The 72,089-nt window shown below is 38.8% G+C and overlaps 3 protein-coding genes, 1 long non-coding RNA gene and 1 other non-coding gene across 12 annotated transcripts; 1 reads left to right on the top strand and 4 right to left on the bottom strand.

Annotated features, from left to right (window-relative positions):
* Positions 1–21,310: 21,310 nt before the first annotated feature.
* Positions 21,311–22,315, bottom strand: LOC113304938 (translation initiation factor IF-2-like). The gene has a single exon (XM_026554060.1). The coding sequence runs from the start codon at positions 22,313–22,315 to the stop codon at positions 21,311–21,313; it is 1,005 nt and encodes a 334-aa protein (XP_026409845.1).
* Positions 22,316–39,846: 17,531 nt separating this feature from the next.
* LOC113306925 lies at positions 39,847–42,370 on the bottom strand. Its single transcript, XR_003338903.1, has 3 exons — positions 42,274–42,370; positions 42,001–42,064; positions 39,847–40,841 (listed from the first exon to the last, which is right to left on the bottom strand). It is a non-coding gene; the product is annotated as an uncharacterized LOC113306925 (long non-coding RNA).
* A 1,045-nt stretch (positions 42,371–43,415) lies between these two features.
* LOC113304240 (kinesin-like protein KIN-14J) lies at positions 43,416–51,428 on the bottom strand. Of its 2 annotated transcripts, none has more exons than XM_026553305.1 (22): positions 51,219–51,428; positions 50,613–50,713; positions 49,836–50,098; positions 49,598–49,755; positions 49,383–49,493; positions 48,778–49,036; positions 48,485–48,612; positions 48,290–48,373; positions 48,078–48,155; positions 47,893–47,985; positions 47,748–47,777; positions 47,301–47,642; positions 47,140–47,221; positions 46,954–47,049; positions 46,683–46,862; positions 46,214–46,320; positions 45,943–46,121; positions 45,689–45,853; positions 45,344–45,597; positions 44,497–45,184; positions 44,265–44,377; positions 43,416–43,837 (listed from the first exon to the last, which is right to left on the bottom strand). In XM_026553305.1, the coding sequence occupies exons 3-22, from the start codon at positions 49,897–49,899 to the stop codon at positions 43,761–43,763; spliced, it is 3,288 nt and encodes a 1,095-aa protein (XP_026409090.1). In that variant the 5' UTR covers positions 49,900–50,098; positions 50,613–50,713; positions 51,219–51,428; the 3' UTR covers positions 43,416–43,760. The 2 variants fall into 2 exon arrangements, with proteins under 2 accessions (XP_026409090.1, XP_026409091.1); XM_026553306.1 differs by having other exon boundaries at positions 49,836–50,063.
* A 998-nt stretch (positions 51,429–52,426) lies between these two features.
* On the bottom strand, positions 52,427–57,820 carry LOC113306578 (acyl-CoA thioesterase 2-like). 7 transcript variants are annotated; one of them, XR_003338694.1, is made up of 18 exons: positions 57,759–57,820; positions 57,554–57,646; positions 57,358–57,425; positions 57,195–57,279; positions 56,931–56,977; positions 56,711–56,830; positions 56,420–56,497; positions 56,058–56,145; positions 55,452–55,564; positions 54,667–54,729; positions 54,540–54,595; positions 54,254–54,349; positions 54,066–54,122; positions 53,797–53,898; positions 53,627–53,675; positions 53,475–53,543; positions 53,273–53,342; positions 52,427–52,712 (listed from the first exon to the last, which is right to left on the bottom strand). XR_003338694.1 is itself a non-coding variant. In XM_026555509.1 (18 exons), exons 1-17 carry the CDS (start codon positions 57,772–57,774, stop codon positions 53,287–53,289), a joined length of 1,278 nt encoding a protein of 425 aa, XP_026411294.1. In that variant the 5' UTR covers positions 57,775–57,820; the 3' UTR covers positions 52,427–52,712; positions 53,273–53,286. The 7 variants fall into 7 exon arrangements, 3 of the variants coding, with proteins under 3 accessions (XP_026411294.1, XP_026411293.1, XP_026411295.1); XM_026555509.1 differs by having other exon boundaries at positions 53,273–53,364; XR_003338695.1 differs by lacking the exon at positions 52,427–52,712 and adding an exon at positions 52,763–53,100 and having other exon boundaries at positions 53,623–53,675.
* Positions 57,821–69,098: 11,278 nt separating this feature from the next.
* On the top strand, positions 69,099–69,180 carry LOC113307335. Its single transcript, XR_003339120.1, has one exon. It is a non-coding gene; the product is annotated as a small nucleolar RNA snoR77Y (small nucleolar RNA).
* Positions 69,181–72,089: the final 2,909 nt, after the last annotated feature.

The raw sequence follows: 72,089 nt of genomic DNA, 5'->3' as shown, positions 1-72,089 counted from the left end.
TGTTACAAACCAGAGAACCACGACCCTCAGTGACAAAATACGACTGCTGCAGATGTGTCCCAAACGCTGTAGCAAATAAGTCTGCCTGATGTACGACCCACAGGTGTGAGTCGTTATTACTGTAGAAAAACGACTGCTGGTGCAGGTCCGTTCTTCGTGTTCTTCAGCAGCAGCAGAAACCAAGTTTGGGAAAACTCGAATTTCTTCTTCTCTGACTCTCCGCAGCCCCCCCAGACTCTCGACACCCTTTCTACTCAACCCCAGCAACCTATTTATAGCCAACCGACCCATCGAATCTCGCTCATTCACTCCATATAATTCTCTTTAACTCGGCAGTAAAGAAAATATTTCTAGGAATATTTTCTTTCCTGTTTCATCTTCTCACGCGTTTTCAAGCCTCCAAATTACCATATCTACCTCCTTCACACTCCAACAGGCTGTGAGGGTCTTCCATGAACGCACAAAACACGTTGAATCTTCTCCAAATCACGTGAAACCCGTGATATACACGAACTGCCCTGTTTTCAACCCGTAAATTATTTAGCTGATTCTAGCCAATTCTGGTCGAACCAAACACCCACAGTGTGTTTAATAGGCCATATCACAACTATCTACCAAAAATCAGCCATTGAATCTTCCTTGAACACGTTCAACAATTCGATCAAAAATCTGCAGAAGTGTTCTCCATTTTCCCGCCAAAAACAAAATTCAAATGGATAAGATGACCACCCCCTAATCCTGTACTGGGGTGCAAATTGCAGATGCCTTTTGGGGTGACCTGGGGTGCCCCTTAGTGATTGAGGTGCCCCTTATCCAACGGTGAGAGTCCGAATAACACGTGTCCTCCGGGGCTTTTACCAACTTTTCGAGCCGAATTTTCCAAAAAATGTTTATTTTCCAAAGGTGCCTACAAACACATAAAACACCAAAATTAGTACAAACTCGAGTGCCAACAATATATAGTATTGAGATCAAATTAAACACAAAAATGTGTCTATCAAATACCCCCAAACTTATTATTTTCTAGTCCTCGAGCAAAATTTATTTTTGAAAAGATAAAAAGACTACACTTAGCACGTGCAGCAGGCCGTTAAATCGCTAGGTGGCCCTAGCGGCGGAGTGTTTTCTCCGGAGGGTTTACCAGAGGTGTACCCACAAAACCTTTACTCCTAATTGGTCACAAGTATCCAAAGAGCTATGAGTACATACATAATCTCAACCTATATCCAAGTAAGTAAAAAGCCATAGAAATTAAAGGTGTCAGCTCTAAAGCTGACTGAAGAAAAGGGGAGACACATCCGCACCACTGCTAGATAAAGAGATATCCGCTACACAGCTAGATAAACATTGTAAGATGCGTCCGCTGCTTTACAGATGGATAAGATTAGGAGAGAGATAAAAATGGGAGGGACATCTGCTACACAGCTGGACTAATTACGTGTTATGAGTTAAACCAGTGCTAGAAAGATCTTGTGTCAGATTGAAAGCAGACTAACAAAGCAACCAAAATGCATATTTCTTAGACTCTCTCACAGTGCTCAGTAGAAACAACTCCTTCTTCGGTCTTCAACTGTTGATGATAAACTCTCGAACCTCATAGAACCTTGACAATTAACTCTTCTCTTCGATTTCTTGCTTGACTTTAAATTTCTTCTTCCCTATGGCCTTATTGAACAAAAAGAACGTAATGATGTTTCATTTATTTTTATTTTTATTTTTATTTTTTCATCATTTTTTTTTATTTTTTTATTTTTTTTGAAAACAAAAAATTACAAGACATGGCCATGAGAGAAGGACTTTCAAAACTTGGATCTTTGCAACTTGTGATGTCTTGGTATCATGGATTCTAACAACTTATATCATTTGCTCTTATAACTTCAACTTTGATTTTTGAATTATTCTCTTCTATTGTTGCTTCTAAACCTAAAACGTCTTCAACTTTCTTCATAGATTTTGATGTCGCTCCGCTTGTTGATGATGATAAGTTTCTACTGAGAGAGAGTCGCAATCCAGTAACTAAGACTACATTGTGAGGTTTCTTTGTCTTTCTGGCATTTCCCTGACCTACTTTCCTTTCCATCATGTATGGTTAGGTCCATCACGGTTACCCTCTAAAAGGAACAAGTTCTCTCTTGAATTTCAAGGATCTCAATGTCTTTTTCTCTAATGTCTCAATAAGTTGTTATCTCTAGCATTCCAATTTCTATCTTTTCGGTGAGAAACAATATGTAAATTTAGCTAACCGGATACCATGTGACGCTAGAAGTTTCAAAAGTGCAACTAAAAAGTTTCTCCCATACCCCCAAACTTAAATCTAACATTGTCCTCAATGTTCAAAAGCATATGAACAAGGAGAAACTGTTACCATTTGAAGCAAAAGAGTTAAGGAAAGATATTACCGTATCGCATGAGATTGGGTTACCTCCCAAGAAGTGCTAAGTTTAAAGTCTTCATCCAGACATCGGAAGGAATTAGTCACCTCATAGAATCAAAAAGTAACAGCCGAAATAACTGTGGGTCTTCAAAACCAAAAAGAGCTGACCAAAGGAAACTGCAGTAAACCAAGAAAATGAACAAGACTAGCATGCCCTTATGTAGTTTCCTGATTAAGATATTTATATCTAATTGTGGTCCAGGTTCAGTTTCTAAGAAAGGGTCTAAATAAAATATTTTCATTGGTTTCGTTTCTTCATAGGTAGGATCCGAATCATTAGGTCCTAGAGTCTGGAAAAACTCAAATATGATCTTAGAAGCGCACAATAATAACCTAAATAACTGAGGATCCTCTAAGTCAATAAGATTTGACTTACAAAATTGACCACAATGAGAGTAGTGGTCACTCTTAAGCAAATGTGTCGATTATAATTTCCTAAAGAATTTAGGTTTAGTCTCACAACTTAATATTCGACACAGTTGAAATATAAACGTTCCCACATTTGGAAGAAAACTATTTGGTGGGAAAACAAAGTCAATCTGGGTATCATATCCTGGGAAAACCACATCAACCAGAGGATGGGTTTCTAATGACTGAACTTCTTCCTGGACATCATTAGGTTCGGGAGAACGAGTATGAAGGTAATCTTGTAAAATGGTCTAGGCAGAGATATCAAGTCCAAAATGAGGGATCTATGTAAGAGCTAAAGGTATGGCACAAGGAGAATGATAATCACCCCCAAACTTAGATTTTTGGGTATCTCTATATAGACTAGCTACAATTTCCTTAATTTCTAGATCATTGGAATCCTGAAAATAGTCAATTGCTCCTTCGAGGTTATACTCAAGCGATGCATCCTTACTCATATTTAATAGCTCTACGAGTTCATTTTCTTCGTCTAAGACTATTGTTTCTAAGTCGATAGACTCTAAAACAACATTTTCGGAATAAACCCGTTCCTCTAAAGCATTATCGGCTTCGTAATCAAAAGGAAAAACTACATCGTCTAAAACGGTGGTATCCCTAATCAAATCCTCGTCCTTTTGAATAGGTGAATAATCATAAAAATTATTTGGATTTGAACTAGAATCATTATAAAGCTCAATTGGATTAATAGATTCCTGATCACTATGCCTACACATTTCAGATTCTTCATTACTACTATCCTCATCATAATAGTACGAAGATGATTGAACCTTATCTAAATAAGTAGTGTCTTTTATTCTAACCTCGTCCTCTAAATTAGGCAAATATTCACTATTGATATCAAGGGTAGAATTAGAAACACTATTTTGGAAATTTAGATCATTTCGAGCAGCATTAGCTAACTATTCATTTTCTGCCTCTAGACGTGCCTGAATTTCACTGAGCATAACACTTATACGTTCACTACTCTCGTTTATCATCTCAGAATACCGTGTACACTCTTCTTTTAAACTATTCATTGCAACTAAACATTTATACGTCCTTTTAATCCGTTGTTGGGTCTCTTCTAGAGAAGGAACAGGTTCAGAAATATCATAATCAGGACTAGTTTTTTAGTAATTTTCCAAAAACGCGTAACTAGTACTATAATGTTCCTGATTTTCTTGCTCGTAAGACCAATTCGCGTGTGGATAGTAATTGGGATCACTATGGTATGAACCATAACCTTGAAAAGGATGGCGTTCCTAACCACTATTCCCAACATGGTCATAGAAAGGATGATTTCCATATTCAAATTCAGGTCGATAATCATTGTATTGGCTTCTATCATACCAGTTCGACATTCTTAATTGCAAGGGAATTCTACACAATCACAAACAAGGCTGACTCGACCAAATCAAACCTATAAAATCTAGCAAACAACAAGCATGATGGCTCCACTTAGATTGTTTCTAGACCAGCTTTTAATCCTTCGAAAGGAAATTTTTTACATTTTAAGCAAACCCCTATGGAATCAATCCGAGTCAAAGTAAATTGAAGTGAGGCGAGGGAAGCTCAGTGGAGCTTTGATACCCAAGGCCTCACCGCTATCACAAGGCGGCGCTATCACGCATTCAACTCACAGAAACCATCATGAACTTCGAAGTATGCTAAAAGAGTAACCAATATTTTTCGAACGACTTTCCTACAAAGCTCGTTACCCTATAGGCCTCGTTCTAGTCAAAATTTTAAGCTTAGGTTCGCGTTTGGTTTCGTTTTCCTAAAGCGGGCAAGAAGGAAACGGTGATGAAATCCGAATCCTTATCTTAATTTGGCCAAGCCTTGCCCTTTACTAGGAAATTAAAACAACCGTTTTCAAATCCTCAGCATATATTCACCTTAAGGAATACAATAAACACGCTGACAGGGGATTCGCGGGTGTTTCGAAAGTTTACCTCCCGTACCAGACGGGCGCAGAACCGCTGAAGTCGACTCGGGCCATGATGAGTGCCAAATAATGTATATATTTATCCCTTTTTGTTGGCATTTAACTCATCTTTTGTGCAGTAATTCTACATTTTATCCCATATTCTGTATTTTCATTGTTTTCAAGAATAAATATTTTTCTTACTTAATTTTGCATTTTTAGGTAATAAATAAAGTCTGGATGACTTGCGGAGCAGAAAAGAGCTGAAGAGTAGTGAAAAGCCGGAAGAAATTACGCAAGGAAGCCGCAAAGAATGGTGCGCACAAGACCAAAAAGCTAGGAATGGGCTCAAGAAGGAAGAATTGTTCTTAAAGAATATATGGGCTTGGCATACCCAAGGCCCAAAACCCTTACCCAAACCCATTTTCTATATCCATACCCGCCTCCATTCTCAGCCGTTAGATTGGATCCATCTCATCATCTAATGGTCGCTTCTTCATCGTGCATCAAAATCTGAAGTCCCTGCAAAACACCATAGTGCCTAAATTCTAAGCCTTCAGATTAGATCACATTTAGATCCTACGGTCGCTTCTTTGCCTGCGCATCAAATCTCGATACTTACGCTTAACACTTCAACACCTAACCCCATATAGAGCCGTTAACTTCGTTGTATCAAGACATCCGACGGTCGCTACAAGCCTCTTCAGGCGGAGCCGTCCGATTCACCTACCAGCTTCGATTCCAGTGGCTCAGCTTCGCCAACATCTAACTTTGATGCGCCCGCTCAACACCCTAAAAACGGATACCCTATACCCTAAACTGTCGACCCATTCTTCTCCTCTTTCTTTCTTCTTCTCCTCCACCCGACAGTTGCAGAGCTGCAACTGCAACACCATGTACGCCACCACCTATTCTGCCACAGCCAAGCCACCAACTCCACCTGCTCAAACATCATCACCCCCATCTTCTAGCCATCTATCCTACCAATTTCTTTTCTTTTCTTTCTCAGAAACCCTAGGAAAGAAATTGGTACAATAGCTAGGGCTAGAGAATAAATAGAAGCATGGGAATGGAGCAGAGGACCAAGGGGAAGAATGGGTCGAAGACAAACTCGTCAAATCACATCAATATGGTAAGAATTACCAAACCCTAAATTTTCTGATTTGGGGGAATTTATTAAAGAACCCTAAGTTTCTGTTAGGGAGAGCATAGGGAAGCTAGAATAGGGATATGGGTATGGTTGAATTAGGTGAATTAGGTAAAACCAAACCCTAATTGTACTGTTTTCAATTTGGGGATTTTTTGGGTAGAAACCGTAATTGTATAATTTAGGGATTTAGGTATAAATAGCCTTGTGTGTATGTTGTAAAACTTATGCTGGGTTAGCAGCCAGTGTCCAGAACTGTTATGTTCTGTAAATGTTTTTTTTTGAGTCTCTTCAATTTGTGCTGTTTCATGCACTGTTCCTGTTTAATCATGTATGTGTTCTGTTCAGTTTGTTGTTCATGTTAAGCTGTTGTTAATGTGATGTTTGTGATGTTTGTTCCTTCATTGTTCATCTTTTGTTCATTATTTATGTTTTCCTGTTCTCTAATGTTCTTGTTATGTATGTTCTAAACCTCAAATTCTAGGACTAGATGAAACCATGAATCAATAAGATAGTCTTCATCATGTGCAGATCATGTCCAATGTTGTTAAGCCCTTAGACTAGTTGTACTTTAATCAGACAATTAGTACTTTGGTAACTATTTTAGCTGTGAGTAGAATATCCCTTAGGTTAATGGTGGATTCAACATCCTAGTGTTCTTTCATCACTCTTGTTTACTGTCTCCCTTCGTTGATGTTTTCTCAATTGTTCACTGTTAAACTTTCACTGTCCACTTGTTTTACTTCTCTAGTGTTTCTTTGTCATTTCTCTGCTTCTTTAACTTAACTGTTTTATTGTTTCTTCACATCACTGCCCTTGGCTTAGGCCTTGGTTTATTACACTGTCATTTTATTGTCTTTGCTTCACTGTTTATCTCCATTGTTGTTTGCTGTTTTGTGCCTTTCTTATCGCTTTCTGTTCACTGTTACTTTGTTAGTTCATTCTTTTTCTTACTTGTTTCCACTTGTTCACTTGCTTCCACCTTGGCCTAGTGCCACTGCTACATTTGGTTTTCTCCACCTCCCCTACCATCTTCTTATTTCCCTTGCCCTGCTGCTATCTGCTGGTGCTCCTAGGCCTGCTACCTGGTGCTGCCAGTTCTCCCCCACTGCTGCTGCTGCAACTGAGCTTGGCTCACAACACAAGCCCAGTCCAGTCATTACAAAAGCCCACTGTTCTTCTGTTCAAGCCTAAGGCCCAGCCAACTAAACCCAGTTCACTCTTAAGGTTCAAAAGCCAAAGGCCCAGTTCATTCCCAAAGAACTCAAAGGCCCAAAGCAATTCATCAAAGCCAACTGAATCCAAGACCATTCCAAAACCAAAGCCAAGCCCACTGTGCCTAGAAGTTACCAAAGCCCAATAGAAAATTAAAGCCCAAAATAGCTAAACACTACAAAACACACCCAGTCTCTGTGGATCGACCCGTACTTGCACGAGCTACAACTGACGACCGTGCACTTGCGGTATTACTGTAGGCCCGTTTTTATTACGCTTAATTTTCACGCTTTCCCGGGTCCACCAAGTTTTTGGCGCCGCTGCCGGGGACTGGTGTTGTGTTTTTTCTTGTAGTTTTATTAGCTATTTTTGCATTTCACTGCATAGCATTTGCATCTGCATCTGCTTCACTTCATTTGCTGTTGGACCTGCTGTTCTGAACCAGTTTTTCCTCTGCTGGGACGCCACCAAGGAAAAGAACCAAAGCCCAACTGGGTTTTTGCAACAATATCAGAGCAGCTGGGCTGTGCTTAAAAGGTAACCCATTTAAGAGAACCCGAATTGTGGGCTTCCAATTTTTAATTGTGGGCTTGTAATAATTAACCCAATTTTTGGGCTTTTTATTTTCTGTTGGGTTTGTAATTAATTTTTGTGGGCTTGTTTGTTTAATTTGTGGGCTTGTATTTAATTTTTGTGAGCTTGTTTAATTTGGACTTGTATTTTGTATTCTGGGTTTTTAAACCCAGCTGAGCTTGTAACCGATCACGCTAGGTTAACTCGTTAGTGGGCCGAGTACCCAAATTCTAGGCCGAGATTTTGGACTCAGTTTCACCAAACGTTTTCAAACCAGCTGAGCCAAAGCAAACACAAAACCAACAGTGGGCTTGCTCCCATTCAAAAACCAAATTTTATTTTCTTTTAAAAAAATTAAAAATTTACTTTTCTCCCATTCAAAAACCAAATTTTTCTTGCTCCCATTTTAACAACCAAATTTTTTCTTCTTTAACCCATTAAAACCAAACTTGCTCCCAAAATTTTAAAAAAACCAAAAAAATGTCTCCCACCAAAACCAAATTTTTCCCAAAAATCCAAACCCTTTAAAAACCAAATTCTGAACTTTGTACATAGTTACTTAGCTTTTGAGCCAATCATGTCTAGATTTTGGCCTGCTTCGGGGAATGGAAACAAAACACTTAGAGAACTTGCTTACGGGCCAAATTCACATTGTGATCCTCCCCCATTCCATGATGTCAATAGTTATAGGAATTATAATGGACATTTTCAAAGTCCCGAGCCGCAATACATGAACCCTAACGACTATTCATACATGCATCATTCATCGCAACGTGAAAATGAACATTCTGCTAGAGCCTCACTCACACAATCATCTCTTATGGATCAAATAGAAGCTCGAATCACAGCTTTAGAAATGCAATCACATGAGGAATCTGTCACATCTAATTTTCTTAGGCAACCTGAAACCTATGCATGTCCCGCATGTGGTAGTTTAGACCACCCTGTTGAGAATTGTCATATTTTGCATAATTTTAGGCAATCTAGAGAAAATCCAAGGTATGAAATGCCCATAAATTGTGAGAATGGTAGTCATTGGGACCATAATCAATCCTTTGAGGGTTGCGATCAATATTTTTTAAACCCTAATGACCATGCACACATGTACCATTCACCACAATTTGAACATGAAGAATTTTGTACTCCCATGAATTTAGACTCCACCACAGAAGCTTTAAGACTCTGCAAGCAAGACTATGATAGATCTACATCACGAATTCATGCACATTTAGATCATATTTTGCTTCACCTACAAAAGGAGGAAATGTATGTTGTCCCTAATGAAGTGTCTAGTCCCATTCATGTAAATGATGTTGAATACGAACCTAATTTAGAGGAACATGAATCGACTACTGACACCACCACTGTTAATGAGGACCAATATGCATGCTACCATGATGATGATTATGATAATTATGATGATATGTTAGAAGAACATGAAAATATTGTGGAACCTGTTGGTTCAATAACATATGGCTTCTCGCCATCGACCTTCATGCATGTTGTTCTTTCTAATACTCATTGTAATTCATATGATTTTGATATTGACATGGGATTCGTACAATTATTCTGTGAAGATGAGCATGACATAGGAATAGTTGAATCTTCTGTAGACACTAATATGCATGAAAATATATTTGATGTGTCTGATTCTCTACCTAGGTCACATTGTGATATTTCTCCTGATTTGCCGATGCATGAGAATAAATTTGTTGATGATGTTGATGACTCTGATTGTGATCTTGCCAATTTGTTTGATGATTGTGAGCATGATGTGACATGTTTAGATGATTTAGGAGATTTTGATTTGATTGATAATGACGTACCTATTCTCCTACATGAGTCACAATCTGATGGCCTTCCATCCAACCTAGATTTGGTTTGTACCGATATTGTCAAACCAATTTTTCTGAGATTGCCCAACCTAGGTTTGGAACTGTGTGCTTCCCAAGTCCTCTTGGACTATTTTGCATCTAAGCATAATATCTTTGAGGAGACACAGTTGGAATTAGCATGTTTGCCCGTCCCTAGCAAAGTTCATTTCGAGCTAGACCTTGTGCATGATGAACCCCCAAAACTGCGAGATTTTGTTTCCAAAATTTTATCCGTTGAAAAATCCAGGTTTGGGGGTAGCTCATTTTGTTTCACAGCTTCACTTGCATGCCTATCATATTATTATTGTGTGAAGCTGTTGAAACCTCTACACTTTGTCTTTTGGGTTGATCCTCAACTCTTTAGATTGTTAGTGTATGGTGAATTTTTTTGTATATAATCCAGTAGATAAAATTTCTTAAAAACCCTTTTGTTCCTTTTGTATATATTTTTCTAATCCAATATGATCTCGGCTGAAATATGTTGGATTTTTGCCTTGAATAACGGAGTTCTAATATTGCTTTTGCCGAAATCGGGTATTCTCTTTCCTTTTTCTCTACTCAACATGATCCTCTTCATATGTTGTATTATAATTTTGTTCATATTTTGAAACATTGAGGACAATGTTTAGTTTAGGTTTGGGGGTATAGAGTAGATACCATGATAATATGCTATAATTGAAAACGAACTCCTTCTTTTGAAAAAATCGAAAAAAAAAAAAATTCAAAAAAATTAAAAAATGAAAAAAACATAAAAAAATGGAGCTCATTTACCTTGAAATGTTGACTCTTGTGCAAATATGTAATTATTAGGAGTCTTAGTCTAGATATTTAGGCACCCTGATTCTAGCACAATTCACATAGTGATAAGAAATTTGCACGCGCACGATCTACCAATACATGTATGGCCTCGATCTTCAAGGTGTTTGATAGGAAGTTACGATTGCCAATCACTTTAGAATACTGAACGAAACTTGACTAGCTTGTTCTTTGGTTGGTTGGGATAGAAGGTGGAGGTTACATTAAGAAAAACAACCATCGAATTTAACTGGGTGCATCAAAAAGGGCTACCTCTTGCAAAGTGTCATGTAATCTTTTGTTTCCTTTTGTATTTGTATCAAAAGTGTTTCCTTGTTCAAAAAAAAAAAAAAAAAAAAAAAACGATGTATATTCAGAAAAAAAAAAAATATATCAGAAAAATACAAAAAAATATCAAGTATTTATCAATTCCATCTCTCTTGTTCCAAAAATAAAAGAGAGTAGTCAATGTAAATAAGAGTCATGTAAAGAGTCATCTTTTGTTGTTTCATTGTAATAAGCAAGGAGGGTGTATGCCATTGATGTACAACGCGAGTAATTGTGAAATACCTCCAACTCATTCACAATTCTCGTAAAGTCCGGACAGCTAGCTAGATTTCGACCTTGGTTTAGCCTGAGAAACTATCTCTTGGTGATTAGTAGTCATAACTTCAGATCTTTCTTTACACATGTGTAGATACACTTTACACCTTATCACATGTCTTTTTTTGTTATCAGTGCTAGGATTGTGCCTTTGATAGCTAGATTGACATCTCCATTTTGCTGTGAGCTTAAACTGTTTTGCACATGTCACATTTGATGGAATATGAGCTTATATTTTGACCTAGAACTTTGTAGGTACGTTCTAAGCAAACCTTCACGAGACTTCAACTCGTCCACTAGGGACACTTAGTGGTTTAAAAGGCTTAGTGCATACGCTAAATGCATTCGAGAGACCAGCGACAGTGGTATAGTTAGGATTTCCTTAGTTTTGTTTTACTTGAGGACAAGTAAAATTCAGGTTTGGGGGTATTTGATGAGTGCCAAATAATGTATATATTTATCCCTTTTTGTTGGCATTTAACTCATCTTTTGTGCAGTAATTCTACATTTTATCCCATATTCTGTATTTTCATTGTTTTCAAGAATAAATATTTTTCTTACTTAATTTTGCATTTTTAGGTAATAAATAAAGTCTGGATGACTTGCGGAGCAGAAAAGAGCTGAAGAGTAGTGAAAAGCCGGAAGAAATTACGCAAGGAAGCCGCAAAGAATGGTGCGCACAAGACCAAAAAGCTAGGAATGGGCTCAAGAAGGAAGAATTGTTCTTAAAGAAGATATGGGCTTGGCATACCCAAGGCCCAAAACCCTTACCCAAACCCATTTTCTATATCCATACCCGCCTCCATTCTCAGCCGTTAGATTGGATCCATCTCATCATCTAATGGTCGCTTCTTCATCGTGCATCAAAATCTGAAGTCCCTGCAAAACACCATAGTGCCTAAATTCCAAGCCTTCAGATTAGATCACATTTAGATCCTACGGTCGCTTATTTGCCTGCGCATCAAATCTCGATACTTACGCTTAACACTTCAACACCTAACCCCATCTAGAGCCGTTAACTTCGTTGTTTCAAGACATCCGACGGTCGCTACCAGCCTCTTCAGGCGGAGCCGTCCGATTCACCTACCAGCTTCGATTCCAGTGGCTCAGCTTCGCCAACATCTAACTTTGATGCGCCCTCTCAACACCCTAAAAACGGATACCCTATACCCTAAACTGTCGACCCATTCTTCTCCTCTTTCTTTCTTCTTCTCCTCCACCCGACAGTTGCAGAGCTGCAACTACAACACCATGTACGCCACCACCTATTCTGCCACAGCCAAGCCACCAACTCCACCTGCTCAAACATCATCACCCCCATCTTCTATCCATCTATCCTACCAATTTCTTTTCTTTTCTTTCTCAGAAACCCTAGGAAAGAAATTGGTACAATAGCTAGGGCTAGAGAATAAATAGAAGCATGGGAATGGAGCAGAGGACCAAGGGGAAGAATGGGTCGAAGACAAACTCGTCAAATCACATCAATATGGGTAAGAATTACCAAACCCTAAATTTTCTGATTTGGGGGAATTTATTAAAGAACCCTAAGTTTCTGTTAGGGAGAGCATAGGGAAGCTAGAATAGGGATATGGGTATGGTTGAATTAGGTGAATTAGGTAAAACCAAACCCTAATTGTACTGTTTTCAATTTGGGGATTTTTTGGGTAGAAACCGTAATTGTATAATTTAGGGATTTGGGTATAAATAGCCTTGTGTGTATGTTGTAAAACTTATGCTGGGTTAGCAGCCAGTGTCCAGAACTGTTATGTTCTGTTAATGTTTTTTTTTTGAGTCTCTTCAATTTGTGCTGTTTCATGCACTGTTCCTGTTTAATCATGTATGTGTTCTGTTCAATTTGTTGTTCATGTTAAGCTGCTGTTAATGTGATGTTTGTGATGTTTGTTCCTTCATTGTTCATCTTTTGTTCATTATTTATGTTTTCCTGTTCTCTAATGTTCTTGTTATGTATGTTCTAAACCTCAAATGCTAGGACTAGATGAAACCATGAATCAATAAGATAGTCTTCATCATGTGTAGCTCATGTCCAATGTTGTTAAGCCCTTAGACTAGTTGTACTTTAATCAGACAATTAGTACTTTGGTAACTATTTTAGCTGTGAGTAGAATATCCCTTAGGTTAATGGTGGATTCAACATCCTAGTGTTCTTTCATCACTCTTGTTTACTGTCTCCGTTCATTGCTGTTTTCTCAATTGTTCACTGTTAAACTTTCACTGTCCACTTGTTTTACTTCTCTAGTGTTTCTTTGTCATTTCTCTGCTTCTTTAACTTAACTGTTTTATTGTTTCTTCACATCACTGCCCTTGGCTTAGGCCTTGGTTTATTACACTGTCATTTTATTGTCTTTGCTTCACTGTTTATCTCCATTGTTGTTTGCTGTTTTGTGCCTTTTTTATCGCTTGCTGTTCACTGTTACTTTGTTAGTTCATTCTTTTTCTTACTTGTTTCCACTTGTTCACTTGCTTCCACCTTGGCCTAGTGCCACTGCTACATTTGGTTTTCTCCACCTCCCCTACCATCTTCTTATTTCCCTTGCCCTGCTGCTATCTGCTGGTGCTCCTAGGCCTGCTACCTGGTGCTGCCAGTTCTCCCCCACTGCTGCTGCTGCAACTGAGCTTGGCTCACAGCACAAGCCCAGTCCAGTCATTACAAAAGCCCACTGTTCTTCTGTTCAAGCCTAAGGCCCAGCCAACTAAACCCAGTTCACTCTTAAGGTTCAAAAGCCAAAGGCCCAGTTCATTCCCAAAGAACTCAAAGGCCCAAAGCAATTCATCAAAGCCAACTGAATCCAAGACCATTCCAAAACCAAATCCAAGCCCACTGTGCCTAGAAGTTACCAAAGCCCAATAGCAAATTAAAGCCCAAAATAGCTAAACACTACAAAACACACCCAGTCTCTGTGGATCGACCCGTACTTGCACGAGTTACAACTGACGACCGTGCACTTGCGGTATTACTGTAGGCCCGTTTTTATTACGCTTAATTTTCACGCTTTCCCGGGTCCACCAGGCCACGACTCTTATGTCATGTGCGAACTCGAGGGACCGAGACGATATTGTAATCGTCGTCCTTCCATGCAAACAGTTTATATTTAAACTTTTTTTTATATAACCCTTCCATAGGGTTTGAAGTTAAAATAAATTGTCCAAAGTCCAGCCCAAAGAAAAGGAAAAAAAATAATAATAATAATAATAATTACAAAAAAAATGGAAAGTCTCTTTAAAAAATAAAATAATAATTCTCTCTCCTTTTTTGTTTTTTTTTTTTCTCTTTTTTTCTTTATTTTTTTGCTTTGTCTTTTTTTCTTTCTCTTTTAGCTTTAAGCTTTGATTCCAAGGTCTTTAGTATCCAACTTCAAACCTGTAATACAAAGACACAACCAAAGAGACGTAAAAAGAACAAATGGAATAATAAAAAATAATAAAAACCTAAAAATTCTACCTAAGCACAAATCTGCGTCGGCGGCGCCAAAATGATTAAGATTTTTGATGTTGTTGTAGTAATGAGGTTCAAACTCTCGGACTTGTGAAGATTAAATTTAAAGATTTGATAAAATTATATATACAAAAATATTAACAATGGGTGCGAGAGGAAACCAAAACACGAGATTCCACTATTATGCAAAATTGAATGATAAATATTTCAAAACTCTATTCAATTCTTAAGTCCTCTTTTATCTTTAATTCACTATCAATCATACAGATTCTCAAACATTATTTGTAAACCTTAAGCATAGATTATAAAGAGATTAAACCAAGCATAACCTATTAAACTGAATAACAAATAATTAAGACAATCATTCAAATAATTTAAAACTCTGCAAAAGCAGCGATTAGGTGAATTATATAATTAAATGAAATAGTTACCCATTTATGTTGCGTGAATAGCTTCCTCCATTGCCTTGGTTACAAGGGAATTAGCCGCTCATCATGTTGGAAAACCTCTCAAAATATTTCATTGATGCTCAAAAATGGTTTACAAATGATGAGAATATGAGAAATACAATAAAACCGGGTTTGTAACAATTATATTTGTTACAAACCAGAGAACTACGACCCTCAGTGACAAAATAAGACTGTTGTACCTGTGTCGCAAACGTTGTAGCAAATAAGTCTGCCTGATGTACGACCCACAGATGTGAGTCGTTATTACTGTAGAAAAACGACTGCTGGTGCAGGTCCGTTCTTCGTGTTCTTCATGTTCTTCAGCAGCAGCAGCAGCAGAAACCGAGTTTGGGAAAAAACTCGAATTTCTTCTTCTCTGGCTCTCCTCAGCCCCCCAGACTCTCGACACCCTTTTTACTCAACCCCAGAAACCTATTTATAGCCAACAGACCCATCGAATCTCGCTCATTGACTCCATATAATTCTCTTTAACTCGGCAGTAAAGAAAATATTTCTGGGAATATTTTCTTTCCTGTTTTATCTTCTCACGCGTTTTCAAGCCTCCAAATTACCATATTTACCTCCTTCACGCTCCAACAGGCTGTGAGGGTCTTCCATGCACGCACAAATCACGTGAAACCCGTCATATACACGAACTGCCATGTTTTCAACCCGTGAATTGTTTAGCTGATTCTAGCCAATTTTGGTCGAACCAAACGCCCACAGTGTGTTTAATAGGCCATATCACAACTATCTACCAAAAATTAGCCATTGAATCTCCCTAGAACACGTTCAACAATTCGATCAAAAATCTGCAGAAGTGTTCTCCATTTTCCCGCCAAAGACAAAATTCAAATAGAGAAGATGACCTCCCCCTAATCATGTACTGGGGTGCGAATAGCAGATGCCTTTTGGGGTGATCTGTGGTTCCCCTTAGTAATTGAGGTGCCCCTTATCCAACGGTGAGAGTCCGAATAACACGTGTCCTTCGGGGCTTTTACCAACTTTTCGAGCCGAGTTTTCCAAAAAATGTTTATTTTCCAAAGGTGCCTACAAACACATAAAACACCAAAATTAGTACAAACTCGAGTGCCAACAATATATAGTATTGAGATCAAACTAAACACAAAAATGTGTCTATCATGGAACACAGCTCATTTTATCTCGTTGAGATCTCGCAGTAACGCTTTATACTTCGCCCAGACCGTTTTCCATAAAGTTTTTCCCCTTCTTGCGCTTACTTCACATGGGCTTGTCGGGAGACCTGTCTCTTTCTTGCTCCATAATTTATCTATCTCGTGGATTATCTTTTCGGCCAAGTAATCCTACTTCGTCCCTGACGACTTCGTCCTTGATATCTTAATGGATACTTCAACTTGGTGAGAGTTTCTTCGCTTCAGCACTCACTCTTTTCGTACTTCGCAGTGGGGATTGATGACGAGATAACTCTGACATTTGAATTGATAAGTTTTCTGACTGAGATGTTTTAGTGAGATTCTCTATCCCTTATTTCTTCTCTTTATGTCTGACACATGGCGAGCCTAATTCGTGTACCTACATTTTTCCTTTTCTTATTCTATTCGAATCATACGATAATGGAATAAGAATCGCTTTAGATTCCCTAGCCACCACGTTCTTTGGGTAACCGTTTATTGCCGGTTAGTATACCTCGAACGTGTCGTCAACCTACTAAGTCGGTCATCTTTCCCGTGCTATTTGTATCCGACTCTGACTTTGGTTTGAGGTTTCTTCTCCACTTATTCCTTTCTGTGTTTATCTGGTCTTTGCGTTTTCTCCTTCTTCTGCCATTGTTATCCCCTTCTCGACCCTCTATTCTTCTTTCATTATTATGGCTCCCCAGAAGGTTTCCGCTATTACCTTCTCTCTCAAGTCCCTTGAGGATTTCCAAGTAGATTTTCAGAAGATGGGCTTAACCTTAACTCCTGTTGTTGATTCTTCTGTGAGTCCACCTGTTTCTGCTACTCAGGACATGGAACTTAATTATAGGTGGATTCTGTCGGGTACTTGGTTGGTCGACAAGATGATCATTACTGTTAGTCAAATGAGGGCTGTATTGTCTTTCCCTCTTTACGACCCCTCCATCCCTATCTTTCTTGAGATTATGGGAAAGTTTCAATGCGGGGCCTTTCAGCTTTCTGGTAACGCAATCTGTATCTCCAACGAGTTTAAAAAAATTTCTGCTAATGGTGTCTCGCAGGCTCCATTAGAGGCTGAAGAATTTGATCCTCGTGACTTTAACGTGGATTCCTTCGTGGCCAACTATTCGGAGAAGTTCACAAGCAAGAGAAAACATCAGGAGTGGGCCATCGATCTCGCTCGAAAGACTGTCGTGGCTCCGATCAAAGCTCTCTTATTAGACGTGGATTCTCAGCTTCGCATTTATTGCGATGATGATTGGGCGACGTTCCCTATGGTAGTGGGTGGCCCATTTGTTTGGGGTTTTGACGAGAAGGGGGTTCCTCGCCAAGGCCCTCTTCCTAAGCATTGCTATCTTGATGATTTTGATCCCTGGAGACTTCGATGGTCTATGCCATCCGAGGTATGACTTCCTTCCTTACGACCCATCTTGTTTCAGAATTTGATTAGTTCTCATGTTTCTCCTTTCTTTTAGTTCGTAATGCCTCCCGCTGGCCTTCTCAGGGCGGGCAAGGAAATGGTTATAACTACCAAGTCCTCAACTCCCAAATAGGTATCCATCTCGCCTATTATTTTCTTCTTGTGATATCCCTAAATTCTAATCCTTTTATCCTTGTAGGACGATATTCCACTTGTTAAGCAGCCCACTTCGGGGTCGACCAAGGGGCGAAAAAGGCGTGACCATCCTACTCCGCCTCCTCCTTCTTCTCAGGTATTCTACTTCGTCATCATTAGTACCTTGCTTATTTCAAACTCTCAGCCATCATCCTATTAATCTTGCTACTTCGCAGACTGGTGCCCCTTCTTCTGGAGAGCCCAAAAGGCAACGAAAGGTCTTGGATATGGCTGCCTTGGCTGCAATTCCAAAAACTACCATTCTTACTAATCCCTCTGCTCCTTGTAAGCTTCAACCCTCTCGTTCTCGTATCACTTCCTCTGTCAAGGTAGTTGACCCTCCTGTTCGACCCGAAGTTGAACGCCCCGAGAAGCCCACCGAGGATCCTTCAACAGGCGAGAAGAAGAAACAAGTAGCTTCGTCGTTTATGTCTGACCTTATTTACGATCCTGACATGAATTTCCTACAGGAGGTATATGACAAAGCTCGCGAAGATCCAGCTCTGAAGTCTCGTGCCTTAAAATCCTTAGTGACCTTTAGCTCCAACAATTTTCTTGCCCAGGATCCTTTTGTGATGCTGAACGCCTCTACGAACTTGTCTCTCCAACAACATTCCACCTTAATGTGCCAGGTAAATATCTTTCTTCTCCTCAGTTCAACCTCCCCCTCACTCTTAGGCTTAATTCTAACTTGGTTATTTTATTTTAAGGAGGTCAATCGACATATGGCCAGCCTCGTGAAGATTAAACTGGTCCGTGAGAAAGCCAAGAAGGATGAAGCTCAAATTAAGAACTTGACAAAAGAGCTTAAAGAGGAAAAAGAGTATTCCATCAAGCAAGGTCATAAAATAGAGAAGCTCCTGAGTAAGTTCTTTCTCTTCGTAGATTCTCTCTTTTCCTTTTTTTTCATTTCTGTTATTTTCTTATTTATTATTTCGTCAAGCTCGGTGCATACAACGCCAAATGAGTGCCTCCGAAGCATCTGCCTCGTTAGAAGATGCGGAGAACGTGAACCTCGTGACCCAGAATGACTGATATGTGTCTGAGAACACAATCTTAAATGAAAAGGTTGAAACCCTTTTTTCGCAAGTTGATCGTCTGTCCATTGATTGTTCACGTAATGAAGAGATGAATCACCATCTTCATGATGACAATGAGCGCCTCAAGCTGGAATTTCAACGAGTCAATAATTCTCTCCTTACTTTGAGGGGTATCCATATCTCGTCGTCGACTTCCTATAAGAGACTAGAAGAGGATTACGAGCGCGTGATCAATAGTAAAAGCAAGGTTGTGGGTGATCTTCGCAGGTCTCGTAATAAAGCTGCCGGTTTAAACGAAGAGATTGATTATTTAAAAGGGAAAGTGTAACTCCTTCAGGCTCAGCTAGATAAATCATCTCGCCCTAAGTCCATCAAACCTTCCTCCCAGGCCAAGTCCATTAAACCTCGCAAAAACAAGGGCGCTCTTTCCATTCAATCCGAAAAAGATACCTCGAAGTCTGGTCATGGTAAAGGCTGGGACAATGCATATCACGAATTATGTGTCCAACTTCAAGAATCGGATCTAGCGATCTCCAAGATGGATCATTTGTATACTGACATTCAAGAAACCTTGAATACTACTATCTTGCAGATAGAAGGTATCTTTAGGTGCAAAACAAAACATCGCTGATTACGTCAAATTTCTAGTTTCTGATGAAGTTCTGTTTGGTTTTGCAGAGTCCGAAGAGCGTCACAAGAGCCAAGTCCTTCGCCTTTCCCAGGAAATGGATGAATTTTGCACGGAGGTTTCTCGCCTCAAGACTGAGGTAGATGATTTGAATGTTGATATGGATGAGATGATTGAGACTTCTGCGAAGGTGGCGAATGAAGCTCCCAAGAATACTCAGAACTACCTCACCTCTCTCTTAGGAAACTACTGCGACGATCAAAGTATCCCTCATCCTACTTTTACTCTGGAGGTATTCTCCGATGACGAGCAACTGAAGGATGACAGGGTCATCTCGGGTGAAGAGGATAGATTCTCTGAAGATGGCGAGGAGCGGATGGTTGAAAATACAAAAGCTGAGGAGGAAGAGTCTAAGGGTGCTTCTGCTAGTGCTGGTTTTGCTGGAATCGGTGATGAAATCCTTGGGGAAACAGTTACTGACGACGTCCTTCCTCAACAACAGTCTTAGTTTTCTTCTTTCATATTTTGGTTTTAATTATGCTTGACATACCTTGGTTTTATGCTTGACTATTCTGGAGACAATTTGTCTTTCTGGGCACTCCCAAGCTTGGGGGGAAAAACATTTTCACCTTTTTGGTAGCGCTTTTGATTAAATTTATTTCCATGATTTTTGTATATACTTACCGAGGGAATACTCAAAATAATAATAAAATTTAAAGTATATACTTGCCTCTTATTCTTTTGGGTGTTTCCGAGGCAGGGTAAATAGTTAATCAATTTTTTCCCAGCTGTGCTTCGATCTTGCTGAATCCTTTACGAAGTATCTCGCTGCATCTTATCTTGTATTTCTCCACCATCTTTTATGTCATGTCTATCTTGAACTTTCTTATTTCGTTTGCCCTTGTTTTTGTATCTTGGCTTTGCCTTCACTTTTCTCATCGGGGTGAAACGTTAAGTCTCGCATGGATAATGTCAAAGAAGAACACAAAATGTGAAATGTTATTTTCCTCTGACAGCCTTACCTTCACTACCTTATTTTCCTTACCTTCCAAGAATTATCTCGCCTCCTTTTGTCCTTATTCACCTTTTGATTGTTACATGTTACTTATACAAGGTCTTAGCATGCCTCCTAATTAAGGTCTTATTTTGCCTCATCCTTTTTGAAGGATTTTAATTCGACGAAGTGTCATGCGCTTACTACCCTTGCGAATAATAATTCATCTACCTCGTCTTAACTTTTATTTCGTTTTTCTCCGCGACAATGCGACAGGCCTAGCTATTCCCATGAATATTAGCCCCATGACATTGCCGTCTTTTTCGGTCACACATGGTGCCATCCCTTTATATTCCCCTGATTGCCACTTCAAGGAGGTTAACCCTAACATGCATGTTGGTCTCCTCCCATCAAGTTATTACGACATTCAGTTGTTTTTGTGACTTCTTATCTCCTTCGCCGATTTGGCTTGGGGTTACGAAGCCACACCCTAAGTGAGGTTTCTTTGGGATCTAGTGCATCGGAGCCAAGAATTGCCATACGTACATGGCCGGTAACTCTCCAGACGTCACAGGAACCCGTAACTCAACCGAATACGTCGGCGCCTTGGTCATATTTCTGCACCCCTTACTGAAGGCCATCAGAAAAAGGAACCCTCAATGGATAGGTCTTATCATTGCCCCTAGCTTATCTCTCTGAGAGTTTTTCACGACATGCATTAGGTATTGCCTCTTGCACTTTCATGCGAACGAGGGTGAATGCCATGGATTCTCAGCCTTCCTAGGCGAAGGTTTTAAGTTTCCCTAGAAACTGTCTAATTTATGAATCTTATTTGCCTCCTAATGTGAGGTCTTACCTTGCTCTGGTGATATTCATATTCGTAAGACGTTTTATCGAAATTTAAAAAAATTCATTGCTATCCCTTTGAAATTTGATACATTATCAATTTATAGATTGAATTAATTACATTCATCTGGCTTTTATGACTCTTCCTTGATTATCATTGCTCTTCTTCCATGCGAATGTGCTCAGACTGATATCTTTTCAATTCCTTCATTTTTACTTCGTTTACGACCTTAAATAACATTGTGAATAAAGGATGCTTAGTTGAAAACGCATAGATGGATGAGCGCACTAAATCTTCCTCTGAAATCCTTCCTTTTAGTTCTCTGCAGATCGTTTCCCATCTCGCCACTAGACTTCGCAGATTTTCATTTTCTCTTTGCCTTAACGAAAACAGTGCTGCTATTTCTGGTTTGCGTGGTTCTCTCCTTGCGCATTTGTTCATTAGTTTGGGTTGCAGCCTTTCTACTATTTGGGTATTGTTTCCTCTCCTGCCGACCACCATCGATTGCTGCATTAAATACTCTGTTTCTCTGAATTCCCTCCTGTTATTCTCTATGGCTCTCTTTAAGTCTTCTCGTTCGTTCTGCTCCCATCGCCCTTTATTATCTCTCCGGTAGTTGCGACATTCTTCAGCTATCTTTTTCAAAGCATATTCTCCTCTTTGTGCGCTACTCTTCTCTTGCTTTCTTTTTAAATGATTGTTCTTAATTATAAGCTTGTCATTTTGTTTTTCCAACCTTATACGTTCCTTCACCAAGTCTTCCTTTTTTCGCCTTTCTTGGTAGAGTTCCTCCTTCAATCGTTCCTTCATTTCTTCTTTGCAAGCCTTTTTCCCTTTTCCTAAAGAATCCTGCAATTCAACGCTTCCATCAGCCTCTTGTTCCAACACCTTTTTACATTTAGAAGTGTTTATCTTTGCTCCTCCTATCGGGGTTCGTTTTTCTTTAACGATAGGGCTTTCTTTCTCGCTTCTTGATGCCTCACTTCCTTCAGCCGTTTTTCCTTTATTTTCCTTTCCACTTTGCTTTACCTCATTATGACCTTCCTTTTCTAGTGTCATCTCGCACTCCTTCTCACCATCACTCGTTATTTTTTCCTCCTCGTCTATGTCCCTCCGTGTTGCGTCCATCTCTTCACATATCCCGATTGTTAATACCATTAATTGCTCCGCTCTGCTTTCTTCGCACGTCTTCTTCCTTTGCTCGATTTTGTTTCTTTGCTTCTCCTAATAGTTATAGACATCCTTCTTGATATAATCTTGCGCGTCTAGGAGATCCCCTATTATCTCGCTAATCGCACTTGGCATGGGAAACCGTATTGCCTGATGATATGTAGATGCAAATCCTTTTATCACGTGTATCCATGGTCTCCCTATGAGAGCGTTTTATGGTGAGTCTATGTCTATCACATACACTGTGACTTTTGTTTCCAACTCGCCAGCGAAATTTTTTACATCTAGTTCTCCTTTCGGCTTAGATGCTACTCCATTAAACCCATATATGTTGTACGTCGATGGTACGAGATCCGATTCATTGTACCCCATGGTTCTAAATGTATGATAAAAGAGTATATCGAGCGAGCTCCCCATATCTACCAAGATTCTGTCAATTTCCCAGATTTTCTTTTTTTTTTCGGTTGGATCTTCTTCCCATCTTGAGTACTCCCCAAAATTCAGGGTTACAACCAAGGGGTTGGTGTGAGAATTTCCTCCTTCGGGTGCATCCTTTACTGAGAACGTTATTTCTCTTTTCTGTCATTCCTCTAATGGTTCTCTTGTTGTAACGCTGAATATTTGTTTCCTTCGAAGTCCCTCTTATGTACCCTCTTAAGTATGTTGTCATGGAAATTTTGGATGCTCTTTGCTGCATGTATTATCGTATTAAAGTTTGAATTTTGTGCTCCCCGATCTATTTCAATTCGATATATTTGATGATTTTCACGAGGTGGTGATGGTGGTGGTACATAACCTTCTAGAAAATGTGCAAGTTTTCCCTGCTCTATCAGACGAAGTATAATTTGTCGAATGTTTCGACATCCCCTTGTGTGGTATCCATGAAAACGATGATATTTGCAGAACTCATGACTCCTGGTTCTTGGAGGTGGCTCTCTTCCCAAATTGGGGGGTGGTGGGATCTCCTCCGTTAATATTATTGCCTCCCATATCTTTTCCATAGTTGTGTTAAGCCTAGGGAGTTTCAAATCCCCGAAATCTGGTGCATTTGGTCTCCGTTCTCCAAATCGGGGCCCTTGATTATTCCTTTGTTGATACCCTGTATTGTAACTTTGCGGTTCATAATTCCTTCGTCTTGACTCCTCATACTTTTGTTGATCGATCCATTATTTATATCCACTTGATACAGCTACAAGCTTTGTTGGGACTGGAGTTGAAGGCTCTCCCTTTTCATGTTTCGAATCATTCTCCACAACATGCACTATCCTTGGTAATAGCCTTGAATTTACTTCTTTTGCTGGAATCGGTGCCACCTCGCTAACTTGCCTCTGCTTTTCCTCCAAGGCTATGTACTCTTCTTGAAAGTACCGCATCATTTCGTCCCCATTGCATCAACGAAAAGGTGTACTGTTTCAAGTGTTGCACGGCACTTTCAGATCCACTGAATATGCTTGGTAGTGTTGGTAGCACGCATTTATCTAGGATGTCCGCGTACATTATCTCATAGGTAAATGGATATTTATCGGCCTCTTCTATCACCTCCACCAGCTGCACTATGCTACCTCTTCGCGAATTGTTTATCAGTGCTCTCATATCTCGCAGCTCATTCGTCGCCTTCTTCTCCGCTCTCCTTCGTCGTCCTCGCGGGTGTATCTTCCTCGTCGTAACTCCTTTTCTCCTGATGACATCGTGTCCACCTATGAATCCGTGGCTTCGGCTGCCGCTTCCTCGTTTAGCTGGCGATTCTGCAACACCAACCTAGCGTTTCATCTCATCAATCGGGCATGTTGCTATGCTAGATCCGTATCTCGCTCCCTCTCTAGGCGAAGCGTCTCCCTTAGTTATTCCAACGTCATGTCTTCTTCACCAATATTCTCCTCCATTTCCTCACGAGTCATCTCCTCTGCTGCGACGGTTTCTGTGTCGGAAGTGTGTACAGATCCCTCTCTAAAATTATATTTTTCTGCCTCTTCCGTCCGCCGCTGGTTCGCACCCTGTCTTTCCCCTGCAGCCGATGTTCCTCCTCTTTCCGTTCTTCCTCCTCTTTTGGCCTACAATCGTTTGCTTCTCATCGTCTCTATCATGTGTGCCGCTCGATCTGGTGCTCTAGTCATCGACTTTTCCTAATTTCAATATTGGTTTTTCTCTAAAACCTATCTTAAAAGGGATGTTTGCAAAAATCTCTTACTCCTACAACTTTAGCTAATATGTCTCGCCAAGATCTATAATTCCTAAAACTTTAGCTTCTCTCCACTCCTTCGATGAGGATGAATCCCCACCTAAGATCCTTGTTTCTGGACGCCAAAATGTAACTACTGGAAACCCAGTAATACACCCAAAGTGATAATAACCAAGATCTAAGACATACTAAATAAGATAAACATCGAAATCTTTATTAATTAATCATTCAAAGTGACGAAGATACAAGTTCTTGGAGACAAGGAAACCCTAATCTCTCTTTCTAAGCTAAGCTCTCCCACTCTCGAAAATACGATCCCCTTACATTGTCCAAGGACCTCTATTTATAGGTCACCTAACCCTAATGGAACACAGCACATTTTATCTCGTTGAAATCTCGCAGTAACGTTTTATACTTCGCCCAGACCGTTTTCCATAAAGTTTTTCCCCTTCTTTCGCTTACTTCACATGGGCTTGTCGGGACACCTATCTCTTTCTTGCTCCATAATTTATCTATCTCGTGGATTATCTTTTCGGCCAAATAATCCTACTTCGTCCCTTACGACTTCGTCCTTGATATCTTGTTGGATACTTCAACTTGGTGCGAGTTTCTTCACTTCAGCACTCACTCTCTTCGTACTTCGCAGTGGCGATCGATGACGAGATAACTCTGACATTTGAATTGATAAGTTTTCTGACCGGGATCTTTAGTGGGATTCTCTATCCCTTATTTCTTCTCTTTATGTCCGACTCGTGGCGAGCCTAATTCGTGTACCTACACTCTGGATGTTCGGTTCAGTTAAATTATACAAGTACTGTTTTAGGGAAACAAACCGAGCTGCTGATCTTTCGGCTAGCATCCTGCTAGGATGTTTCTCATATGGGAGAAAGAACAAGAACAAATTTGTGCAGAGTTTAACCAGATTCTGATGGAGGATAAGACTAGGAAAGTTTAACCAGAGTTTAAAAATGGTAACTAAGAACGAAATGCGTTTGTTGTTTCTTTGATGTTATCAGTAATACCGCACCCTCTACAACTTCATTACAACATTAAACTTAAGAGAACAAGTCTATATAATGTTTAAAGAAGCTAAATATAGCAAGCGCAGTACCTAGCTACTTAAGAACTGTCCTAAATTCCTAATTCTCTCCAAATGATGTACGCCATGAACTTGGATTTGTTCAGCAATGATCAGTATCAAGCATAATCACCTGGGATACCAGGATGATGATGTCCTTCAAATTCAGAGATTTCATGATCAGTATTTAGACTATGTCGAGTGGAAACAGTAGCATCAACAACGAAATCACTACTATCGGAAGCACTATTTCCATCAACTTCACACATCAGTTTTTAACGGCTGATGGCTTCAAGCAATCATCATTTTATAAACAATTGCATGATTTTCAAAGTTATATATAATATGGCAACTTATTTTATAGACCATCTCAAAAGTCACACCAATACGTGACTAATCTTGAGATACACATTTTTGCTAATCTCGCAAGAAAAATTAAGATAAGCAATTAGCACTTAGCACCACCTGAGGCTTACAGAATCAATGAATGATGATGGCTTTACGCCTTTACTTACTGAAGATCTAGGTTCGGACTGTTTAAGAAACAGAAAACATCACTTTGGTCCGACAGGAATTCAAACGTTAATGACAAACCATCCATTCTGTTTTTCGAATCGAAATGGGTGGGAAAGTCACAAAAAATGGGCTAAAACAGCTCAAAATGGTTTGGGAGCCGGCTAGGTGGCAGCTACATACCTAGACTTTCCCGTCATGCGACTCTCTGGTGCAGATTTTGACCAACATATTAACTGTACACACACTGACTAGTGCGACATTTCTATGGTTTTCTTTCCACTTTTGTTTTAACTGCATTATAGAAATTTAGTACATAGCTTAGATTAAGGAATTGAACGAAACAAGCTTCTCTTTATGCATAATAACACTCCGTCCAGATCATGAGATTTCCTACACGAAAGCTTAGAAGGGTGCCCGGCCGTTCAATATACTAACCCTCGATTCAGACTCATTTGATTCGAGGAAAAAAATGCTCTTGATTCATGGGACCAAGCCATATATTTTTGAGTCAGGTCTGACATAAAAAATAAACATATTGAACCAGATTCATTTGAGTCTGATGATATCAGTTAGATCCAAACGAGACAGACTCAGACAACTCAGAAATAACAAACAAGGTGATGTATAACTTTTAGGCAAAAATCAAAATGATAAACCATCCTGTCAAAGGTCCTCCAGTTGCACGGTAAAAATGTAAAATTTGGTAAATTTAACAGACTACTCACTACAATCTATTGGTAAAAACTATCGGGTAAGAATATCTGGCTTGGATTTTCCAAGACTACCAGTGGGGGTACCGTTTTGCTTGGGATGTACTAATATGTATATAGGACAAAAAAAATAAAGTAGAAACTCCTTTAATTAATACTCGATTATTTAATAAATTCTCTTAAATAATATTTTTAGCCGGTCCCGAGTCGGGGACAACGTGCCAAATTAATGATTCGCTAAAATTACTAAATAATATTTTTTGATTACCTATGTAGTCCCCATATAAATTATAAATTAATAATTCATTATATATCTTCAATACATTAATGACTTGTGAAGATTTTTTAAAACCGATTCGGTTGTCTTCTGTTTTTTGTTAAAATCAATATCACATTGAATGTCATCACTAAGTTTTGTTATCATTGTAAAAGTTGAATTTTATCCTTAAGTTTTGTTATCATTCAATGCTTTCCGCTTTAACAACCTCGTTTCGCGAAGGAGGGTCTCTTGTATAACCTTCATCATCTTTTTTCCCATCTATGTCAGTTCCATACCGCTCTCAATTATTTTTTTATCAGTCAACAGTTGCGTAACTTCATTTTCTTCCAGATATTCGGGACATCTTGACATTCATTGAATTGGGATAACCCATCTTATTAATCAAATTTTGCCAGTCTTGAGTGATTTCACCGTCTAATTGTTGATCTGAATTGTCTAAACTTGTGTTATATGTCGATGGAAGTTTACAATTAAGCAAAGTGGGAGATTGAAGGGTTCTTTGAAGAATTTAACATTATATTTAGAAAATTATTTAATAATAAATTTCTCTATAAGTTAATAAGCTATTAATTAGTATATAAATTAATAGTTATTATTTTATCGGTTAATTAATATCTCGCTTAATTGGTAATTTTCAGTGGTCTCAACCATATTAATTTATAGAGTTTCTATTGTACTTGCTTTTGGGTTGGTACACCCTCCATCAAAATGGTCCCCCCATTAGATGTCATTCCCGAAAGAACAATAACAAGCGACCTTAATTTCAAGATAAAAGAAGGATTTTTATTGGACACCAAAACCATAAGAATGATTTTTATATCAAAAACTCAATCAAATTAACCATAAGTAAACCCATGATTAATTTAATGGAATAAGCAATCAAATTAAACACAAAAAGTGATCAATTTAATTGATTGTGTCAACATAAGTAAACTTACGGAGCAACGACTAAGTTAACTATACGAGAGTGATTGGCTTAATCGAACATATACTCAACACATGAAAAAACTTAGGCAGTAATAACTAAATAACCAAACAAGATGATTAATTTAGTTCAAAATGCTCAACATATAGTATCTTACGAAACAACCAACAAAGCTAATCATAAAATAATCAACTCGGTTGTATCGTTCTCAACATAAGACACATTACGGAGCCTCACATTAATACATAAAATATGGATCAATGAAGATCAATATTGTGGAAAACACAAGGATTCATTCTATCTTCAATCATTATATGCATAACAATAATTAATAGACCTCATCCTTGTATACAGAAGATTTTAACCTATCTTTCATCAAAGATTGACAATATGGGCTTACCTTTTGTGTTTGTCAAAAGTCCATTCATTCTTTAATTAATAAACGAATACCGATTATAAACGACTTTACCTTTGACAAAATATGGGACAACATAGTTCACGGGCGTAAACACCAATATCCCATAACAAGTTGCAATATAAAAAATCATAAAGATTAAATATTGCAAAAACATCATCCTCCAAACAGTTTTTAGAAATTAAACCAAAAACCTAAAAACATGAAGATGAAAATAATAGCTATGTGTAGTCACAATCGTTGTTATTCCAGGCACTAGTTATTCTTCCAACGAAATAAAAAAGAAGACATACTAGGCAACAAAAAATAAACTCAGTTTTCCTTGATGATTTCATACCTCTGAAATGGTCCATCAAAATAGGAATTACTGATATCCTTGATCTTGTTAACAGTAGAGACACCATGTTCAAGAGTTAGAACGTTAGTTTTTCGATCGACAATGCGAGCAAAATGTCGATCCTTAGCGCAGTCAAGGATAACTTTCTTCTGATTCCTAATCAAGATATTCTGAGTACCAAGGATTTTTGCCTGTCCGTCAATAAGCTGGTTTATCTGCAGTTGAAGGTTAGGAATTTCGTTCTTTACTTCAATCTGAACGAGAATTAAATCCTTGAAAGATTCTCCAATCCAAGAGTTTTACTCTTTCCTTTCAAGCATCTTCTTCAGAATAAACTCTTGAGCAGAATCACATCCTTTGAGATCATCCTCTACAGTAGGGTTAACTTCTTCTTTGGGAACAGTTTCCATCGAGTTCCTTTATGAAGATTAATGAACGCATATATGAGATATGTATATATATATATATATGTGTGTTTGTGTTCAAGTGCACCCTAGAGTTCCTCAAGGAGATATGGACATTCGTGGCCCAACCCATACGCCAAAATAAATGGACCCACTCAGAAACACTGCATACTGTGTTGCTTTCAAAGATACTCCATCCCCAAAAGGTCACAGTGATGAAGGAAAGAAATACTAGAAACTTCATAAAATATCAAACATACAAAACGATGAAAATCAGCAAAATACTTGAGCATCTCTCAAACATCATCCTTGTATCTCTCAAGTTAGATACAAGAATGGAACTCTCAGCTACTAGGTAGCAGAGGGAGACATAGTCTCACCATAGGTTTTGAGAGAATAGTTGTGATTTCCTCTAGGATATCTGATCTCATCATTTCTTGTCTTCCCTTGGAAGTTTCCAAATTTAGGGAAATGTCGCACAGCCCTTCCTGGAATCACAGAAGAAGAACCCTTCTGATTATAAAGTCTAGGACCTCTAGAGATTGGTTCTAGGGTATTTTCCGAAATGGGTCTCCATATTCTAGACTTAAATTTACCAGAGTTGTTCTTATAAGCACAGGACATGCTTTCATTGGTAGCACAAGAATTTATACCACTAGAATGCACCAAAGTCCTGTAATGATTTCTAGGAAAGAGATTATTTTTATAAGATGCCTGGTTCCCTGTGAGCAAGAGGTTCACTGCAGTAGTCGTCTGACTATTTACTCCATTGACAGTGGAAAGAAGCAACACTAGTCCAGAATGCATAATTTAGGACAAGCAAAATCTATCGTAAATTGAGTTATAAGACTAGTACAACCCGTCCTAAAATCTGTCTTATTTTTGGTGTACTATTTATTATAGGACGGTTCGTATCGGTAAGAAATAAACAAGGTATTTTTTTTGTCCAAGAATACCGACTATTGGTGAGTGTCGAAATTTTATAATCAGATATTCAGTCGAATCTGGTTTAGGTGAGTCAGTTTCAGTCGAGTCTGATTCAGGTGAGTCAGTTTCAGTCGAGTCTGATTCAGGTGAGTCAGTTTCATCCAAATTTTCCTCAGCTGAATCTGATTGAGCTACAAGAATTTATTTTTTTCCTTTTTATTATTAGATTAACACTACAGACAAAGCAATATATGAATTTTGTAAGCAAATGCAACCCATTTTATTAAAATTAACTTTGAATTCAATTAACAAGTTAACAACCCAAGCATCTCTGAATTCAACAATAAAAGCCGCGTCATGTTCAGAACAACAAAGAAGAAGAATAAAAAAACAGAAAAAAATAAATAGTAAATCGATTCCAGATTTATTCCTTCATATTGTTGGAAACTTTCTTCCAATCTACAATCTCAGGTGGGACTACTTATCAAGCAATAATTCCAAGTCTGGTTCAAAATTTCTCTGACACAATGTCCATGGGTATTCCATGCTATACTCCATTGGCATGAGATGATTTGAATTACAGATGTTGCCTGTTTTGTTTCTTACAGGGTCATTCTGCGATGATGTGTGAACATTATTATTCTCTTCGGCTTCGGAACCAACAAGCTGTAGTGATCCAAATTTGAAAGAGACGTTACTTGGAGACCTAAAGTTATCATCCATGGTTCACTACAAAGCAGCAAAGAAACAACTGATGAGTCACCATACAAAAGGGATTATATAAGGCACGTAGGTCCTGTAACAATTTAAATTATAAAATAGAAAGGAAAATGTAAACAAATTTAGCAACCAGAGTATGTTTTAGACTCATAGGTTCTAAAAGATACAAAAGGTATTTTGGGAAGGGATTCTTTACGCCTTAAGCCTCATACATATGTAAGCATAGTTGGCTATCTCAAACAACAAAGATATTATAATAGCAAAACGGACTGTGAAGAAAAAAAATCTTAATAACAAGTTAGGATCCATACGAACTGTGAAGCTTATCAGTTTTCATGAACATGACATCCCAAAACTATATCTCTAACTCGATTGTGTCCATGCCTTCTCTATTATGAATGGTACTTTATAGCATGTACAAATTCTAAAATTACCTCGTCTTTACTCTCATGCCTACAGCTTAACATAGAAGACCATGTCTTCAATTAGGGAACTTATACATGGAAAGCTGATCAGCTACCTCGTATTTCTCCACATCTCATGTTCTTTCGACACTATAACGCAGGTTTTGTGTCTCCCTCATGGATAAACAGTAGACAAGTGGTAATGGTACACAAACTCTAGATTGAAAAATTGGTTCAGGAGTTTCATTTCCCTGGAAGACGAAAATCCTTTCGACAACAAATTCAAAGTTGCCAAACAGAGCCTAAGAGCCAAGTAATCAATTACATGTGGCACGCATTGGAAACACATAAGCAAGTTCTTATCAACATACCTTTTTTTTCTTTCTGAGATGCCATGTATATATCAGGCAATGGAAATTGATTTTATTTTGTTGGATTCAGTGTTTCACTACCATACCGATTAGGAATCTGTACATCAGAATAGAAAACCAGAAAAGTTACAGATAAAATTAATAAAATTTATCACGGCCGAACTAGACATACTAACTTGTAAATTCTGAGAACGGAGGAGGTTTAGCTACAAACACCTATAATTTGATAAAGAAAAAAACTACCACACAAAGAAGAAATGGGATCGTACTACAGAGCTTGAAACATAATTGAATCCTCCCTTTCACATCAACATACCAAAAAGTTAGTAAAATGATCAGGATTTAGTCACGTAGCAGATTCATTATCTCAGGATTTCCTTACTTAGCAGATTTCTCAAGTGAACTATACGCATCAAAAAAAAAAATCCCAGATCGATAATTTTGATTACACCGTAGTAACGGAATAATGATTTCCTGACTAAATCTATTCGATTGTTTAATCAATCTATTCGCATCCTGTCATAATAAAAATCAAAAAGATGAATCAAAATCGTAAACCCAGAAAAAACCCTAACTTAATTTCTCAAAAAAAAGAAAAGAGAGGTAGATTATACCTAAAAAACATTAAGTGAATCACCAAAAAAAAATAGATGAAAACCCTCGATTTAATTAGAAGTTCATAATAAACTTAGGTAATTCAATCAAAATCACAAAAACCCTTACCGATTTCGCCTCCAGATCTATCCACAATTTCTTCACTTCAATATGTTTGATGATATGAGAAAAAGAAAATCATAAAAATTAGGTAGAGAAAGGTTATGAGAAGTGTAGGTGTAGATAATCCACGGGGCTAGGTGGCAAAATCCTAAGCCATGATACACCAAAGAAAAAAGAGCAGCGAAGCATTGGATAGAACCAAACGGCGCAAAGAACGAAGTATCACGTGGGATGGACGTGATGGCCCAGTAGGTGTCGGAGGTGATGTGACCCTTATTCTCTGACAGGTCGGGCGAACAATCAGAAAGCACTAGGTCAGACGAAGGAAGATGGTCAAACAAAGGGACGAGAAGAAAGAAGGGCGACATCGTGCTAACCAGGCGATACAGACTCGGCCTCAGGTGAATAATTATCGGTCAAACCAGGAAGTCGGGCGATCAGTGAAGGTCCGATAGAGAACAGCTAAAATGATGTAATGTAACCAACATTGTAATTCTGTTGTATGTCGACTTTGGCCTATAAATATAAGGGATAGTCGAGACAGAAAGGGGGGTCAGAGGGAGAGAAAACAAGGCATCCTACTTGAGTTGAGAGAGCATCACCACTAGAGAGAGGGAGTACAACTTGTAACCAAAGAAGAAGAGTAATAATACACATCCTTTCACCCCGTGGACGTAGGTAATCATACCGAACCACGTAAATCTTTGCGTCTATGTTTGTTTATGTTTCTTCATGTTGTGTGGAATCACCCCATAATCCATTGGATATAGTGTGTAGTTTCTGGAAACTACAATCTGGCGCCGACTAAGGGGAACATCTAAGTTCTCCGGATACCTTGACTGCACGTACCGGCAGAGAAGATCCAAAAGCTCCTAAAAACACTTTGCGTGTTAGTTGATGCTAGGAGATGAACTCTGCTCAGCAAAAGTCTGTTTATCATCGTTTGGTTTAAGTTCTGCCGGTATAGTTAAATTTTTGTTGAGAAAGTTGAGTTGTTAGCAAACGTTTTCAGCTGGGTTGAATCTGAACAATCGACTAGTCTTGTCTTTAGCCGAGTCTGTTCTCAGGTCTTAATTTTTGTTTTCGTAGCATCTTTCGTACTTCTCTTCATATTTTGATCTTAGTTATTGTCTTGTGAGTCCGACAGGGGAAAACTCGTGAACTCCCAAGTAACATCTTTGATGTATGGTAGAAGTTGTTTGAGGTTCCATGTTGGTTTGGGAAAGCGCCGAAACAACAGCACGGCGAATCATACATCGCTGGTGAAAGAATCCAAGGAATCAAGGGAAGACATCCCTTTGCAGTTCCAAGGAAGTGCATAAGTCTTAGTTTAGCTTTTTCCACGGCGTGGTGACCTCATAAAAGTACGAGATTAGACCTTTTTTACTCGCAAAAAACTAGGTGCTAATGGTTGGGAGTCTAGAGAATGTAGGACAAATTGTAGTTAATGCAGAGTCGTGGTACTGAAAGCGACGTAGCAGGATACCTGTCTAAAAGAAACACTTAGTGTCGGAACGTGGCAAACTGGCAAGGTCAGCTCGGTAGGCCAAGGGGAATCGTACTTTTAAAACTCAGTCTTAGTGTCAGTCACCTTTTTCTTCCAAAAATCGTATGTGCAAAAAAAAAAATTCAAAACAGGTCAAAGTAAGGTGTTGTCTGTTTTTGCTGACGTAGGGACGGACGACTCTCGGACTGACAGTGTACCACGTTCGATGGCAAGCACGTCAGGGATGGGGGGAACTTTGAGGAACCGCACGGTTTCCGGTAGTAGCATGCAAGGGGGAGTAACTGGACCAGGAGAGGAAGTGACGGGCATCCACCACCAGAGGAATCACGAGCCGCTGCAAGAGGTATGCCAACTGTGGATGAGGAGATGGGTCTAGGACGAGATGATGACCCATCACTACTAGAGCGATTCGCCTCGCCCGCAAGGAGGGATGGTCAAATAGATGGACTCACCGCGTCAGACACAGAAGACGACGAGGAAGCATTGATCCTGCATGCTCAAAGACGAGACATCTGACGACAAGCTGAGTATCAAGAAGCCCTCGGACGAGAGCAAGAGCGGTTAAGGCGAGTACAACTGGGACGAGAAGTGGTTATCTGGGTCGATCCGGCGATATCAACTCAGACACCTCCCAATATACCACCTCCACCACCTGTGACAATGGTACCACCCCCTGCTCATCTAGGACATCTGAATGGTCATTTCATCCATGAGAGCATAGACCCAACACTGCTCGCGATTCTAGAAAGCCAAAGAAGGCAAGAGGCGGCTTTAAGAGATCTTCAGCAGAGGAATATGGCTCTAGAGTTCGAAAACTATCAATTACGGAACTTAAGGCCGAGGTCGAGAGGATCCTCAAGTCGAGGAACATCGGGTCACCAAGGCCGAATCGGGCTAGCACCATCTGCAGTGGGACCAAGCAATTCCGGTCGATCGGGACCACCCCCGACACCACCTGTCAGGGGATACAGACCACTCGAGGAATCATCAACAGACGACGAAGGGCGTGAGAGGAACAATCAGCAGAGAAACACAAGGTCCGATAATGTGACTGAAGCCAAGCTGAGAGAGTTGGAGGAGAAGATAAGGAAGCTGTCAGGAACCGGCGAAGAAGACAAGCTCGTCGAGGTTATAAGCGAGGCCAAGAGGACCCCTCTCACCCAAGAGCTAGAACTAAGGGACTTCCCGCCTAAGTGCACGCTCCCCACCTTCCCATCGAGGTTCGACGACACGGGAGACGCATTCGAGCATTTGAAGATGTACACAATGTCCCTAATACAATGGAAAAACCATGAGGTGGTAATGTGCAAATTCTTCCCTGCAAGCTTGGAAGTCGAGGCAAGGAAATGGTTCTACAACCTCGCACCAGGAACAGTCAACATTTATGAGACTCTAGTCGAATCCTTCCTTGAGACATACATGCACAACAGTAGACCTCGGCCTAGGGTCAACAGGTTATTCACCTTGGCCCGACGGTTCAGAGAACCGCTCAGATCATTTACCGATATATGGAGAAATTTGTGTACAGAGATTGGGAAAGTACCCATCGACCAGCAGATATTCGGGTTTGAAAACGCACTCGGGAGATCGGATCCCATCTGGGTAGCTATGTTCACTGAGAAACCACAAACGTTGAAAGAAATGAGGAAAATACAAGAGCATTTCATCGCCCTAGAAGAAATCCAGGAGAGTCAAGATATAGAGGAGTGCAAGAAGCTAGTGCAGCGCCCGAGTCAACGTTGGACGATACTCAAAGACGGCCTGAGAAGAGACTGAGTCCGCGCTGCGAGGAAATGGGAAGAAGGAATGGATAGCTAAAGGGAAGAGGCCAAGGCACGAGGCGAGAACGTACACCCCTTTGAATGCTCCACTGGAGGAAATCTTCAATGAAGTCGAGAAAAGGAGTGACATCATATACCCGGCTTCAAGTGGGATACAGTTCGAAGAGACCAAGGATCACCCGGAATATTGCCATTATCATCAGTATCGAGGCCACTCTACAAACAACTGTCGATAAGTGAAAGACATCGTGCAACACCTTATCAGAGACGATTATCTGAGACAGTTCGTCCGACATTCAGCCTAGAAGACCGCAGCGCCCAATGCACCAGTCCATCAGGTTCGGATCGACAGATCCACGCAGTTTTTCAACACGATTTCGCATTCCGCCACTCAAGCGTACAATCTGAATCCCGGAATAGTGTCTAGAATCCACAAGAGAGATCATAGTGGGAAGGAAATTTTTAGTGTAGCAAAAGCTTTGCCTATGGAACCATGGATGGTGGTGCGACCTATCTTTTTCTCGGCCCAGGATATCTCGATGAACGGCCAAGCTCACAGTGATCCTTTGGTTATTACCCTGATAATTGAGGAATGGGGGGTAAGAAGGATACTAGTAGATAGTGGGAGCTCCGTCGAAGTACTTTTCTATGATACGTTCAAAAGGATGGAGTTGTCGGATGATATACTCGTCCCGTCAACATATCGTATATACGGTTTTAATGGGACGGTAACCATCCTGAAGGGCGAAGTAACTCTAAGGGTATCGGATAGATGTGGCTACCTGGATACTTTAACTACATTCTGTGTGGTCGATGTCGCCTCGCCATATGAAGCTATTATCAGAAGACCATGGATCGCAGGAATCAAAGGAGTGGCATCGTCCTATCATCAAAGATTACGGTTCCCAACTTACAAGGGGATTGCAGAAGTCGTATGAGATCCACAGGCAGCCCGGCAGTGTATGCAGGCCGACGCCCATATAAATGAGGAGCGGCGAGCACGGCAAAGGGGAGAGAAGAAAAGGGCTAAAGAAGCCAAAGTCGCAGAATAACTGGAAAAGGTTATTTCGCAAGCGGTCATGGCTTACGAAGCACAAAGAAGCGATCCTTCATAGTAATTAAAGGAGACGACGCCGGTGAAGGAATCAAGACCAAACTTCTCGGCCGTGGAACCTACTCGAGAGGTTAATTTGGGAACTCAAGAGGAACCAAGGGTGGTAAGGATCGGGTCCTTACTATCGGATGAACAGGTGAACCAGCTCGTGGCGGTGCTAAAGGAAAACATGGACGCATTCGCATGGAGCATGCACGATATGGAGTGTATAGATCAGAGTTATGCTATCACCACCTAAGGATCGACCCAAGATTGAAGCCAGTCCGACAAAAGATGAGGCGACTCGCATCAGAGTTACAGGCGACCGTCTAGAAGGAGTTAAAGAAGTTACAGGAATCGGGAATAATTAGGAAATCGCACTACCCACAGTGGATATCGAACATGGTCGTGGTACCAAAGAGAAACGGTGGAGTCAGAATCTGTATCGACTTTAGCGACCTGAAAAAAGCTTGTCCGCATGACAGTTTCCCTCTCCCAAGTATCGATCAACTGGTGGAATCTATAGTGGGGTACGAGGCACTAACGTTGATGGACGGATACGCGGGGTATAATTAGATCCCGCTGGCTCCCGAGGATCAAGAACACACCTCCTTCTTTACACCAAGGGCCCTATACTGCTACACCAAGATGTCGTTTGGGCTGAAGAATGCAGGCGTCACATATCAGAGGTTGGTGAGCGATATGTTTGAGGACCAAATACACAACACCATTGAGGTCTATGTCAACGATATGCTAGTAAAAAGTCGCCTAGCCAAGAATCACATCCGAGACCTGCGGGAAATTTTTCGAACGATAAGGCTAACTAGCGACTCACAGTTGGTAATCCGACAAATTACGGGAAAATATGCAATTCACGATCCAATTATGCAAAAATACTGGAAGCTCGCCCAATTCTATATCAACCAGATCCCCAGCATCAAATTCCTCCACATATGCAGAAAATACAATCGCCACTCGGACGCACTGGCATACATCGCCTCCCAGCTCGCAGACCCAAGTGTGGAGGGAATTCGTGTGATGACACTCCTCGCCCCGTCCATACCAGAGACACCCGAGATATCTATCGACGTGTCTATCAATACGGAAGATAGATATCCAGACGGAGATTGGAGAAAGTCGATTCATTCGTACTTGGAGACAGGCGAGTTACCCAAGGGGGGACCCGAGATCAACAAGACCAAAAGCAAATCGTCCGCTTATGAGTTAAGAGATGGAATCTTATACTGAAAATCGTACTTGGGGCCCCTCTTAAGGTGTTTGAGCAAGGAAGAAGGCCAGCAAATACTGAACAAACTACACTATGGGGCAGCCGGAAATCACAGCTCGGGACGAAGTTTGTCAGCGAGAGCGAAAACGATGGGATACTTCTGGTCGTACATGAATGATGATGCAAAACAAATGGCACGAGCTTGCGAAGAATGTCAGCGATTTGGTAAGAAGATACATGCGCCATCTGTAACTCTAAACTCGGTGGTAAGCCCTTGGCCCTTTGCCAAGTGGGGGATCGACATCGTGGGGCCATTACATGTGGGATCGGGGTAGTGAAAATACTTAATAGTAGCGACGGATTACTTCACTAAATGGGTGGAGGCGGCACCATTGAAACATATCCGTGACAAAGACGTCTTCAGGTTTATTTGGGAGCACATCATATGTCGTTTCGGAGTACCCGCGGCCGTCGTCTCAGACAACGGAAAACAGCTCCAGGGAGAAAACATCGACCTACTATTTAACACCTACAACATCAGAAAAAGCAAGGCTACCCCCATATACCCTCAAAGTAATGGGCAGGCCGAGATCACAAACAAAACTATCGCCGATAATATGAAGAAAAAATTAGATGGAGAGTACGGTAATTGGTGCGAAGAACTCCACAATGTTTTATGGGCCTATCGAACCACTCGAAGGAAAGCAACAGGGCTATCACCTTTCATGCTAACCTATGGAACCAAAGCGATACTACCAACTGAAGCAATGATACCCACCACAAGAACTGAAGCCTGGAGACGAAACATATCGGCAGATCTAATATTGGTCAGGCTCGATGACTTGGAGGAAACAAGGGAGATGGCGTTGCAAAAAATGGAGAATTACCAAAGGAGATTACAACGAGAATACATCAAACGAGTTCGACCAAGATAGTTTCAACCGGGGCAGTTAGTGTTGAAATATCTAGCCGATTGGGAACGTGACAAAAGGGGCGGTAAACTAGCGGCAAGGTGGGGCAGACCATACACAATCGTATCTCAAGCTGGCGAGGGAGCTTATCGATTACTCAAACCTGACGGCAAACCCGAGTCAAAACCGTGGAACGCTCAACATCTGAAACGCTATTACCCATGAAGGGTTCGAGGAAAACAGGAAAACATACTTGTCATTCATTTCTTTAAAACCGCGAGGGGTATGAAATATGACATGAGCGACCAATGGTCATTTGTACTCGGGGCAAAGCCAGTGAGGAAGTGCCGAGGTGACTTACACTCGAATGGTCATTCGTACTCGGGGCAAAGCCAGTGTGGAAGTGCCGAGGTGACTTACAGTCGACTGGCTATTCGTACTCGGGGCAGTGGCAGTGTGTAAGTGCCGAGGTAGCCAAAGGGTACTGGTGGTTGGTAAATCAAATGTGCAAGTAGCGAAATCAAAAGAGAAAGGGGGTAATTGTAAATTAAGTAAACTAGAGTTTCTTTTTTTTTTGGAGATCAAGATTAGAATTACTGACCTTATTTGCAGCGTTCCTTTGACCTTCATCCGAGTGATTTCCATTAGCAGCCATTTGAACTTTCTCTTCTGCTATTAGGGGATAAACGATATACGGTGTTTTGGTAAGTAGTAATGGTTTTGGTTTAATTCCTAGGGAGATGACCATTTCCGAGTTTTTGAATGTTTGATATTTGGGATTGGAAGATTGCAGACAAGATATCCTGGTTTCCTAAATGGTCCATTTGATTTTTATTCTATTTTATTCCTGAGAATATGCGCGAATTGCTCAGATTTCGGATCTAATAGTTTAGGATGAAAAGCACCACCACTATCACAAAACAAGGTTACACTGCAAAAACAAGGGTTAGTGCCTCGCCATCCTTAAACAAAATTTAGCTGATAAAAACAAGAAGAAAAATTAAGAAAGACAAAAGAAAGAGATTATATCACCAGTTTAAAATTTCCAAAGGATTATAGTTAAAAAGATTTTTGGATTCAACAGAATTGTGCTTTGAAATCTAGTCTCAATGTAGCATTTTTGTGGACCACGAGGAAATCACCCCCGAAGAGAAACCACGATCTATAAGCTAGAACCCAGAAAGGGGTTTCACAAAAAGAGAGTTAGTGATTACTATTTACAGACTATTACAGTTGACAACCCAGAGGTTTCTGTGAATCAGACTCATTCTTGCAAGTTTGTAGCTGGTTCTATTTGAGTATGAGCAGATTCAAAATCAAATTCCTTCTGGATTGTAGGGTGTGCCATCCGCATCAGTTATGAGAAATCCCCCTAAATGTACCAGTTCCCCATTCCTTTCAAAATCTTATGTGAAACGACACAGGTGCATGAACTCGAAGGGCTGTGCTGTGGTTGGAAGCAAGCAGTCAAACACGGGCTTAAGCGCATCAAGGTAACTAGCGATTGTACTTCAGCAATTTATCAAATCAAAAAGGGATTAGTCGTGAAGAAAAAAAAAATAGGAAATAACAATAAATACTCAAATCACATGAATTAGACTAGATTTAGAAGTAGACTATTCTGAGATAGTGCATATGTATAGAATCTGTTGTCCACCTCTTTGGCACCTCAATACATATGCCTTATCTCAGAATAGTCTATTTCTGAATATAGTCTAATAATACGATTAATCAAATCCTTCATGTGCCTTGAGTACTTATTATTCTTTCTTATTTTTCTCTTCACGACTAATCCTTTTTAACTTGATAAATTGCTGAAGTACAATAACAAGTTATCTTGATGCGCTTAAGCCCGTGTTTGACAGCTTGCTCCCAACTAGCACAGCCCTTCGAGTTCATGCACCTGTATCGTTTCAGGTTCAAAGGAAGCAGCAACAACAACTACAACTTTAATCTTCCCATCATTGGTATCGACTTCTCTGACAACACAGCTGTATCCGGTGGCAGTCCCCTATAATCAGATGCCGAAGTAATACAAATTAAATTAATTTTATAAGGAAAAAAGCTCTTAGTCACCGTCATTTAACTTTATAATATCTGCATATAATAAGCTTTCCTCGTTTGTTCAACTTGATGTTGGGTCAACCCAAAAGACGATGCAGAAATATCAACAGTCTCAAACATAGATAACATGAGAGGGTAAGCAAGACTGTGTGAGCTACCCCAAACCAAGATTTTTCAACATATGTATTTTTGGACACAAAACCTAACAATTTCAGGGGTGCATCATGCACAAGATCTAGTTCAAAGTGAGCTTTGTCAGGGTAAGGCAGAAATACGCATTCCAACTGTGGCTCCTTAAAGATATTATATTTGGCTGCAAAATAGTCCAAGAGGGCTTGAGAGACACAGAGTTCCAATCCTAGATTAGGTTCTCTTAGAAAAGTTGGTTTCACAATTTTGTTACAAACCAAATCTTGGTTGGGCGGAAGAGTCTCAGTTTTTGACTTAGGCAGAAAAGTAGGCACATTTAAGTTGTTTTCATGTGTAAGATCATTGGTAGCATCACATACTCTCCCTAAGAAACATGTATATCATGCTCATGCTCATAGAACAATTCATCAAGCTCCAGTTCATAAATATTATCATCCAAAGCTGTAGTCTCATGCACAAGAATATCAGAAGAAACTTCACATCATGACCTAGGCAGGGAATTAGATTCATTTTTAAGCTCAAAAATATCACTATGCAGTCTAGTTTTTCCCAAGTCAGAAACAACTAGTGTTCTATCATGCTCGCAGTCATTGAACAAATTAACAAGCCCCAATTCAGAATCATGACTATCCAAGGTTCCCACATAAAAAATGGTTCTTTAGTTGCAATTCTATTCATTGCAATCCTTATGTTACAGCATCAATTTCTAGCCAATAATCTTGAGTTCATCATTCATGGCAACTCATTCTTTTTCTTAACGCAGAAAGCTTAAAAGTTATGTAACAAAATAACACAATCAAGATTTATGCACAGTATCTCAAATCTTATCAAACTGAAACATGAACACTTGCAAATATCCCATATATCCTGGATTAAAAGAACAACTCTAGAGCACATGACATGAACATCAATAAAAACAAAGAAAAATCTCTGGATGGAAAAGAAAAATCTGTTACCTGCTCCTCAAAGTCTTAACGCAACTATACAGATGAAGAACTCCTGCTGCTCCTCTCAGTCTTTCTGCATATAAAGAAAAAACAGAAAAAATAATTAAAACCCATATCGATTGACAACAAAAGTTGATTGATAAACAAAAGAAAACAATCGGTTGGTTTACTTCAACAAATTGAAACCCTAAACCCAAACAGAAGAAGAAACCCTAGAAATGCAAGAAAAAAAAATCTGAAGACGAAACGAAAGGAGGAGAAATAAAATAGGAAACTGCTTACTAGAGGTGGTAGTTCTCTCGACGGAGAGGTGGTGATGGAGGTGGTTCGATGGTGAGTACTGAGTAGTGGTGGAGGAAACTGGTGAGAGTGAGAGAAGCGAAAGAAGAAAGGAGATTTGAGTGAAGATGCTGAGTTTAAGTAGTTAGGGTTTTAGTTTTTAACGGCTAGGATTTATTAGGGTAATACGAATCAAGGGTCTGTATTCACGTCTGCTTTCAATTTTATTTTGCATTCCTCTGAAAAGCAAGGAGCCAGATTTTATTGAAACTACCTTCGTTAGCATTAGTTCTTGGCGGGAAACGGTTTTTGCATATCGGAAGTGAACACCAATTCCCAGAATGACAGGGGCCATCCCTAGATGCATAATCTTTTTCCTGATTATCAACAACTTGATCAGCATTTGCACTATGTCCTGTGAGAGCAGCAGCAGCAACGACACTGCCTCTACTAGCTGTAATTTTAGGCCAGCAACAAAATTTGCCGTTCGTGTTTAAACAACATCGCCCAGGTTTGCACATGCAATCTCCCAAAGTTACTCTATTTGTTCTTTGACCGACAAAGAAGCCAGTAGCTACCAGATGACGGTACGCAGTAACTATTGATACTTCCAAAAGGCAACTAGTGATGGTAAGTAATAATAAAACAAGTTTTCGCACATTGTTTGCCATTGATCCTGACTTCCCCTCAAGCTATAGCTTCCTGTTGTTTCCGTCTTTCTCCATTCCACAAATTCCCTTATATAAGAGAAAAAACTAGGAGGTTTTGGAGCACAAAATATGTGGCACAAACTGACTTTAAATGTTTATAATCAAGCAAGCAAATGATGACTCGATTAGTTTCAAATTTCAACATGATTTCAGTTTGAGTTCCCAATACGCAAATCTCTACAATGCTAGCAAGGTTCTGACGAACTCTACATTCACATGCAGAGGACAATTTAGACCAGGTTCAATCCTTCCTCAGTACAATGGTAAATTAAATAGATATAGTACTTCGACAGCACACAAATTGCAAGATGAACAAAACACTTCAAACCCGCAAGAAAAAAATGAAGCTTTGAAAAAAAATTGGCTCTGTTTCTGAATATGTACCTGCCAAAAGATAGATGGGCACTAGTGGTGTGAATTACTACCAGGAATCACTGAAAATTTAAAAGAAACTGCCTAAAATATCATTCTTCTTCGCAAACTAACAGTGCATATATACCATTTTGACACTCTAATCATACAAGCTCTCTACACTGTGACCTTGAACAGAGAGGAAAGCAGGAGAAAGAAAACATATGTTACATACTCGAAGTTGTTAAACTATCTGTTCACTTTTTTTTAACGACACTCGTAGTTGTTAGCTAACTTCTACCAATACAAGAATGTTCACAACAATAAGCTGGAGAGGTGAGGAACCTCAAAACACAAATACACAAAAAAAAGAAAAGATTTATCGGAAAGAAATTCCAAATAAAGAATCGGTTATTATGCCCTTTTTCCTTACTGCCACCTTTTCGAGGAGGAGGAGGTGGTGAGCTTTGCTGAAGAGCTGCTGCCAAGAGCTGCTTTTTTTGCACCTGAGACGAGAATCAATATAAAATCAAATCGAATACAAAGGACATGGTAAACTGGAAAGTAGAATGACATCCTTTGAATTCAGTAAATGCTGAACGTCATATAATTTGGTCCTCTAATTCTGACACTCTATTCAATACTACTGAGGTTTTACAGAAGTTTAAACTTAAACCTAGCTACTAGATTAGTTTTGATAAGCGACCTCATAAACAGATCGTATTGAAGTTTGACAAGGAGAGGGACTTAGTAATTTTTTATCTGTTGAGTAAATCAGTAAAGCTGTAAAAGTTTTACTATATTTAGGATACTCACATGAAACGGGAAATTTAAATTTCGTATTACTAATGAACTACATTTGTAATTCAAGCTCATGATTACCAGTCCTGGGTAAGAAAGAACAAGTATTGGTAAATGCAAAAATATACATACTTGTTGGGGCCTTAACAGTTTCCTTGGTAGCTGCTGGTCGAACAGGTGCTGAAACTGCTGTTTGAAGTCTGCTTGCTGATGGTGGACGGGGAATTTTCGTTGGTGCTTTAACCCTGAAGAATCAGCTTTCAAATTAGAAAAAGGATATACGAGTACCTCAGGTGATCTGTTCGTAGTAGCATAGTAAGATAAATATGTATGGTACTCCTAAAACCCCAAAGAATATACTCACTTTTCTGTGCCTGTAGTCTCTGCAGGTTTTGCAGTTTCAGGAAAAAGGGTTAACTCGACTATGCTGCTTATTGAGCCATCAGTTTCAGTTCCCATAGAAAGGCCACCATCAGAAATGTCACTCAATCTTTCCTCAGATTCCACATCACCAAACCCTAAGAGGTCTCCATCCGCAGAAAAGTCTTCAACACCATTCACTACAGCAAGTTTAGACTGCCGGAAAAACTCCTTATGGTGCTTGAATTCATCCAATGATTGCTGAGAACCAGTTTCAGAATGCTTATCACTGTATTCCGAGCAATTATCCTGATCCGACGCTGCTTTTTCAACAAGGCCAGCTTTCGGTAATCTCCGACTTCCCTGTGCACTAAGAGAATGTCTCCTCGGGGAGGCTGATCCATGTCTCAACGAGTTTAAGCCGCGCTTTTCACCATTGGTGCCAGACAAGCTTCTGGAATCTTTAAGCGATTGCAATCGTTCAATCTCATCATCTTTCTTTGCTACTATCTCCTTAAGTGATGAGACCTGATCCATTAGTTCTCTAACTTCTCTTCCCTCTTTGTTACTCTTTGCAGCACCCAGCTCAACCCCAGAGACCCTTTCGGCAAACTTCAAGGTACTTAGAGTCTCAGAATATGAATCAGCATCAGGGTTAAGTTGTACAAACATGAGAGTCTTTGCCTGACCACCTGTACCAGAGAAAGGAAAAGAAACAATGTCAAAGTCGGAGGAAAGAACTGTAATCGCAATTTTCCGGCTTCGAGAGCAGAAAGAGTTGTGTCTATCGATCCTCTACACTTTATCCAAAAGATGCCTGTTGAATCATTGATAGCTCGCATTTAACTTACCTAGAGAGCTCTGAAGCACTTGAGTTAGTTTGCTATTTCTGTAAGGTACATGACCATTCTTCTGAGACAGAGCAAAGATAACGTCGCCAAGAGCAGAAAGTGATTTGTTAATGTATTGCGCTTCCCTGAGTCTGTCTCCAGTTACCTCTGAGCGATCAACTCTTTCGCTTCCAGCAAGATCCACTAAATGAAGACTACCACGCAAAGTAGCCTCTGTCTCCAAGTCCGTACCACGTACATGAACCGTAAGAACACTATAGACACATAAAAGTTGTAAGACCCCACAACCATGAGCCAATGTTATGATGAATACTCAAGAACATGTACAAGTAATGAATAACATACCTGTGTGATCTACTACTTCTTTCATTAAGAGCAGTGGAACCTACAGCTCGGTTTGCTAACCCAATTTGCATTAACTCAAGGACATCAGACGTAGAGTTAACAGGGTGCATGCTAGCATCAGGGACAGCTAACCCATTGGGTTGTGAACTGGTCCAGATCCCAAGTGTGTGCTCATTAAGGAAACAAGTTAGCAATATAATAAGAAATTGAGACATCTATCTGCAATACTTGTATACAAAATATATGAAGGATATCTTTTCTGAGAACCTCCCGTTTGTAGTAAATCACGGACTTGTTCGTTATAAATCTCAACCATTTGAACACCAACTTCATATAAGAAAGAGCTTCTTCTATTCTGGGATATTTGGAAAAGATCATTTAGCGCACGGTAATTGACACCCCAGTCCTTCCGCGATGATGCATCAGGCCCAGTCTGCAAGAATGAAATCACCACTCAGATACGCTATAAATTAATGACATCGACAATAATCTCGAACATGGAACAATCGAGGAAAGTTCATTTACCATTGTGTATGTCTTCCCTGACCCAGTTTGACCATAGGCAAAGATGCATACATTGTAACCATCAAGAACTGATCGTATTAACGGTTGTGTGTCCAAAAATACTTCCTCTGTTAGTAATGGAAAAGTACAAGTCAAACTCAGATAAAAGACCACAATAACCAAGTTGAATAAAAATGTACGGATCCAAATCTTTGATCAGCGACAGAATATGCTATTTTGTCTCGTGCCCTATATACAAACCCATTAATTTTTGGCTACCCAATTACAAACCCATTAACAGTAGTAAAATGGAAGCGCAGACAAAAATAGCTGAACTAACAGAATAACGAAAACTCATTATGTCATCCCTCTCACCATTAGCAAACATGTAGTTAATACAAAATAAGATCTAACCATATTTCGTATATTAAATCACCCCAAATGTGATGTGTATGAAAATTTAAAATGTGATTGAAGAAAACTCCATTACCTTGAGTAGTTTGCTGACCATAAACCTTGTTAAACTTGAAGGAGCGATGACTATCTTTCCCCTGTTTGGAAGGATTTGCAACAACCAACTCTCCGTTTTCGCCAATATATTCTATGGTTGTCTGCTTTTTGTTCTGTCCAGATAAAAAGGGCCGTACACGACAGTATACTCTAATATTTCCTACGAAAGAATAACCATAAATAAGCAAAACAACACCAACCATTTAAGTGGTAGAAATTATAATTTTCTATTCTAAGTTAAGCATTGGTACCTTTTAAGTCTTGAACCTCATTGTACAGCCTTCTGTTTTCTGTAAGAACCATGTGATAATTTTCAGCCGCATCTGCTAATCCTTTAAGCTTTGTCCCTGCAGTGCGGGCAAGATAGTAACAAGTGAGGAAACTGTACACGATTGCAAGATCGCGAATCATATAACAACTAGTTCCGAGTTTCCTACCCAAGCGACCAAATTCCTCTGCGTAATTCCTTTGAACATTGATAACTTCTTGCTTAATGGACTCAGAAGTCTGCCTTAGTTCCTGTAGAGTTCACAAGCTTGAATGAGGTACCAGACTTCAATAATCACAGTGCAAAAGCTGAGAAATGATAAGGAATTACCTGAAGAGCCTGGAACTGGAAATCCATGAAACTCTGGTATTTTTGTTCTTTCTTGTTCCACTTTTGAGCTTTGGATTCAGAAAATGCCTCTAGTTGTGTCTCCTTATTTTTAGACTCTGCCAAAAGGGACTCAAGCTTATTCAACTTCTGATCGAACTCAGCTTGAGTTTCTTTCGCCTGTTCTTCCAATTGTAGGGAACGTTGTTCGTAGTTTTTCTTGGTTATTTCCAATTCTTGTCTCAGAGTTGATATTTCAACCTCAGTCTGATCCTTCTCTTTCATTAATCTAACCACATCATGTTCTTCTTGTTTCTTCCGCTCTTCCATTTTGGTTTTCTCATTCTACAATTAACAGGGATAGCTTATTTTACAAGTCCGTTTGGAAGTACCTCAACAACAATACTTACGTATCATACTTAACAGAATAAGAGTAACGGCGAAATGGACCTTTAACTGCTGAAGCCTGTTCATTGCAATCTGCAACAAGAAAAATTAGGCAATTAATGCTAAGTATACTAAAGGACTGTGGGATATAATGATATAAAAGATAACCTTCTGAATCTAGATATATGACTCGGGCTTTGGCAATTACCTGGGTCTCTTCACTAGTCCCAGTTGCAAGGGTTTCAAGTACTCTAATTCGAGATTGATACTTATCTTCGCGAGACTTGTACAGATTGTTTTGCTGCATGTCAACATCACAACTTATATATTTTAATCAGCAATGAAACCACTCCAGTACGAGGACAAAAATAAGTTTGTAAGTAAGTATATTACACTTCTAATGTGGTCTGCTTGAGTTGCAATTCGTCGCTCAATTTCTAACATAACTTTCTTCAAAAGGATTGATACACGCTGCGCAAAAAAAGCAAGTGCCTCAGGTTAAGGATTTTGTAAGGAGACCTGTGTTTCAATGAAGAAAGGGGAAAAACATATTAACTCTAGTGCATGCTTTACTAAAACATCAAAGTATCTTCTCACTGGCATACTTGAGGTATTTCCCCATTTTTCTTTTCGATGCACTCATCTAAGATTCCACGAATGACACTCAAAAGCGATTGAGTTGGGGCGTTCTGCAATGAAGACGCTAAAAGAAATTAGGAACTCATCCAATAGCTCTCAAACATAAATAAAACTAAGAAACATATGAAACCTAATTACATGAAAGGAGACGAGATATTTACATCCAAACTATTTGATTTCATCATTTCAGATATTTTAGATTCAGGAAGATCAGCATAACGTCCTTCTTTCAACTGAAACACCTCATGAAACTTATGTCCAACATGATGTATCAATGCAGCTGACGGTTCTACAAAAGAAAATAGAAGACAAGGTCAAATTATGAGCACAGATTATTTCTGTATATATAAACATACCCTGGTTGCATAAAAACTCTAATGCTGTCATGAAGTTTGTTTTCTCTTTAATTGAAATTACATCTTACTTATTCAGACACAAATCTAAAACCAAATACCTGATGCAACATGACTTCGCAAAACACGCTTGAATTTTGAGTCTTGTGTATTCTTCCGTCTCTCATCTGTAGACCCCAAAGAACTATGTCCTGGAGGAGAAATATCCAGTGAACCATCAAATTCTGCTCCTGATAAGCTCCAGCTCCTCCTTCCAATGTTTGGACTTCTGATCGAAGATGAACATGTGACTTCTCCAGGGATTAAACTAAACTTTTCCTTAACTGCCCAGAGACACTCCAAAACTGGTTTCATAGATCCCTGCATTTTAGCCATGAGAACGAGAAAGATCGGAGAGTGAGATGCTTGAGTGTTAAAAATTAAAAGTGAAAAGATGAATAAATAAATTCAGGAAAATGGAACTGTATGAGTTATCTGACTTTGTAATGTCTGAATATATACACTAAAGTAAATTGTAAGATAGATGAACAAGCTACGTATGTTGAATGCATAAACAAACAAGGATTTTCACTGTCCGTGAGAAGCAAGTCTTACGTTGTTACTGGCACGAAATTTAAGATACTTGACAGATTCATCCACTAAAGGATAAGAAAACACTGGAGTATGAGAAGTTCAGTTCATAAATAAAACAGCACTACAGGAGTACCTGTTCTAGGTCTTGCAAGTCAAACTTGGGCAATCCCATATCATACATAGCCTCCAGAAACCTTGAAACACTCTCCAAATATGACTCCGAAGAGAAGTTTGAATTATCAACCTAAAATTTACAATACATAAACGTGAGAATCACATCTACTGCAACAAACTTACATATCAAAGTTTTATACAACAATATGAAACTATATTTTGGGCAAGACTAACCTCATCAACAGATTCCAGACTCAGCCTGTTCAAAATATTATCAAAAACAGCCCCATTGATCAGATATTCTCTGAGGTCCTCTTCAGAAGCATCCAATGGGAGCTTCGAACCAGGGACCACATCATGTAACCACTCCACTATTTCTGCTCGTCGCTTACCTGCGTAAGAAATCACTATTTTAATTTTAATGTGTAAAAGTGATAAGAAAAGAATTACACACGTCAGTAGTTTCCCTTACTTTCATTGGTTCCCATTGTTGGTTTCCCATTAACAAGATCTCCATATCGGAATTCAGAATCCATGACACTACTTTTGGAAGAGGCAGCTCTGCTAACTGAAAAATCGGAAAATAACTATACTGCAGTCGATATCAAGGCCCTTTATCCAAGATAAATAGTCCCCTCCACATAGAACGAAGCATCAACAAATTATTTGCTACATGCATAGCTCAACAAATGTAGAATTCCTGAAACACACATGTTGTCAACGGATCATCTCCATCTGTGAAATATTCAAATATACGACATATGAGTTTCAACAGATAAATGGAAGGGAAAAAACCCATTGAAAAGACGAAGTTGCTCCATTTAGATCAGAAAACTATTAGATGGTGCAACAAGAAATCATAATATATTATAAAATGGTTATTAGATCCGAAGTAATGGTGTATAAGTACAACTGCAAAAGTCTTTGTTTCATGTACCACATATTTTGAGGGATATCACTGATTGTGATGCAACCGAACGACTAGCCAACGAATGTACATATCAAACTTGTGCCCATTTTTGTTCACAAATTGGTCTACACATTGTCTAATGTACTATCACCAAATTCAAATCTAAGAGATAAACGGACACCATCTTCAAGATTTGCAATAACCTTTAAGCAATGGGAGCAGTCCATAATGCCGATACTTCTCTCTAGTCTCTAATTTTTTACACATGATGTTATTAAAAAATTATGCAGAGTTCTAACCAAATTTTCCACTTGAGTATAAATGTCTAATTCAACATACCTGCAGAGATAGTCCTTCTTCAGTGCCCAAAATTAAAATAGATTACTCCTTCGACAACCCTTTCAGCTACTTCAGATTACAGTTGAGACGGCAAAATACAACTGTAAAATTAATCACAACAACAACAAAATCAAGTTAAATGCTGCTTAAACCCTAAGACTCGAGGCATTTCCTGTGGTCAACTGAAACATTGCCTGAATCCTTCAAAAATCAAAACTTACACGACAAACAAACAACAAATTTGACAGCCACTTGACAAATTCTTCTAGAAATGACAATATCAAAAAAAAAAATCCAAAATTCTTAATTTTCTTGAATTTTCAAGGGAAATGGAGCTAAAATACAAAATTCCTAAACCAGAATACAAATAAAACCCCCTAATTTTCACAAAAATGAAACCTTTAATGACCCAAAAACCCTAAATTTTCCAACAAAATCCAGGAAACGATTAAAAAAAATCCCCAACTTTTTGGAATTGAAAAATGCTTTAACCCCACAAAAATGCAGATCGATTTTGTACTTACAAACCCAACCATTTCTTGAAACCAGATCCATAAAAAAACCTCAAAAAAAGCTAAACAAGAAGTAACATTGCAGAACATATACCTCAGAGAGAGCTTGAGATTGATCAAAATTTAAGGTATCCTGAGTAGAAAAGATTGAATTTTGATGATAACCCAGCGATTATTGCAACAAAAGAGGGATGGGTTTACAAATGGATCTTGAGATATCCACCTCCCTATAGCTCTATCTAGGGTCTTTTTCTATCTTCTTTCTTTCCCTCTTCTTCTGAAACCTCAAACTTGCTCCGAAATTTCAGAGGAATTGCTTTTCTTTTTCTTGCGACAGACACATGAAAAAGACAAATTTGCCCCTCTTCCTATAATTTTCAAAATGATGCGTGATTGAAAATGACGAATCTACCCTTGGTTTTAAATTTTGAAAATGATTTGTTGATAATGTACTTCTCGATAACGTTGTTGTATAATTGATGAAGTCAATTTTTGTCTTATAATTGATTAACGTTGTTTTAAACTTTTGTGCATAATTGTTATCGTCTTAGAACGAGTTTCGAGTTCAGGACACGAATAATCATTGAAATAATCCGATTAGCTGTGGAAACTATGATTATCGAGGCTTGAAGGGGTTTTGGAAATTCATTTCAGAACTTTGTGTTTTTTTTTTCTTGTATAATTATTAATTTGCATTTTTTAAACTAGGAGGGTATAAATCCTAATGGTCAAAAACATAATATCATTACACATGATTCACGATTGAAGTAGTTGTTCTATTGAGTTTATTGGTTTGGTTGGTTGAGTTAACGTGTATCCACACGTTTAATCGATTTAAGTGTGCACATTTAAGGGCAGTTACCGCGTATTGCCGCTTATTCTTCTTTTTCATGAAAAACAAAAAGGCCATAATCAAAGCATATATATATATATATATATTTGTAAAGTAATTCACATTTATTTCTCTCTTCTTGTTCATATGATTTGACTATTTCTAAACTCAACGTTGTACTATTATAGCAAAATGATTAAGAAAAAAGTAATGAATGAAAACCTTATCTAATTTAGACTCTTAATCAGACAACAACATATATTTGGGAAAAATTAGTTTCCATTTGTTTTTGTTCTTATTTTTTTATTGTCAGCTGGAATGCTGACAAATTTCGAACTCAAATCATTTTTGGTGGAAATTAGAATATTGACGATTTTGAACTCAGGTCATCCATATAGTCTCGACTGCTAGACTCTTTGAATTTGATGTTTTGGAGCTTATGATGGTAAAATGAGTTCAAAAGCCAAAAGGGTGGCAAAATCTATGGTCATTCTCGTACTTGGAGGGCCATTTATATCTTATTTCATCAGCCATATTAAGAAAAAGAAAAATCAGACAAAAAAAAGAAAAGAAATCCTTAAACCTAATTAACAATGATAAAAAAAAGGCCTGTGGCTAAACTACAGGGGCACGACCTAACCCTTTTCCAACAACCACGTCTCCAAACACTTTAGTTAGTGGTAGAATTAGGGGCTTAGTTTCTGGCACGTCTAATAGGTACATTTTTTTAGACCTGTCCATGAACAAAATTGATTCCTGAAACAATAATGTGCAGCATAAAAGAGTATCATTATTCGACAGAGAAATAAAGTAAGAACAGGCCAAAACTCAGAGATGGCTGTGCACAATAATTTGAGTATTAATCATACCAAAGAATTATTCACACAAAATGGTTGAATGTCAGGCAGTAAAAATTTCAGGATAATCAGTTTAAAACTTGAAGGAGACGGTAAAAAAAGAAAAAAAAAATGGTTCACCCCAGACAAGCTGAACTTTAGCTTCTTATTCTTATAGGGAGCAACAAAATGGCTGCAAGCATAGTCTGGGACAGAAGCTTTTGTCTCTATATTTAAAATTCAACGGCAGGCCAAGTCAGTTGCCTCAGTTGCAGCCAAATGTCAGGCTTCTAGTTGTATTTATACTTCTGTTAACAAGTCAATTCACAAACAATCTTAAATTAAGATGGATGGCGTCTTTTTTATTCCGGTGTGGTGTGACAAATGTAGCTACAACCTCTGATTTTCATTCTAAGACAAAAACTCACACGGTGTGATGCATGAAAATTCACTAATCAGCCAGAAGAAGAGATATCTTACCCAATTTAAGATATTTACAGATTTGATTGGGCAATTGGACGCGGTGCTCGAATTTTCCTGGTTAGAGCCTCTTGAACCAATGAAATGATAAGCTGTTAATCGGTGTAAACACTAGATGAGGGTTCAAGAAAATAATCGGAGAAAGATATGAAACAATGTTTGTTTTCTATTCTTAAGTATGAAGTGTAAAATAGCCACCTACCTCTCCTTTTTTATTAAACATATGTGCAGAAGCATATCCACGCCCACTAGCCGCACACGGACTTTCAATCTGTTAAACCACAGATGAATCAGCCTTCAGATGCTATACTGCAAACTAAAAGAAGAACGAACACAACTATTTTGTATACTTGCCACATATAGTATCCATTCATCAGCTCTAAATGACCGGTGAAACCACATCCTGTTAACCGATGACAGATAAATTGGTCAGATTATTCATTTTTGAAGACAACTTTGCACATTACAAGCTTGAATCACGCGGTGATTGTGATCAGCAGTGAAAATAGTAGATAAGGACTTACGAGTGGTCCAAACTGAGTGCTAATGTCTTCACACCGTTTTCATAATGTGGATTTAAGCTTATTGCACTGAATATAAGATCTGAAGTATAAGCAACCACACATCTGCCAATTAAACCATTCATTATAGATTGATAAGTATGTAAATTACACGACCATCAAGAAATAGTGAAGTTCGAAAAACTCATATCCACAAGGTTTTAAATGAACCATGTTAGTCATTGGTTCGAAAGAAATCTATATTGCCATCGCTGGATAAGTATAACACTCACCTATGCAAAGCCAGGTCATCTGAAAGCTTTCCTTTTACCTTAAACCAGTACCTCATACTGCATAGATCAGATATTTATCGGAATAGATGTTGTACATGTAAAGTAGAAGTGATTCAAAAAGAGACTCAGTTATAGTAAACTGCAATGCTAAATCTGACAATAAACAAACCAGATGAATCAGATCTAACCTTGGTGGTGCTTTAGTTTGGCTACTGTCAGCTTTCACACAAAACTTTATATCTACAGGCCAAGGAACGTAAGAATCGAGATTCTCCCGATGGTCCCTGTTACTACTAATTGTTAGAAATTGGAGATTTCTTCAGCAAAAGAGAAAAGAAAGCACAAAAAGATGGAATGTCTATCTGATGATACTGCAGTCTTTCTAAGAAACATAAAGGAGACAGGACCATGTGCAGTGAAGGTATAAGATTATGCAATGACAAAAAAAAATACACTAAATAACAAGAAAAAGACCTGGGAAAAGGAGGAAGATGAAGACGCCTCTCTCGCAACTCTTCCATTGTTAGAAGCTGCAGTTAAAAATTTAATTTCAACCACCGTAAAGGGTCTATATATTATTTAAAAAAGTCGATTCACGAACCGTTTCTGGAGATGGAACAGATGGCATTGTAACTTCCTGGTGTTCGCACCCGTTTTCGTCTTTCTGTATAATGAATTTCTCCTCAAAGTGAAACCAATAAGCGTTTATTTTACATCATTGGATGACATCATAAAAATGTTGAGCTTCAGAGACAAACTAACGAAATTGCATCTGCAACAATATAACTTATGGAATTGTACAAAAACTGAGGACAACCATCTCATAGTGCCACGTGTCTCCTTTAGTTTCAAATCTCTACTTCTGCTTTGGTTAAAGACTATTCTTTTATTGAATCTACGATTTTTCGTACTACATCGAATTTAACATATGTATTTAAGGGATAACCATATATAATCAAGTTTTCTTCCTCCTAGAGAAACAAACTCAAGCCTCAATAGGCATTATTCTAGTTATCTGCCCTTCGTTCGAGTGCTCGGTATCAGGAGCAACTGACATGAACTAGATTCAGTTTCCAGAAGCGATGTGCCAAAAATATACAAAATCTAATGATGTAAAGAATCTGATTTTGTTTCCTGATTATGCACCAGCACTCTTTTATTTTTATAGAAACCAGCAAATTTGAGTGGTACAAGGATCCATCCCCTATCAACTAGTACTCGAAGAGAAAATGACATTTCATTTTGTTCTTTCAGGTCTCAACTACTCACTGAGTAGTGATGATGTTAGGGGGAAGAAAAATAGTAATACTATTACCAAATAAAGTAATGAACAGCTTGATAAGCGAAATAATTGAACTGAACAATAGAATAATAGAATCACATTACCTGAAATGAAGCGAGCAAAGTGAATATGACATTTCCATTTTGTATTGCATCTACTCTTCGGGTAGCGAAGCTATTCCCATCACGCAATCGATGAACCTCATATATAACTGGTACTGCAGTGAAATATAATCGATTATATGAAAACAGTTTTAGAAGTTAGCCACCCCAAAGAGACGAATAAGGCGTGCTCACTGAAAAAATAGTAACACACTAAGATCAACTGAATCAATGGATCCAGACACTTGGTGCCTTTTTGCACCATGCTAGAAGTAAGAAACTGAAGTTAGCAAACTAGTGTCTCATGCTAGATAGCATATGTCAATTTAACATGAAAAGCACCAAACACAGAGTACTTCCAGTATACCTCAGCAAATAAATGTCTATGAATTTTGTATCAAAAGCAAAACTTGATTTACGACCTGGTGAAGGGCTTAACTTAACATTTCATAGTTTTGAGAAGTTCTTAGTATTGTAAAACAGGATACACCTGATATAACCTGGCTACTTGAAGGCAGTCTAGATGTTAACACACATCTCATACAGCTGAACTAAGCTTCGACAGGACGAACACAAATAAAAACTACCAGAGTTAGGAACTAAACTTACTGTTTAGATTCCCAACAAGTAAGAAATAACTGTGCAAACTATGTACAAATTTTCCACAATCAACAGTCTTTGTCGCGGCAGCCAGTGACTGCAAAGGTAGACAAGTTTCAAGATTCAGGGTATGATATACCGATAACAAGAATTCCCAAGATGAAAAAATGATGCCACGAATAAACCAAGAAGGAAGGTCATAAACACACTTGGATAAAATCAAGTGCAAGAAATTAACAAACTCAGTTCAAATTTTACTTCAAACACAAATCTAGGAACTATAAACACCAAACTCACTACTATGTGCACCAATATTAGCTTGCTAAGAAGACAGTAAAATGGGAAGTATAACAGAAATGGATAAAGCATACCTGTGCAATCAACTGTCCCCCAAAAACCTGTGCAAACGTTGGAGCTTCAGGCAATGTGAATCCCCGGAATATATTTACCTACACCAAAAGCCAAGAGAAGTTATTTTTCAATAAAAGCAAATTAACGCAGTTCTCTTACTCCTTGGGATTATGAGCATATAATGAAAGCTGTAAAGGAGCTCAAATTCCATTGAAGAATCCAAGGAGACTACAAGATGTACGCACGGAACAATCATAACACAAACAGACTTTCAACAAACACAAAATAGTTAAGGAAAGTTCAGTACATACATCAATTGGTTCCAACTGCAGTACACGTTCCACCATTGAGAGTCCCTCATCTTCTGCTGCCCAGATTGATTTTGGCTGCAGCAACGTACTATATTCACTGGGCAACATCAAGCAGGTTAGCTGCCACCATAGATCATCAGTTAATCATTTTTGAAACCAATTACCTATATCGATTAATGTCTTCATATAAATTAGAGGTAATTTACAAATAAGCAGATACCTTAGTTAAAGCAATCACATCAGCCTCGTGAGAGGAACTTACTGCCCCTGTAAAAACAGTATCATCAGTAAAATATCTTAGAGAAAGAGTTGTAACACAAGTAACATGCACTACTTGCTCTTAGTGCTCCAAATGGTGCTAGGTTACTTTCAGACTCCTGATCGAATTCCAAATATGATAACCTTATTAGCGGGGAAAAACATGGTCTTTGCTGGGCATCAAACAAACACTATCAGGTGGCAATTTCAATTTTCAATTTCTTACCATGACCAAAGTAATCATATCTTTTCAATTGAATTTCTGAATGATCTTCATTCTCCACATTAACTGACACACCGCGAACTTCCACCTACGAGAGACTCCAGTTCATAAAACCCCAATTCATTCTACAGTTCTCAAATAAAACCAAGCAGACGTACAAATTTACCTCACCCTGCCAGATGAAGTAAATTCCATACTTAATTTCTCCTTCTCGCCCAACATACTCACCTGAATCTACAATCAATTTTAATTCATTTCAAACACACAAATTCAATCCCTATAAGAAATTGAAGGGAAATATTATTGACTTTAACTCGAATTTACATTGAAAAAAATAAACAAAACGCAAATTGAGTTCTTACTGTAATGTTTGAACTGGATAAGTTGGGCAATCTTATGCACTGATGAAGTTGGGAGCCTTTGTAATAACGGAACGTAAGATAGAAACTCGATTACTGCTCTTCACCAAAACATCAAAAATTAGATAAAGTATTATTAGATCAAACAAACTCAGAGACATACGATATAAGCAGAGTCAACACATACGATATAATGATGATAATATACCTGATTCGATCTCCATTACTGAGCTTACTGTCGATTACAGAGAGTCAGAGACGAAGTCTATGCCTATAGTATTTTATTCCTCGCTAAATTAAGGCATATGACACTTAATTGGAGCCTATAGCTACGTGACAAAATAGAATTATTAAGAAGTAATTTCTAAAAATCCCTTATCCACTATTTATATTAATGCTAATATGTCCTTGTTAAATTAATGTTAATTCGAATAATTAAATAATATTTAATCAAGTTAATCCTGAAATTAACTTTCACTAATGTATAATCAAAACTTGTAAAATTTTTAATTTTTTTTTGAAAGATCCAGAATTGGTTGATGTTAGTGCATAACTACACAAGACACAATTGAAGCAAAGATGATTTGATTCACTTGAATCGGTTCATGAACTTTATATCCACGGTTTGCATACTGCATTCCTAAGTCTTTATAAGTTTAAGTTCAGAAATCATCTTCAGATATATAACCTTCTTAAGTTCGCACACTAGATTCGCGGACTTAAGCAACCGGGTAGAGTTTACAAACTCCAGCAAAAAATCTCGGCAAAGACTTTCCGCCGGTTCGCGGACTAGCATTCACGCAACTAGTTTTTCAACTCCAGCAGAATTTCTCGGGATGAGAAGTTCGGCAGTTCGCGGACTGTTCGCTGACTTGGAAACAAGCCATTCTTCCGGTTTCTCTTGATCAACAAAGTTCGCAAACTTTGGTTCAAGGGATAGGACTTATGCACATATGTGTTTCCACAACCATACTTATGTCCATCATTGGTTATGTAATCTAAACTCTCATTCCAATCATTGAAACATTCTTATAGGACGTTATGTAGTTGTTACACCACTTCTCGTCAAAGCAATTTTCAAGATGATTGAAACATACTAGGTTCAAGTCTATATATATAGCATACGACTTTTTGTCTCAAGAAGTAGGAGATAGAGTAGATAGACTTTTGAGTCATATATAAGTTCAAGTCTTCACATACCTTTTTGTCGAGAAGTTCCATCGGTTCATTGAGTAGTTCTTCTACTTGTATGATGAATCTCCATGAAGTCCTTGAGCTCAACTACACTTTTTATCCTAGTCCGAGACTTATCTATAATAGACTAGAAATCGAGACTTATAGTTTTGATCACTAACATTGACAAACATGCTTGAGATAGCAACGCATGCGAGTTCGACCAAGAAATGCTCTAACACATAATCGAGCGACTTTTAACATGAGTTTTGATTCACTAAAATATGACAACCAAACTTGACATACCAATGTTTGGTGGGTTCAACCGAGCAATGCTCTAACAATCTCCCCCTTTGTCAATTTTAGTGACAAAACTCTTATATCATATGGATAAACAAATTACAAGAATTCATTACAATCCGCTTGATTCCCGATTCAACAGCACAGTAAAACTGCTTACATTCAATCCTTGAAAATGTCGTTGTTGACATTATAATAACAAATCTAATATTCCCCCTAAGGAAGATAGGTAGATGTTCAATCCGTACGTCTTTGTTATACCAATTTATATGACATGTTACTCCCCCTTAGTTTGTGCTTTCACTCTTTCGTTAGATAAAACATTCAAGTACCGATGTTCTTTTCCCTAGCGATGCCAATCAATATAAAATCAACGCCAGCATCACCTGTTTACTCCATATATTTCTCCCCCTTTTTGTCACGAAAATGACAAAGAAACGAAGAAATAAAGGACAGCATGAAAAGAATCTTACAAATCTCAGAATAAACTTGCAAACCTGTAGAGTTAGGCACGAGGGTTCCACACATCACGTTCTGATAACCAATATCAAAACTGAAAATACAAGTAGTCTTATTTTGATATGTTACCAAGGAAACAATTGTCCGAAACAATTTTTCCAATTTATTTTAGCAAACCAAAAACAACTAAGAACATTAGTCCCTTTGCTAAACTGATTGTTCAAAAACAACCGCTTAAGTCGATAAGACCAAAATAAAGATAAACTCCATTTTTCTCATCAGGTTCTAATTATCCATAAACTTAGACCTTTCAATTTTAAACAAGACAAGTACTAGGTTAGTTAACTAGCTTTCCTTGTTTAGGCATTCGATTAGACTTGAATAACCGAAACCTCACTTTGATAAAACAAACTAAGATCAGAATTAACTTACTTTCTTATCCGGAATAGAATTGGACTAAACAACTCATCCCGTACACAAATTATTTCGTTAAGCCATAAATGATTCATACAAACCAAAATAAATCAACTTGCATAATTATTCACCTCAACCGGAAGCAATTGAAACAACATACCTGGATGAAGTTCTGAAGAGCCAACTGATAAGCAGAAACTTTGTCTGATGGGAATAAGCTACCAAGAATCAACTTTTGTACCGAAACCGTCTGACTATGGGAGGCAAGGTAACAATAGTTGCGAGTGTCTGCCATAGTATAAATGCCAAGTCCACCATCCTTGATGGGTAAAGTAGCTAAACGTTGTTGCAAAGGCCCAAAACTTGCTCCATCACCAGTGATTAAAAGTCTCAAATACTGAAATACATGATCATCAAAAAGTTCCGTGGCTTGCTGTAGAGCTGCAGCGTTGGTGGTACGTATAGTAAAATACAATCTGGACACACCGGTACAGTTGCGAAGCAGTAACATCTCACTCTGGGTGTTCTTGAGTTTTTTGATGGTGGACATAAGTTGAATAGTCTTGCGAACTCTACTCAAAGCCATGTCACTGATGAAATTCAAATCCAGACTCACTGGCCCTCCCAAAAGTTTAACCCCATTGGTTGGCCTGCCAATATATCGAGGGAAAACATTTTCTTCAAAACTTCTAGGATCAGCAGTAGGCCGAAAAACCTCTGTTTTCTTTATATTAAGATGTAAACCTCTACCATGCCCCACAGACTCTATGATACTAAGTGCTTTGGACACCTCAAGAGTATCTCCAATAATAGTCCCATCATCGAGGTACCAGGCATGCAAATAAAGTTTGAACCGAGAAGCAATGGTTTTCACAAGTGGATGGAGTGTCAAAGCAAACAACAAAGGACCAAGTGGGTCCCCTTGCTGAACACCAAGTCCATGAAAATCAACAGACTAGACTGATTTGGAAAAACTTGATGTTTCTAGACTAGCAAAACTTGCTGGAAGACTTGACTTTGGATCAACCCAAAGAAACGATGATATTTGGGAAAATTGAAAAAATGTCCCAATATGGGGAGCAATGTTGGAAATCTGTCCCAACGTTAAAAATAGTTGGAAAAATGCCCTATTATGTTAACTTTGTCATCCAATCCAGTTAAGTCACATGTGTAAAGCCACGATCACCACCAGAACCACTAAAAAAACCACTGTCACCACCCCCTGAACCTTAAACCCTGAACCCTCAACCTAAATCCTGAATTTTAAACACTGAAACTTGAATTATGAAGGGGCGTTTTTCACGTGTGTGGGCTGACACATGTGACTTAACTGGGTTTTTGACAGAATGTGGCATTTTTCCAAATTTTTAAATGTTGGGGCAGATTTCCAACATTGCACCCAATATTAGGGCATTTTTCCAATTTTCCCATGATATTTTTGATCTTAGAAACCCAAGATTACCAACTTGGACGAAAATGAAATTGTTGATGCAAGGAAATCCCAGTGAACCAACAACAATGTATATTAAATGGATAGAACAACAAAAAAAGTTGTTGCTAAGAAAACTGTTGATCAAAAAAATATCGAAGAGTACAGTTGTTGAAACAAATCACAATCCAGTTATATGTGATGAATAGTCAAAAAAATAAAACTGCCCACCGAGAAGCTAAGAATGATAATGAGTAGTGAATAAACAACCACTGTCAGATCTTCAATTAGTTTTCTATAAACTGATGGCTTATAAAATTAACCAAAACACTTTACAGAGATAGAAAAAACAGGAAGAAAACGATCTTCACTTCCTTACCTTGGTTTTAAAAAAATTGATTATTTTCTATAAAGCTTAGATGAGGATTAATAGTAACCTTTAGTGCTTACTATTGATTTAGGAACAATAGGATCCATTTAATCAATCTAGGTTTGGTATCCTTCTTAGATAAAAGGTATTTCAAAGCAGCATGGCTTGTATAGATTATGATCTTAGATCCTAATAGGTAGGACCTAAACTTATCCAAGGCAAACACGATGGCTAAAAGTTCCTTCTAGGTAGTTGTGTAGTTCATTTGGGCATCATTCAGAGTTTTGCTAGCATAATAAATCACATGAAGTAATTTGTTTTCTCGTTGTCCTAAAACGACGCCTATAGCATAATCTGAATAATCACACATAATCTCAAAGGGTAGGTTCCAGTTAGGTGCCTGGACTATCGGGGCAGTAGTGAGTAAAGTTTTAAGCTTCTCAAAAGCCTCTAAACAAGCATCATCAAAGACAAACTTAACATATTTTGCAAGCAAATTGCAAAGAGGTCTAGAAATCAAGTTAAAATCCTTAATGAATTGAAGGTAAAAACCTGCATGCCCTAGAAATGACCTAATATCTTTTACGGTTTTTGGGACATGTACAGTCTTAATAAGGTCAACTTTGGCTTTGTCTACCTCTATACCCTTTGAAGAGACGATGTGCCCTAATACAATTCCTGATTTAACCATGAAACAACATTTTTCCCAATTAAGAACTAAATTTTTTTCCTTACACCTAGTCAACACTAATGTCAAATGATGCAAGCACTCATAAAAAGATGAACCAAACACTGAAAAATCATCCATAAAGACCTCTAAGAACCGTTCTACCATATCAGAAAATATGCTCATCATACAACGCTGAAAAGTTGCAGGGGCATTACATAGCCCGAAAGGCATGCGTCTATACGCAAAGGTACCAAAGGGACAGGTAAATGTGGTTTTCTCTTGGTCTTCTGGGGCAATAACGATCTGATTATAATCGGAGTAGCCATCTAAGAAGCAATAGTGACTATGTCCAGCTAATCGCTCTAGCATTTGGTCGATAAAAGGAAGGGGAAAGTGATCCTTCCTTGTGACCTTGTTCAATTTCCTATAGTCAATACACACATGCCATCCCGTGGTCACTCGGGTTGGGATTAATTCATTATTATCATTCTGGACTACAGTGATACCTGATTTCTTGGGGACAACCTGAACAGGGCTGACCCACTTACTGTCTGAAATTGGGTAAATAATACCCGCATCTAACAACTTAAGCACCTCTTTTCGAACTACCTCTTTCATGTTAGGGTTCAGTCGACGTTGCATCTCCCTAGAAGGTTTGGAGTCTTCCTCTAAATGAATCTGATGCATACACACAGTAGGAGTTATACCCTTAATGTCTGCTATAATCCACCCTAAAGCTTCTTTATTGTCTTGAAGTACATTTACTAGCCTACTTTCCTGATCACTATCCAAATTGAAAGCTACAATTACAGGTAAAGTCTCAGATGGGCCTAAAAACACATACTTTAGAGTATCGGGTAGTGGTTTAAGGTCCAACTTTGGGGGCTCTTCTAAAGAAGGAATTAGGGTGGTTTCAGAAACTGGTAACGGTTCGAACCTAGCTTTCCATCTATCAGTGTCTAACACATGGGTAGAATCTAATAGAGCATTCACCTGTTCAATAGTGCTATCGTCGTCAAAATCTAAACCAAAATGGGATAGACAACTTTCTAATGGGTCTTCAGACAATATGTTTAGTAATGACTCCTGAACTAAGGCTTCTATCATGTTCACCTCCTCAACACATGTGTCATCTAGCTCATGAGGTTGCTTACTGACATTAAAAATGTTCATCTCCATAGTCATATTGCCAAAAGATAAACTCATCACACCATTTCGACAGTTAATGATCGCATTAGACGTAGCTAAAAATGGGCGACCTAAAATCACAGGTATATGGTTCTCTGGGTCAGGGACAGGTTGGGTATCTAGGACCACGAAATCCACTGGATAAATAAACTTGTCGACCTCAATAAGAACATCCTCGATAACACCTCGAGGGAATTTAACAGACATATCAGCTAACTGCAGTGTCATCTGAGTAGGTTTCATTTCACCAAGTCCTAGTTGTAAGTATACATGGAATGGCAGTAAGTTCACACTGGCTCCTAAGTCAAGTAAACATTTTTCTACCCGGAAGTTACCTATTGTGCAAGCAATGGTAGGAGAACCTAGGTTTTTGTACTTTGGAGTTGTGGTGTTCTGAATGATTGAACTTACGTGACTAGCTAAAAAGGCTTTCTTATGGACGCTAAGTTTTCGCTTTCGCGTACACATATCCTTAAGGAACTTGGCATAAGCAGGAATTTGCCTAATTGCATATAATAAGCGAAGGTTTATGGTAACTTGCTTAATAACCTCCACTATGTCATTAAAGTTTGATTCATTCTTTGTTGGTACTAATAGCTGAGGAAATGGGACTCTAGGCCTAAAATCAGACCTTTCAGGAATAGAATTCATATCATCAGAAACTTTATCAGTCTCTTCAGCTACTGGTCCTGAGAGGTGAGATCCTGAGGAGTGAACTACAGTATGTTCACTATCGGGCATGGTTACCTTATTATCTACAACTCTACCACTTCTAAGGGTTCTAACAACATTCAATTGATTCGATGGTTTTGCACCTAATTCATGAACTCCTCTAGGGTTGGGTTGTGTTTGACTAGGAAACTTACCTTTTTCTCTCAAAGAATCACTTATCAGACCAACCTGGGTTTTTAACTCGGAAATAGCCTGACTATTTTCTTGTCATATCCTGTTACTAGCTTGTAGACTCTGTTCTACGGATAACTGAAATTTTGCAGTTTGCTGAGTTAACAAGGCGAGAGATTCCTCTAAACTTAGGATTTTATTATCTGAATGATTCTGAAACTAAGTTAGTCCCGAAGGATTCTTAGTATAGCCAAAACCTGGGGGAGCATTAGAATTACTAAACTGACCTTGACTTTGGCCCTTAAACCATGAAAGGTTCGGATGGTTTCTCCAACCAGGATTATAGGTTTCTGAATATGGGTCAATCTTTTGATGGTTATCAAATCTAGTGTTATTATAAAGTGCATTGGTCTGCTCTTCAATATTCTGGCCTTCCCAAAAAGGATCCACTCTACCACTAGTCTGGCCCACTTCTAAGGCTTCTAACCTTTTTGCTATAGCCGTAATTTTGGCATCTGATTCATAGCCTCCTTCTACCCTATTAACGTTTCCTCTACTTAAAAGAATTGTTTTCTGGGGTACCCTACTATTTTCCCATTGCTGGGTTTTTTCGGCGATTTCATTAAAGAATTCCATCGCCGCATCAACAGTTTGGTTTTCAAATCAACCAGTGCATAGAGACTCAACCATGGTCGTTGTGGAATAATCTAAACCCTCATAAAGGATCCGACCATGCCAAGCCAACCGCACCTTGCCTTGGCCCCAACCATGCTAGACGCACCATGCGCCAATGTCATGCCAAACCCTTGGCCCCACCATGCCAAGCCAACCGCGCCTTTCCTTGGCCTTAACCATGCTAACCACACCATGCGACAATGGCATGCCGAACCCTTGGCCCCGCCATGCCAAGCCAACCGCACCTTGCCTTGGCCCCACCATGCCATGCCGTCCGTACCAAACCCTTGGCCCCACTATTCCAAGACATCTGCGCCATTGGTCTTGGCCCCACCATGCTGGCCTTCCCCATGCGGCTATCAAAAGGAAGGCATGCCATGCCACATGTGCCAATGGAATGCCAACCACCTTGCCGCGCCACACCATGACGGCCTTCCCTGTGCGGCTACCAAAACGAAGGCGTGCGACGATCAACGACCACCCTTCCATCCTAGATGCAAATCCTAGTCGTCCAAGGTCACCAAACAATGCATGATAACCTTTGGCCCAAAACCCTAGTTTTGGCCACGCCAAGGCATGCCATGCCACATGTGCCAATGGAATGCCAACCACCTTGCCGCGCCATACCATGACGGCCTTCCCTATGCGGCTACCAAAACGAAGGCGTGCGACGATCAACGACCACCCTTCCATCCTGGATGCAAATCCTAGCCGTCCAAGGTTGCCAAACAACGCATGGTAACCTTTGGCCCAAAACCCTAGTTTTGGCCACGCCAAACCGCGCCAAGGCATGCCATGCCACATGTGCCAATGGCATGCCAACCACCTTGCCGCGCCATACCATGTCGGCCTTCCCCATGCGGCTACCAAAACGAAGGTGTGCGAAGATCAACGACCACCCTTCCATCCTACATGCAAATCCTAGCCGTCCAAGGTCGCCAAACAACGCATGGAAACCTTTGGCCAAAAACCTTAGTTTTGGCCACGCCAAACCGCGCCAAGGCATGCCAATCACCTTACCGCGCTATACCATGCCGGCCTTCCCTATGTTGCTACCAAAACGAAGGCCTTCAACAATCAACGACCACTTTTTCATCTAAGATGCGTCTTAGCCGTCCAAGGTTACCAGCTAACGCATGACAACCTTTGGCCCTAATTAGTCGCGCCTAAACAAAGTCAAAACCCTAACTTTTGGACGCGCCTAAACTGGGCCACATTAAATCCATACTGATCATACTTTCATGCCACTGGCTACCAAACGAAAGTTTGTAATAATCAACGGCTACCTTCCTTTTAAGATGCAAAATCTCGACCGTTGAAGGTCACCACCGAGCCGGCAAGTCTCCCAAGCTCAACTTTCCAGACAACAACAACATGCTACATGTTTTCCACGAAAACACTCGAGACATCAACACATGTCACAAACTGGGGGATGCTCATTGGGTATTGGTTTGGCGGTTTACAGCGTGCGGCGTACACTATGCTCGTATAAGAAAGTGTCAGAAGGATGAGGCGGTTAGTAAATACATGGAGTAATGGTGAAACGCTTTCACCATTACTCACCCGTTTACTCACCATTACCGGTTACCACCTCCCTGTTAGTAAATACAGGGAGGCGGTTAGTAAATACAGGCGGTTATGGAACATCAATTCCAAGCGTTACCGGTTACCACCTCCTCCCATTTACTCACCCGTTTTCCATTTCTTAATGAGACCAGAGTACGTTTCACTTCGACTTGTATAAATAGGAATTACCTATTTCCACCGAATAACAAGTTCTGGTCAGGAGCATACAACACTCAGAAAATGTTTGCTAGCTTTCCCATCTGTTAGCTTCCCACTTTTTGATACAAGTCACAAAACAACTACTCTTCCAGAATCAACTATTCTGGTCTCAACACTCTCTTTGCTTCCCTCCCCAAAACCAACCCTTCTCCTCTTCTTTGTGACCGAAGCAAGTCTGGAACGGCCATTTCTTGGTTTAGTCCGGATTTGTACAGATTGATCTCTCGAATCTAAAGTACTCCCTTGCAGTACATTGTTTAAGGTTTAGACTCGTTTCTCACCCACACGCCCGAAATTACCGAAATCAACAGAAACCGTTTTCACCCTCAAACAACTTGTAAAAACGATGAAAAAATAATAGTCAAAACAAAATATCTAATGAAATATGAAAAAGTAGATGAAACACATATTGTAGTCTAAACGAAAACTGAAACTGAAATTCGATGACTTGTAGTTGAAATGACTTCACATCTACCGCGAAGAGCATGTTATTCGATTATGGGTGGTCTGAACATGGAAGAAACCATAAAAACTCTTCTTTTAATTGGAAACTGAACATGTACTGGGAATCATTTTCTTCTTCGATGAACGACCTGGCCATGGCCCATTATCGGGACCATAAACAATCGATTTTGGGACACTATCAGAGGATTTTCAACTGTTGGAACATGATTGATTTCTCTTGAGTATGACTCTCGGTAGAACCACCACATAAGCAAAAGGAAAGATTCATGCAACATGAACACAAACATAAATAGGGGAAGGAAGGTTTCAGCATAAGATACGATGAAAACCAACAGGAAAAAATGATGAGACCAAAAGAAAAAATGATGGAACCAAAAGAAAAAAAATGATGGAACCAACAGAAAAAATGATGAAACCAACAGAAACAATGATGAAAAATGATTGAAAACCTTACCGTCATTCCCGGTTAGACTTGTTGCTGCCATCATATGACAAAGGAATTTGCTCATGAACAATTCGTGGCTTCTCAAAAGGTATGATACTCATGGAACTTAACATATAAGTGAACAAATCTCTATACTTGAACAAAATCCACACTTAATTAGAATATCAAAAGATGGTTTGATTTATTCAACGTTTGAGACCAATTCTTCGAGTACCCTAAACCTAGTTCATCAAATCGACAAACCAATTGACATTTGAGTCCAATTTTTTTGACATCCAACTTCAAAATAGATAGATTGAGAATAAAAATCACATTAATCTTACACAAAATAAATAAATAAAATCTCTAGATTTAGTTTGATTTTCACCTTTTTCTTTTCCCAATTCTCATTCTCGATCTGTATATATTTATGTTGGTACTGGAGTAGGACGTGTTGCTGTTGGTAATGGGAGAAGAAGAAGAAAAGGAGAAGATGTTGGTGGAGGATCATGAGATGACCGTGGTTGATGGTGGTGCGGGAGGAGGAGGACGAGGTTCTGTTGTTATTGGTGGTGTGACTGACAGAGAGACTATAGATCTCGTATGGAGAAGAAGATGAATAGAAGGGTATGCCGGGCATTTCTTGAAAATGAAATGGATGTGATTTACCCATATTAAAAGATTTGGAGTTTTTGTGCCACTTTTGGGGAATATGGTGTTTTTATAAATCGCAACATATGGGTGGTGTTTTCGTCTACTAAATATGGTCACCTTGGTTTTTTATCACTTGTTTTGTATTAGAAAATCCGTATATTCTTATTGGATATGGATACAAAATTGTACCCATATATACCATTGCCACCCCCAATGAGATAGACATAGCTCATACCCATATGTAGTCATATCTCATGGGCCGAGGTCCATTGAGTCCCAAAAATCTAGAGCTTGTTTGCTTCTCAACGAAGAGAAAAACTCTATATAAAACCCCCACTTCTCTCACTCCTCTACATTCACTTCAGTCATCACTTTCACTGTAAACGCTGATCAAGCTTCCCCTTTTCCTCCCATCTTCAGAAACCCTAGATCTCGTATCAAATCTCCCTTGTTCATCAATATCTATGTTTTAGTTTGGTTTTAATTCAGTTCTTACAAACAATGTTTATGTGATCTGTGTTAGTAGTATAATTTTGATCTCTGATCTAAGTTTTTTTCTTTTTCCTGTTTGTGTATGATTTTTGGTCACGTTGATGGTACTCATAAGTTGGCAATGACCATCAATGCTTTGATTGTAAACAATTACAGGGCCGTTTTGTGTATTACATTTTTCGATTTTAACAAATTTCTGTGTTAAATCTGCCTGTGATGAATAATCTTATTTGGAATTACCGTCTGAAACACTTGATGTTAAACTTCGGCTGATTTTCTGAGGCATTTTTGTATGTTTAATTTCATAGTAATGTTTGGAAACATATGATTTTACTTGAAAAAATGATATCACTGGAGAAACAGACCAAATTAGATGAGAGGAAAACTCATCGTGAGTTGTGAGTACGTGCAGATAGGGAGTAGTATGAAGATAACATAATTTTGATGTTTGTATTCACCGTACACAATGAATTTCTTCCCATCTTTCTGGTTTATCCCCTCAAGATTATCTGGTGGTACATGTGTTTTTTTCTGTAAAATCTTAGTCCTGTTTGGGAGTTTTACCGTATTGTTAAAGTCTTGCATATACAAGATGATGATATTACTGGAAGATGGTACCATATTAGATGAGAGGATATATCATTTTGCTCTGTGAGTATGAACAAACTCAGCAGCGGCAGCAACAAAGATCAGGAATGATTGAAGTTTATGGCAATTTCATGTTTGTATTCACTGATCATAATGATTATTCTCCCATCTTACTGAGTATGTTTCTAGTTTATCTGATTGTTTAGTTTGCTTTGAACTGGAATATCCAAGAAGTCTGAATATCTGCTTGACTTGACTTTGCTTTTTGTATAGATTTTTCCAGTGATGAACAATCTTATTTGGAAGTACCGTCTGAAACACTTGATGTTTAACTTCCGGTGATTTTCTGAGGCATTTGCATGTTGTATTTTGTTTAATTTCATAATTAGTGTTTGGAAAAAATGATTTTACTATTACTGGAAAAAGAAAGAAGATAAAGCACCAAATTAGATGAGAAGAAATATCATTGTGCTTTGTGAGTACGTGCAAATAGGGCTTTGTTTAGATCAGGATCGGTGAAGAGAGTACTGTGATTTGATGTTTGTATTCACCATGCGCAATGATTTTCTTCCCATCTCTTTGGTTTTCTTTTTCTTCTAGTTTATCTGATCAATGATTAAGAGTTTTATTGTATTGTTCAAGTCTTGCATATACACGATGATGATATCAATGGGAAATAGTACCAGATTAGATGAGTGGATATATCATTTTGCTTTGTGAGTATGAACAAACTCAGCAGCAGCATAGATCAGGATTTGAAGTAATTTCATGTTTGTATTCACTGATCAAAATGATTATCCTCCCATCTTTCTGAGTATGTTTCTAGCTTATCTGATTGTTTGCTTTGAACTAGAATATCTGCTTGGCTTTACTAGGTCATGATTAAGTATTTTAGTGTCTAATTGTTGAGTCTTGTATGTGAAATATGAAGATATCTCTAGAAAAGAGTACCAAACTAGGTGAGAGTAGATATCATCATGCTCTGTGACTATGAACAAACTCATCATCATCAGCAGCATATATCAGGATTTCAAGTTATGGTAATTTCATGCTTGTATTCACTGTGCATAATGATTTCTCTCTCATCTTAATGGGTATGTTTCTAGTTAATCTTCATTGTTTGGTCATCTGTTGTTTAGTATCAGTGGGGAAGATTTTGGCAAAAATTCTCTCCTTCATAGAATGGAGCAAACTAGTTTAGATTGGTCGAAAGATCTCATTTCAAGTGTTCTCATATTCCTTTGCCATGAGACTGTTGGAAATTGTATTTTGTAATCTAGAGTTGTCTGCACAGTGATGGTTGTGGAGTTAGGTAGTTTGAATAGTTTAGAAGTTTCTAGAGTTAGCTACAGTAACTCAAGTATAGAAAAGTCTAGAGTTTTAGCTTAGTCCGGAGAGTTCTATAATGTGAACAGTTGTGTAATTGGTAATGTGGTTTACAAGTATTCTCTAGAAGTATCTAGAGGTTGTCAGGTCGGTCTCGTAGTGCCTATAAATAGGCAGTGATACATTCATTTGTAATCGTAACGAAGCAAGAAGTTGATAATAAGATTATAAGAGTTTTGAGAGTTTAAGTGTTATTCTTGCTTCCTAGGAGCTCTGTACGAGCAACACAACCATGCTCGTATATCTCAGAAGTTCATATTCATATTTCAACAGAGACATGCATTTTGGCATCTTGTTTTTAACGAGTTGTAGTTTAGATGTAGCCTATCAGGATATATATTGAATCATAAAGAACACCCTACTTCGGGACTGAATGGTGACATATTCTGCAATTCTGGGGCTTATTAACTTACATTTCATTGTCTGTGTTCCATGAGGGTTATCAAATCCATATGTAACCTCTATCGAATAGAAAATGTCCATTGTTTTCCACTGTGCTGAAAAGGCTTGATTTAGTCTCCACTTGTTGAAATTTGTAATTTGAACATAATAAAATGCACGCCAGAAACTATAATAATTTGATTTGAGGTTTGAAACCACCAGATCAGTGGTGCTGATATGATTCCCAGCTGAAAGGCTCATCTTTACATGTTTTGAACAGAAGGTTGATTAATATGTGCCTGGCTTGGACTTGCACGCACCTTTCCTGTGAAGGTCCTAGTCGAGTGGTTGGACTCATCAAGTGAATTGAGAGTTGATCCTTTTGTTGTTACTTGTGTTGCATGCCAAAAATAAGCAGGATATTGGCTTATGGTTTTTGATTTTTTAAAGAGGATAGCTGAGTTTGGATGGGCAGGATATTCAAAATGCCCCATTAAGCTGTACTGTAATTTGTTATTTGATGATACAGTGCGCACTGACTATGCTTACACGCCTTTCCTTGTATTCTTCTGGTAGTATTTGAACGAATCTCGATAAGTTCCAACTTAGATTGGCAAAACACTGAGCAGGAACGCTTTTTCATTTTTGGCATTTGAAAACTTTATTATTTTCAAAACAAAGTAAAAAATAACTTTTACATTCGATAACTTTATTGATGGTGGTGAAGTCCTTTGAATAATAATATAATTAATTAGATTATGCCAGAAACTATAATTTGATTTGAGTTTCAAAACTAGCCGGGAAGACGCACCACTAAGTTTCAGAGCTTCGCTAGTCTTTTCA

This window comes from Papaver somniferum, chromosome 8, assembly GCF_003573695.1.
Source record: "Papaver somniferum cultivar HN1 chromosome 8, ASM357369v1, whole genome shotgun sequence".
NCBI classification, from domain to species: domain Eukaryota; kingdom Viridiplantae; phylum Streptophyta; class Magnoliopsida; order Ranunculales; family Papaveraceae; genus Papaver; species Papaver somniferum.
Note: the sequence above shows the minus strand (reverse complement) of the source record. Positions and strands in the feature narration are given on the sequence as shown.

Excerpts from the sequence above, each read along its gene's own strand:
- LOC113304938 (XM_026554060.1), bottom strand. The coding sequence starts at position 22,315 with ATGGTATTAACAATCGGGATATGTGAAGAGATGGACGCAACACGGAGG.
- LOC113304240 (XM_026553305.1), bottom strand. The coding sequence starts at position 49,899 with ATGGATTCTGAATTCCGATATGGAGATCTTGTTAATGGGAAACCAACA. Across the intron at positions 48,156-48,289 it reads AAAATGGGGAAATACCTCAA|CGTGTATCAATCCTTTTGAA; the intron begins GTATGCCAGTGA and ends TTTTTTGCGCAG. Across the intron at positions 47,222-47,300 it reads TCCAGTTCCAGGCTCTTCAG|GAACTAAGGCAGACTTCTGA; the intron begins GTAATTCCTTAT and ends TGAACTCTACAG.
- LOC113306578 (XM_026555509.1), bottom strand. Across the intron at positions 56,978-57,194 it reads ATATGATTACTTTGGTCATG|GGGCAGTAAGTTCCTCTCAC; the intron begins GTAAGAAATTGA and ends CTGTTTTTACAG. Across the intron at positions 53,544-53,626 it reads ATGAATGGATACTATATGTG|ATTGAAAGTCCGTGTGCGGC; the intron begins GCAAGTATACAA and ends GTGGTTTAACAG.